Here is a 72089-nt window from a genome sequence, read left to right on the forward strand (position 1 = left end):
TGTAGACATAGAAATTTGCAAAATACTTACGGATCTGAATGTGACAGACCCCTTGACTAAAATTATCTCACAATCCAAACATGGTCACACCTTAGTACTCTTTGGGTGTTAATCACATAGCGATGTGAACTAGATTATTGACTCTAGTAAACCCTTTGAGTGTTGGTCAGATAGAGATGTGAACTATGGGTGTTAATCACATGGTGATGTGAATTATTGATGTTAAATCACATGGCGATGTGAACTAGATTATTGACTCTAGTGCAAGTGGGAGACTGAAGGAAATATGCCCTAGAGGCAATAATAAAGTATTATATATTTCCTTATATCATGATAAATGTTTATTATTCATGCTAGAATTGTATTAACCGGAAACATAATACATGTGTGAATACATAGACAAACAAGAGTGTCACTAGTATGCCTCTACCAGACTAGCTCGTTAATCAAAGATGGTTATGTTTCCTAGCCATAGACATGAGTTGTCATTTGATTAACGAGATCACCTCATTAGGAGAATGACGTGATTGACTTGACCCATTCCGTTAGCTTAGCACCCGATCGTTTAGTATGTTGCTATTGCTTTCTTCATGACTTATACATGTTCCTATGACTATGAGATTATGCAACTCCCGTTTACCGGAGGAACACTTTGTGTGCTACCAAACGTCACAACGTAACTGGGTGATTATAAAGGTGCTCTACAGGTGTCTCCAAAGGTACTTGTTGGGTTGGCGTATTTCGAGATTAGGATTTGTCACTCCGATTGTTGGAGAGGTATCTCTGGGCCCACTCGGTAATGCATCACTATAAGCCTTGCAAGCATTGTGACTAATGAGTTAGTTGCGGGATGATGTATTACGGAACGAGTAAAGAGACTTGCCAGTAACGAGATTGAACTAGGTATCGAGATACCGACGATCGAATCTCGGGCAAGTAACATACCGATGACAAAGGGAACAATGTATGTTGTTATGCGGTCTGACCGATAAAGATCTTCGTAGAATATGTGGGAGCCAATATGGGCATCCAGGTCCTGCTATTGGTTATTGACCGGAGAGGTGTCTCGGTCATGTGTACATAGTTCTCGAACCCAAAGGGTCCGCACGCTTAAAGTTACGATGACCGTTTTATTGAGTTTTGATGTACCGAAGGAGTTATGAGTCCCGGATGAGATCGGGGACATGACGAGGAGTCTCGAAATGGCCGAGACGTAAAGATCGATATATTGGACGACTATATTCGGACTTCGGAAAGGTTCCGAGTGATTCGGGTATTTTTCGGAGTACCGGAGAGTTACGGGAATACGTATTGGGCCTTATTGGGCCATACGGGAAAGAAGGAAAAGGGCCTCAAGGCTGGCCGCACCCCTCCCCTTGGTCTGGTCCGAATTGGACTAGGGAAGGGGGGCACCCCCTTCCTTCCTTCTCCTTTTCCCTTCCTCTTTTCCTATTCCATATGGGAGGTGGAATCCTACTAGGACTAGGGAGTCCTAGTAGGACTCCACACTTGGCGCGCCCCCTCCTAGGGCCGGCCTCCTCCTCCCTTGCTCCTTTATATACGGGGGCAGGGGGCACCCCATGGACACACACTTGATATACGATATTTTAGCCGTGTGTGGTGCCCCCTCCACCATATTACACCTCGATAATACCGTTGCGAGCTTAGGCGAAGCCCTGCGTCGGTGGAGCATCATCATCGTCACCACGCCGTCGTGCTGACGAAACTCTCCCTCAACACTTGGCTGGATCGGAGTTCGAGGGACGTCATCGAGCTGAACGTGTGTAGAACTTCGGAGGTGCCGTGCGTTCGGTACTTGATCGGTCGGATCGTGAAGACGTACGACTACATCAACCGCGTTGTGATAACGCTTCCGCTGTCAGTCTACGAGGGTACGTGGACAACACTCTCCCCTCTCGTTGCTATGCATCACCATGATCTTGCGTGTGCGTAGGAATTTTTTTGAAATTACTACGTTACCCAACACATATTTCCTTCACCGATATCATCACATAGCCTATACCATGTTAATGCCTTTCCCTGCAAAGATAAATGGAAGAACTTTTCTTGACAACATCCTTGGGCAAACCTGCAAGCTTAAATAATCCACAAAGTTCATCCACATAGATTAGGTGCATATCAGGATGTAATGTTCCATCTCCTGCATAAGGATTAGCTAACAGTTTCTCTATCATACCCAAAGGAATTTCATAATAAATATTTTCAGTAGGTGCGAAGGTTGAGGAGAAACTCTCTGCTCTTCCGGTCGGGGTGAAGATACCCGAACAAGCCCCTCAAAGGATTATTTTCCATAGTAACAAATGGCGGTAAATTTCAGCACACTATATAAATGTTTCCTTACCAAATTCCACTTACCAAAGGTGCTTCACTCCCCGGCAACGGCGCCAGAAAAGAGTCTTGATGACCCACAAGTATAGGGAATCTATCATAGTCCTTTCGATAAGTAAGAGTGTCGAACCCAACGAGGAGCAGAAGGAAATGACAAGCGGTTTTCGGCAAGGTAATCTCTGCAAGCACTGAAATTATCGGTAACAGATAGTTCTGTGATAAGATAATTTGTAACAGGTAACAGGTAACAAAATTAGCTAAGGTGCAGCAAGGTGGCCCAATCCTTTTTGTAGCAAAGGACAAGCCTGGACGAACTCTTATATAAAGCAAAGCGCTCCCGAGGACACATGGGAATTACTGTCAAGCTAGTTTTCATCATGCTCATATGATTCGCGTTTGTTACTTTCATAATTTGGTATGTGGGTGGACCGTGCTTGGGTGCTGCCCTTCCTTGGACAAGCCTCCCACTTATGATTAACCCCTTTCGCAAGCACCCGCAACTACGAAAGAATAATTAAGATAAATCTAACCATAGCATGAAACATATGGATCCAAATCAGCCCCTTACGAAGCAACGCATAAACTAGGGTTTAAGCTTCTGTCACTCTAGCAACCCATCATCTACTTATTACTTCCCAATGCCTTCTCCTAGGCCCAAATCATGGTGAAGTGTCATGTAGTCGACGTTCACATAACACTACTAAAGGAGAGACAACATACATCTCATCAAAATATCGAATGGATACCAAATTCACATGATTACTTATAAGAAGACTTCTTCCATGTCCTCAGGAACAAACGTAACTACTCACAAAGCATATCCATGTTCATAATCAGAGGAGTATTAATTATCATTAAGGATCTGAACATATGATCTTCCACCGAGTAAACCAACTAGCATCACCTACAGGGAGTAATCAACACTACTAGCAACCCACAGGTACCAATCTGAGGTTTTGAGACAAAGATCAGATACAAGAGATGAACTAGCGTTTGAGAGGAGATGGTGCTGGTGAAGATGTTGATGGAGATTGACCCCCTCTCGATGAGAGGATCGTTGGTGATGGCGATGGCTTCGATTTCCCCCTCCTGCAGGGAAGTTCCCCGACAGAACAACTCCGCCGGAGCCCTAGATTGGTTCTGCCCAATTTTCGCCTCGAGACGGCGGCGCTTCATCCTGAAAGCTTCCTTCTGATTTTTTCCAGGTAAAACACACCATATAGCAGAAGATGGGCATCGGGGGCCTGCCAGGTGGCCCACAAGGCAGGGGTGCGCCCCCATCCTTGTGGATCACAGGTGGCCCCCTCTGGTGCTTTCTTCTCCCAATATTTTTTATATATTCCAAAATAATTCTCTGTGAAGTTTCAGGACTTTTGGAGTTGTGCAGAATAGGTCTCTAATATTTGCTCCTTTTCCAGTCCAGAATCCCCGCTGCTGGCATTCTTTCTCTTCATGTGAACCTTGTAAAATAAGAGAGAAAAGGCATAAGTATTGTGATATAATGTGTAATAACAGCCCCATAATGCAATAAATATCAATATAAAAGCATGATGCAAAATGGACGTATCAGGGAAGAAGGCAGGAGAGGCCAGCTCTCCTCCTTTTCTCCTTTGGCGCGTGAAGAGGAAAGGTAGAAGGGGCTGGGCCCCCCTTTCCTTCCCTAGGGGACGGCTACTAGAGGTGGGGCACGCCAGCTCCTTGTGGGCTGGGGTGCTCCCCTCGTTGGCCCAATAAGCCCCCGTGGCCTCCTGGAACTCCTTTCGGTCGTCCGATGGTAATCCGGTGCATTCCGAAACCCGAATACCTTCATCCTATATATTAATCTTTACCTCCGAACCATTTCGGAGCTCCTCGTCATGTTCGTGATCTCATCCGGGACTCCGACTAACATTCGGTCACCAACATACATAACTCATATAGTACTATATCATCATGAACGTTAAGCGTGCGGACCCTACAGGTTCAAGAATGATGTAGACATGACCGAGACGCTTCTCCGGTCAATAACCAATATCGGGACCTGGATGCCCATATTGGTTCCTACATATTGTACGAAGATCTTTATCGGTTGAACCTTTATGACAACGTAACGTAGTTTCCTTTGTCTGTCGGTATGTTACTTGCCCGAGATTCGATCGTACGTATCTCCATAGCTGGTTCGATCTCATTACTGGCAAGTCTCTTTACTCGTTCCATAATACATCATCTTGTAACTAACTCCTTAGTCACTTTGCTTGCAAGCTTCTTGTGATGATGTATTACCGAGAGGGCCCAGAGATATCTCTCCGTCATACGGAGTGACAAATCCCAATCTTGATGCACGCCAACTCAACAGACACCTTCGGAGATACCTGTAGAGCACCTTTATGATCACCCAATTACGAAGTGACGTTTGATAGCACACAAGGTATTCCTCCGGTATCCGGGAGTTGCATGATCGAAGGAATATGTATTTGACATTAAGAAAGCAGTAGCAAAAACTGAACGATCATATGCCATGCTAACGGATGGGTCTTGTCCATCACATCATTCTCCTAATGATGTGATCTCGTTATCAAGTGACAACACATGTCTATGGTTAGGAAACCTTAACCATCTTTTGATCAACGAGCTAGTCTAGTAGAGGCTTACTAGGGACTTAGTATTTGTTTATGTATTCATTCATGTATTTAAGTTTTCGGTCAATATACTAGCATGAATAATAAACCTTTATCATGAACACGAAAATATGATAATAACCAATTTATTATTACCTCTAGGGCATATTTCCAACACGGACTGCTCCGCCTCCTTCATTTCCCTTTCCCGCTGCCTCTCGCAGCAGGCGGCGCGCCTATGATCCTGGCGTGCTTGTCCGGGCCGGCGGGCAAGGCACAAGCACCCACCGCTGCCCACGTGGGGGAGCAGCAGCCGGCGCGGGTAGGGAACGACATAGGAGAGGCGCGGATTGCGCAGGCCTGTCGGAGCTGCGCATGGGCCAGGAGGGGCCTGCGCCGACGGGGGAGCTGTGTCTGCGGCGACGCTGCAGATCGGGAGCTGCCCCCGGTCTCCACCTTTGACCGCTCCAAGTCTATGTGGAGGACCAACTCAAAGTCGGGATCCAGCTCGGAGTCGGAGCGGTTGCCGAAGCTCGACATTCCGCCGGATTTGATCGAAATTGATGCGGGGAGTGGAGATGACAGAGCGATAGAGGAGAGTGTGAGTGAGCTAGGGTTCGGAGCGATGAGCCGGATGAGTTTTTTTATGGGATAGCCGTGTGGTTGGTGATGGGTGGGCTTGTCAGGCAGACGCGTCCAGGCGTGTTCGGGTCGCCTCATATCAGCCCTATATTTGGGCTGGATATGAGGAGCGCCGGTCTGACCGGGCATTTGAGGACGGTTCAAGGCGTTTGGTTGAGTTGGTTTTTTGTGACCAGACTGTCTGCACGTTTGACAGGTCCGGCTGTAGATGTTGTCAGGCGGGCACCCGCCGCGTGCTGCCGGACGGCGCATCGCACCCCCAGGCCCCGCGCTTCGCACGAACGGCCATTGCAGCAAGCAAAGTTGACCGCCAGGTCTGCCAGCCATCCGCGCTTGCCCCCTACCCCGGCTGCCGTGGCCGCAACCGCGCGCGCTAAGAGCAACTCCAACAGGCCGACCCAAATGGATGGCGATTTTGTCCGCTTTTTGTCCGTTTGGGTCAGCCCGGCGGACACAAACGTCCGGCGTTGTGTTTGGGTCGGTGCGAGCGCCCAACGCTGGCCCGACCCATTTCGTCGGCGCGCCAAAAAAAGTATTGCAAGCATTTTAAAAATAAATACATGCATTTAATTAAACATAAAAGCCGGCCACGAAGGCCGACGAGACGCGCTGCCCTAGGCATCCTCGTCGACGGCGGCGTCTGCGTCGGGACCGGTGAGGTCGATCAACGTCGGCGCAGGGCCGGCCCAGGGGAACGCCGTGTTCCAGAGGGCGGCGATGTCAGGCTGTGCCGCCGCTGCCCGCGCCGCCGCTGCTTGGGCCTGGCGCGCCTCCTCTTCGGCCTCGCGCTCGAGCATCTGCAGGCGCTCGCCCTCCCGGCGCTCCTCGGCCAGCCGAACGCGGTGCCAGTGGTCGAGGTAGGCCGCCTCCTACTTCTTCGTCGCCCCGAGCCAGATCGGCGGAGCGCTGACCCACTTGCGCACTACTCTGGTCCAGGAGTAGCGCTCGAGGTAGGCCGGCTCCTCCGGCTCGGCTTTGGGCGGGGAAGGCGGGGTCACCGGCGGCATGATGCAGTCGCCTGCCGCGGAGAGGGCCATGGCCTCCGCCATGGCAGCCTCGAAAGCCGCCTCATCCGCCTCCCTCCACCGCTCCTCCTCCTCGCTCTCCTTAATGGCTGCCTGGTAGGCAGCCTCGGCCTCCTGGTCCTCGTCGCGGACGACGAGCGCGGGCGGCGGCAGGCTGTGGTCGACGCCACGGACGCCGCGTCGCCTCGCCTCCTCATGCTCGAAGGCGAACCATCGAGCCCAATTGGGCGAGTCGACGGTGAAGTGCGGTTTGGCACGCTGCTCCGACGTCCGCAACGCCCGCCCACGCCGCACCTCCTCCGCATGGGCCCTCGCCATCCGCGGTGCCGCCGGCACTGGGATCCTCTCCGGATCCAAATGCCAGTCATGCGGCAGCGTCACGTCGGGGTACGGCAGAGGCACGCGGTGGTGCCAGTGCCACTCGGCCTCGTGCAACGACACGTTGATGCGCTGCCTCTGCCGGGGAGCGCGCGCTGATGTCTACTACGCAACCTTCTCCTTGTAGACGTTGTTGGGCCTCCAAGTGCAGAGGTTCGTAGGACAGTAGCAAATTTCCCTCAAGTGGATAACCTAAGGTTTATCAATCTGTGGGAGGCGTAGGATGAAGATGGTCTCTCTCAAACAACCCTGCAACCAAATAACAAAGAGTCTCTTGTGTCCTTAACACACCCAATACAATGGTAAATTGTATAGGTGCACTAGTTCGGCGAAGAGATGGTGATACAAGTGCAATATGGATGGTAGATATAGGTTTTTGTAATCTAAAAATATAAAAACTGCAAGGTAGCAAGCGATAAAAGTGAGCACAAATGGTATTGCAATGCGTTGAAACAAGGCCTAAGGTTCATACTTTCACTAGTGCAAGTTCTCTCAACAATAATAACATAATTGACTCATATAACAATCCCTCAACATGCAACAAAGAGTCACTCCAAAGTCACTACTAGCGGAGAACAAACGAAGAGATTATCGTAGGGTACGAAACCACCTCAATTCTTTCTGATCAATCTATTCAAGAGTCCGTAGTAAAATAACACGAAGCTATTCTTTCCGTTCGATCTATCATAGAGTTCGTACTAGAATAACACCTTAAGACACAAATAAACCAAAACCCTAATGTCACCTAGATACTCCAATGTCACCTCAAGTATCCGTGGGTATGATTATACGATATGCATCACACAATCTCAGATTCATCTATTCAACCAACACAAAGAACTTCAAAGAGTGCCCCAAAGTTTCTACTGGAGAGTCAAGACGAAAATGTGTGCCAACCCCTATGCATAGGTTCATGGGCGGAACCCGCAAGTTGATCACCAAAACATACATCAAGTGGATCACGTGATATCCCATTGTCACCACAGATAAGCACGGCAAGACATACATCAAGTGTTCTCAAATCCTTAAAGACTCAATCCGATAAGATAACTTCAAAGGAAAAACTCAATCCATTACAAGAGAGTAGATGGGGAGAAACATCATAAGATCCAACTATAATAGCAAAGCTCGCGATACATCAAGATCGTATCACCTCAAGAACACGAGAGAGAGAGAGAGATCAAACACATAGCTACTGGTACATACCCTCAGCCCCGAGGGTGAACTACTCCCTCCTCGTCATGGAGAGCGCCGGGATGATGAAGATGGCCACCGGTGAGGGTTCCCCCCTCCGGCAGGGTGCCGGAACAGAGCCCCGATTGGTTTTTGGTGGCTACAAAGGCTTGCGGCGGTGGAACTCCCGATCTATTCTGTTCCCCGATATTTTTAGGGTATATGGATATATATAGGCGAAAGAAGTCGGTCAGGGGAGCCACGAGGGGCCCACGAGGGTGGGGGCGCGCCCAGGGGGCAGGCGCGCCTCCCTGCCTCGTGGCCACCTCGAAGCTTCCTTGACTTCAACTCCAAGTCTCCTGGATCACGTTCGTTCCAAAAATCACGCTCCCGAAGGTTTCATTCCGTTTGGACTCCGTTTGATATTCCTTTCTTTGAAACACTGAAATAGGCAAGAAAACAACAATTTGGGCTGGGCCTCCGGTTAATAGGTTAGTCCCAAAAATAATATAAAAGTGTTTAATAAAGCCCATAAACATCCAAAACAGATAATATAATAGCATGGAACAATCAAAAATTATAGATACGTTGGAGACGTATCAGCATCCCCAAGCTTAATTCCTGCTCGTCCTCGAGTAGGTAAATGATAAAAACAGAATTTTTGAGGTGGAATGCTACCTAACATATTTATCAATATAATCTTTATTGTGGCAAAAATATTCATATCCATAAGATTCAAAACAAAAGTTTAATATTGACATGAAAACAATAATACTTCAATCATACTAACAAAGCAATCATGTCTTCTCAAAATAACATGGCCAAAGCAAGTTATCCCTACAAAATCATATAGTCTGGCTATGCTCTATCTTCATCACACAAAATATTTAAATCATGCACAACCCCGATGACAAGCCAAGCAATTGTTTCATACTTTTTATGTTCTTAAACTTTTTCAATCTTCACGCAATACATGAGCGTGAGCCATGGACATAGAACTATAGGTGGAATAGAATGGTGGTTGTGGAGAAGACAAAAAAGGAGAAGATAGTCTCACATCAACTAGGCGTATCAACGGGCTATGGAGATGCCCATCAATAGATACCAATGTGAGTGAGTAGGGATTGCCATGCAACGGATGCACTAGAGCTATAAGTGTATGAAAGCTCAACAAAAGAAACTAAGTGGGTGTGCATCCAACTCGCTTGCTCACGAAGACCTAGGGCATTTTGAGGAAGCCCATCATTGGAATATACAAGCCAAGTTCTATAATGAAAATTCCCACTAGTATATGAAAGTGACAACATAGGAGACTCTCTATCATGAAGATTATGGTGCTACTTTGAAGCACAAGTGTGGTAAAAGGATAGTAGCATTGTCCCTTCTCTCTTTTTTCTCTCTTTTTTGTTTTTTTGGGCCTTCTCTTTTTTTTATGGCCTCTTTTTTTTGGGCTTCTTTGGCCTCTTTTTTTTCGTCCGGAGTCTCATCCCGACTTGTGGGGGAATCATAGTCTCCATCACCCTTTCCTCACTGGGACAATGCTCTAATAGTGATGATCATCACACTTTTATGTACTTACAACTCAAGAATTACAACTCGATTCTTAGAACAAAATATGACTCTATATGAATGCCTCCGGTGGTGTACCGGGATGTGCAATGACTCATGAGTGACATGTATGAAAGAATTATGAACGGTGGCTTTGCCACAAATACAATGTCAACTACATGATCATGCAAAGCAATATGACAATGATGGAGCGTGTCATAATAAACGGAACGGTGGAAAGTTGCATGGCAATATATCTCGGAATGGCTATGAAAATGCCATAATAGGTAGGTATGGTGGCTGTTTTGAGGAAGGTATATGGTGGGTGTATGGTACCGGCGAAAGTTGCGCGGCACAAGAGAGGCTAGCAATGGTGGAAGGGTGAGAGTGCGTATAATCCATGGACTCAACATTAGTCATAAAGAACTCATATACTTATTGCAAAAATCTATTAGTTATCGAAATGAAGTACTACACGCATGCTCCTAGGGGGATAGATTGGTAGGACCATCGCTCGTCCCCGACCGCCACTCATAAGGAAGACAATCAATAAATAAATCATGCTCCGACTTCATCACATAACGGTTCACCATACGTGCATGCTACGGGAATCACAAAATTTAACACAAGTATCTCTCAAATTCATAACTACTCAACTAGCATGACTCTAATATCACCATCTTCATATCTCAAAACAATCATAAGGAATCAAACTTCTCATAGTATTCAATGCACTTTATATGAAAGTTTTTATTATATCCCTCTTGGATGCCTATCATATTAGGACTAAATTCATAACCAAAGCAAATTACCATGCTGTTTAGGACTCTCAAAATAATATAAGTGAAGCATGAGAGTTCATCTATTTCTTCAAAATAAAACCACCGCCGGGCTCTAAAAGATATAAGTGAAGCACTAGAGCAAACGACAAACTACTCTGAAAGATATAAGTGAAGATCAATGAGTAGTTGAATAATTATGCAACTATGTGAAGACTCTCTAACATTTAAGAATTTCAGATCTTGGAATTTTATTCAAACAGCAAGCAAAACAAAGAAAAATAAAATGACGCTCCAAGCAAAACACATATCATGTGGTGAATAAAAATATAGCTCCAAGTAAAGTTACCGATGGATGAGGACGAAAGAGGGGATGCCTTCCGGGGCATCCCCGAGCTTTGGCTTTTTGTTGTCCTTGAATATTACCTTGGGGTGCCTTGGGCATCCCCAAGCTTAGGCTCTCGCCACTCCTTATTCCATAGTCCATCGAATCTTTACCCAAAACTTGAAAACTTCACAACACAAAACTTAACAGAAAATCTCGTGAGCTCCGTTAGCGAAAGAAAAAACAAAACACCACTTCATGGTACTGTAATGAACTCATTCTTTATTTATATTGGTGTTAAACTTACTGTATTCCAAATTCTCTATGGTTTATAAACTCTTTTACTAGCCATAGACTCATCAAAATAAGCAAACAACACACTAAAAACAGAATCTGTCAAAAACAGAACAGTCTGTAGTAAACTGTATCAAGCGTATACTTCTGAAATTCCAAAAATTCTACCAAAATAGGACGACCTATATAATTTGATTATTGATCTGCTGCAATTGGAATCAGTATTTTATCACGTTCTGGTGATTTTAAACAATTATTTTCATGAACAAAAAGTTTCTGGAATTTTCAGCAAGATCAAATAACTATCATCCAAGAAGATCCTATAGGTCTTACTTGGCACAAACACTAATTAAAACATAAAACTACATCTAACCAGAGGCTAGATCAAAAATTTATTACTAAACAGAACCAAAAAGCAAGAAACAAAAATAAATTTGGGTTGTCTCCCAACAAGCGCTAACGTTTAACGCCCCTAGCTAGGCATGATGATTTCAATGATGCTCACATAAAAGATAAGAATTAAAACATAAAGAGAGCATCATGAAGAATATGACTAGCAAATTTAAGTCTAACCCACTTCCTATGCATAGGAATTTTGTGAGCAAACAATTTATGGGAACATGAAACAACTAGCATAGGAAGGTAAAACAAGCAAATCTTCAAGATTTTCAACATATAGAGAGGAAACTTGATATTATTGCAATATGTAGAAGCATATGATCCTCTCTCATAATAATTTTCAGTAGCATCATGAATGAATTCAACCATATAACCAGCACATAAAGCATTTTTCTCATGATGCACAAGCATAGAAAATTTTATTACTCTCCACATAAGCAAAATTCTTCTCATGAATAGTAGTGGGAGAAAACTCAACAAAATAGCTATCATGTGAAGCATAATCCAATTGAAAATTAAAATCATGATGACAATTTTCATGGTTATCTTTATTCTTTATAGCATACGTGTCATCACAGTAATCATCATAAATAGGAGGCATGCTTTTATCATAATAAATTTGCTCATCAAAACTTGGGGGACTAAACATATCATCTTCATCAAACATAGTATACCCAAGCTTGTGGCTTTGCATATCATTAGCATCATGGGTATTCAAAGAATTCATACTAACAACATTGCAATCATGCTCATCATTCAAAGATTTAGTGCCAAACATTCTAATGCATTCTTCTTCTAGTACATGAGCACAATTTTCCTTCCCATCATTTTCACGAAAGACATTAAAAAGATGAAGCGTATGAGGCAAACTCAATTCCATTTTTTTGTAGTTTTCTTTTATAGACGAAACTAGTCATAAAAACAAGAAACAAAAAGATTCGATTGCAAGATCTAAAGATATACCTTCAAGTACTCACCTCCCCGGCAACGGCGCCAGAAAAGAGCTTGATGTCTACTACACAACCTTCTCCTTGTAGACGTTGTTGGGCCTCCAAGTGCAGAGGTTTGTAGGACAGTAGCAAATTTCCCTCAAGTGGATGACCTAAGGTTTATCAATCCGTGGGAGGCGTAGGATGAAGATGGTCTCTCTCAAACAACCCTGCAACCAAATAACAAAGAGTCTCTTGTGTCACCAACACACCCAATACAATGGTAAATTGTATAGGTGCACTAGTTCGGCGAAGAGATGGTGATACAAGTGCAATATGGATGGTAGATATAGGTTTTTGTAATCTAAAAATATAAAAACTGCAAGGTAGCAAGCGATAAAAGTGAGCACAAACGATATTGCAATGAGTTGAAACAAGGCCTAAGGTTCATACTTTCACTAGTGCAAGTTCTCTCAACAATAATAACATAATTGGATTATATAACAATCCCTCAACATGCAACAAAGAGTCACTCCAAAGTCACTAATAGCGGAGAACAAACCAAGAGATTATGGTAGGGTACGAAACCACCTCAAAGTTATTCTTTCTGATCGATCTATTCAAGAGTCCGTAGTAAAATAACACGAAACTATTCTTTCCGTTCGATCTATCATAGAGTTCGTACTAGAATAACACCTTAAGACACAAATCAACCAAAACCCTAATGTCACCTCAAGTGTCCGTGGGTATGATTATACGATATGCATCACACAATCTCAGATTCATCTATTCAACCAACACAAAGAACTTCAAAGAGTGCCCCAAAGTTTCTACTGGAGAGTCAAGACGAAAATGTGTGCCAACCCCTATGCATAGGTTCATGGGCGGAACCCGCAAGTTGATCACCAAAACATACATCAAGTGGATCACGTGATATCCCATTGTCACCACAGATAAGCACGGCAAGACATACATCAAGTGTTCTCAAATCCTTAAAGACTCAATCCGATAAGATAACTTCAAAGGAAAAACTCAATCCATTACAAGAGAGTAGATGGGGAGAAACATCATAAGATCCAACTATAATAGCAAAGCTCGCGATACATCAAGATCGTATCACCTCAAGAACACGAGAGAGAGAGAGATCAAACACATAGCTACTGGTACATACCCTCAGCCCCGAGGGTGAACTACTCCCTCCTCGTCATGGAGAGCGCCGGGATGATGAAGATGGCCACCGGTGAGGGTTCCCCCCTCCGGCAGGGTGCCGGAACAGAGCCCCGATTGGTTTTTGGTGGCTACAAAGGCTTGCGGCGGTGGAACTCCCGATCTATTCTGTTCCCCGATATTTTTAGGGTATATGGATATATATAGGCGAAAGAAGTCGGTCAGGGGAGCCACGAGGGGCCCACGAGGGTGGGGGCGCGCCCAGGGGGCAGGCGCGCCTCCCTGCCTCGTGGCCACCTCGAAGCTTCCTTGACTTCAACTCCAAGTCTCCTGGATCACGTTCGTTCCAAAAATCATGCTCCCGAAGGTTTCATTCCGTTTGGACTCCGTTTGATATTCCTTTCTTTGAAACACTGAAATAGGCAAGAAAACAACAATTTGGGCTGGGCCTCCGGTTAATAGGTTAGTCCCAAAAATAATATAAAAGTGTTTAATAAAGTCCATAAACATCCAAAACAGATAATATAGTAGCATGTAACAATTAAAAATTATAGATACGGTGGAGACGTATCACGTGCCGGCGCGGGGAGGTCGGGGAGGGAGGGGGAATGGCGGGCGGGGGCCTTGCCCTTGCGGCTGCTGCCGATGCCGGAGAAGAAGCCCATGCTGGCGGTGGCTAGGGTTGTCGCCGGCGTGGGGGCAGGGGTGGCCAGATGGGGACGGGGGCGAGTGGTAGTGGATGAGGACGGCCCCGCCGCACGCCCGGCTTAAAAAAGAACGACCGCCGTCGGTGATGCGTGGGCCCAAGGTGGGCGGTCGTCATAAATTATGTTGACCGTCGTAGTTGGACGGCCGTCAGGTGGGGACGCGGCGGACGGCGAGGAGACGCGCGGCGCGTCCGCTTCGCGTCCGCGCCGACGCATTCCAGGCGCAATTTTGGGCCGGAAATGGGTCGGCGCGGACGCCGAACAGACACGATTTGAGTTTGGGTCGACTCGTTGGGCCGCCATTTTTGTCCGCACAGACTCGAACGGACGCGGGCGGACTTCAATGGGTCGTCCCATTGAAGTTGCTCTAAGCTGTAGCCCCCGCAGGCTGCGGCCGCAACCCGCCGCTGGCATGCGCAAATGGCGCAGCCTTTTTCTCGCCAACCAAATCCGAACGCCGTCGGTTAGCTCCGCGAGCGGGAATGGGGGCGGAGGCCCTAAATTTATCCTCCGGCGCACGAGCTTTCCGGGGCCCAGCGAGGACGGCAGCCTCCACCGTCCCCGCGGGGGCGCACCCGTGCTATTCGCGGTTCAACGCCACGGCCATTTTCTCTTCTCCCCGTCCTCCTCCCACCTCTCCGTCTCGCGCCAGGTTAAGCGCCTCTGGAACAAGGGTGGGTGGGTTGCGGGGAGACCCTGAAGGCAGAGCAGTTGATGAAGTTGCCCTGCAATGGGGAAATTTAAGGCTCGGCTCCTTCTTCCCCCTGTCTCCGTCAGGTATGGACGGTTTCGTTTCTCTCCTTTCTCCAGTTCTCGAATTACACGACGATGGGGATTGGAGGAGGAGCAACGCTGCTGACTTTGCAGCTTGTGCATGCGTTGGGTTCCTCATGGATTAGAGCGCCAAGCTTCGTGGTGATACTATGGAGATGGAATTCGTGTAGCTTCAATTCTACTATATTTTACCACCTTATTTCTTCAATGTGGTTGAATATATGCTGACAATACAGAGCATCCTGCCTGCCCCTGCCATACCAAAACCAGACGTGTTGGCTCATTTGCTAAAAACTACACGTAATGTCTTTAGGCTGTCGAAATCAGTGGTAGATGCACTTATGCTATTTTGTAGAAATATATGGAGTTTGCATGTTACAATTCAGAATCTAGCTTTCTCTGCGTATTTGAACACAAACAACTCGCAGCCAAGTTTAGCTCTTCGGTCCATGAAATATGCTGTCATTGCTCCATTTTTAGCTGGCCGAACTGGCAAAAATCCGTTTTTAGACACAAAAGCACCTTGTCTTAATGGAATCCGTACCAACAAGGTTGCCGGAGTTTCCATCTTGCAATTTCGATTGCATAACTGCGGGGATTAGGCATCCTTTTTCTTCTTCTTTTGTTAAATTGGTTTGATTTATTATTTTCTAATCTTGTGCTAATTGTGGGTGAATCAGAAGGCCATAGAACTTTTGCCACCTTCTTTTTCTGGTGCTATTTTTTATGTTGTTAAGGTTACATACTGCATACTTAATTGATGACATGTTTTTCTTTCAGGTTATGTGATCAATGCCATTTATGTAAGCTATAGGCATCTTTGTTTTGTATTTATTTAAATAGAACTTGATATTTATTTTGCATTTAAGTTAGTTATACTGACTCATGGTGAGAGATTTGAGCCGTTTCTTGTATATATACCAATGCAATCAATTTGTAAACATTAAAGAAACTTTTGCCAGTTACCTATCACATATTTGTGCTGGGGATTATGAGCAATATCATGTTCAATCCATTGCTCTCTTTGCAGATGAAATTTGACTAAAAGGACGCCATGGAGAGGGTTGAGGTTGACGCGGACTTTGTTGTTGCTGGCAATTGGAAGGTAATCCGGCTGATCCCCTAATTCCACCAAAAGCTATTAATTGAGCAATGGTAATGAGATTGTAATCTTGCTGTTATCTGTGGACTGTCTTTAGATATAGGAAGGCATTGAACACGCTTCTGATCATTGACTCCACTTCCTATGTGCCTTGTGATGATTATGTAGTTATGTATATAAGCATTCTTGTGCTAGAAAATAAAATTGCATCCAGTAAATACCACCACCAGTTTGTATTGTACTCCCTCTGTTCACAAATATAAGATCTTTTGGATATTTCAATATGGATTACATACAGACTGAAATGGGAAAACAAGCACACTACAACGTGTCTATACATCCAATTCATAAAAATGTTAAAACATCTTATATTTGTGAACGGAGGGAATATATGATAAGACTCTTCTGTGAGAACACTCTGATGTCACCAAACAGTAAGTTAGAAAACTGTGATAAACGCTGCTGTTTTTTTCTAAAATTTCCTGTCTTTGACTCTGTCGTTGGAAGTACTTTGCTTATGCAATAATATGGCATATTAACATTGTAGATTCATTTGGATTGCTATTTGATTATTTGTGCAGCTACATGGTGAACTATGTAAGAAACTTTACACTGTAGTTCATGAAGTTTCAATTGCCATCCCTGCCCTTGAGAGTACAAAACCTGGAAGTAATTCTGGACTTCTGGCGTTGAGCTCCTTGCGCATAGCTGTTGATAAAGCCAAGAATCTACTTCAGTATTGCTCAGAGTGTAGCAAGCTTTACTTGGTAAATAATTTTCATTTGTATGAATATGCTTGCTCTCCATGTTTGGGAAGTAAAAGCTTATCAGACTATGTATACACGAACTGTTCTTTTACTGCACTGCTACATTATAAAATTGTTAATGCTAGTTGGACAATCTCGCTCATCAAACTTGCTGGATGTGCCTGATGTTAGAGAACAAATTTTCTCATATTTCTGTTTCCTTTTACAGCAATGCAATGTTCTGTATTTAACATGGTTATTGTATTGCAGGCCCTAACAGCAGAATGTGTTCTTACAAAATTTGAGAAAGGAAGATGCGCTCTTTTAGAAAGTCTTCACCAGTTGGAAGAAACACTTCCAGAAGCAATTAATTCTCAGGTTTTCACTGGTCATGTACAAACGTATTTCTAGAATTTCTACTACAGAATATAATGTTTCATCATGGACGGATTCACCATAAGCAGGGAGTTGTAGTTTTTTATATCATAGCATCGATTCTTCTTCACTACCTTGATGTAGTCGCTAATTGTTTTCTCAATTTTTTTTTTGCATGCCTATTCTTCAGATGATATATTTTTGGCGAAACCCTTCGATAATTATTTGTTGTTGGAAAATTTTCAGATCCCAGAGATTGCAAATGAGCTGGAGAATTCAGTTTTTGCTTTGGATCAGGCTGAAAAGCAAGTTGGTGATCAAGTGAAACAGATAATTCAGAATGAGAAGAAATCCAATGGATTCCTTGATGACAATGAACTTGAATTCTTTCGGCAAACTATTTTGAGAGCTGGCATTACATCATCTGCTGCAGCTCTTACTGAGAGAAGAGCAATTAGAAGGCTTCTTGAAAGAGCCCAGGCAGAAGAAGACACGAAGAAAGAATCAATAGCATCCTATCTGCTGCATCTTATGAGGAAATATTCAAGTCATTTCAGGAGCGAAACAATGGATTCCATCAACTCCCAGTCCTCAAGTCCTTCGTGCTCCTTCACTTCAATATCCAGCTCAAGTGATCTCCAAGGAAATCTCCTTTCTCTCGAGAAGCTCCTGCCTAGGTCTGGCTCCATCAATTTCAAGCAGATTAAAGGGCTATCAGGGAGCATGCCATTGCCACCTGAGGAACTAAGGTGTCCAATCTCTCTGCAGCTCATGTATGACCCTGTTGTTATCGCATCTGGTCAGACCTACGAGCGGGCTTGCATCGAGAAATGGTTTAACAGTGGGAATACAACCTGCCCCAAAACTCGGAAAGAGTTACCCCAGCTTTCCGTGACACCTAATTACTGCATCAAGGGTCTGATAACATCCTGGTGTGAACAAAATGGGGTTCCAGTTCCCTCCGCCCCTCCAGAATCTCCAAAGCTCAAATATTTGAGGATAACATCTCTAAAGAATAGCAAATGCGTGGTGACGAATGGTGTTAGCACGATTTTGTTCGAAGACGCAGGCGCAAAAGATGCAAAAGACGGCAAGTTGAACACCGACGTTGCTTTGGAGAAGTGCTCTAGCCATAATTCCAGGGAGGCGACATCTGAGACATGCGAAGAAGAAGAGGAGGTCTCTGTGGAGAAGTGCTCTTTTCAGAATAACCCTGTGGAGGCTGCACCCGAGAGATGTGAACGCTGGCTGCGTGTCCTAAGCAAGGGCAGTGAGTGCATCGATGAGCAGCGTGAGGTGGTCGAGCAGGTCAGGTTCCAGTTGAAGGGTGATGATGAGCTCAGGGACTATGTGGGTGCTAATGGTATTACTGAGCCACTCACCTGCTTCCTGAAGATGGCTCTCAGCAGAGAAGACGTGCAATCTCAGGAGGTCGGAACAATGGCTCTTTTCAATCTTGCTGTCAGCAATAACAGGTAAATATCACATATAGATAATTCATTTCTGTTTTTTTTCTCCCTCAAATCACAGTGTCAGAGAAAAGGCTCTTTGCAGCAAGCATAGGTAGATCAGATGATCTTAGCTCAGTTCTTTGGCCTGATCATTTCAGCTCTATGTCTGCCTTGTAGGAACAAGCGGCAGCTGCTCTCAGCTGGAGTTATCCCTCTGATGGAGCAGATGATGCAGAAACCGGAGACCTGCGAGGCTGCGGTTGCGATGTACCTCAACCTGTCTTGCCTGGAGGAGGCGCAGGCCATCATCGGCTCGAGCGAAGTCATCCCTGTCCTGATCAGGTGCCTGCAAGAAGGGTACCGGAGCGACACGTGCCGGCTGGACGCGCTCCTGACGCTGTACAACCTGTCCCTGCACGCGCCCAACATCCCGGCGCTCCTCTCGTCGGGCGTGGTCCACAGCATCCACACCGTCCTGGCGCCGTCGTCGCCGTGGACGGACCAGGCCCTGACCTTGCTGATCAACCTGGCGCTGAGCTGGCCCGGGAAGAAGGAGATCGCGGCGAACCAGGCCATCGTGGGCGACATCGTGTTCATCCTGGACAACGGCGAGGCGGCGGAGCAGGAGAAGGCGGTGTCGTGCCTGTGGATGATCTGCAACGGCGACGAGGGGTGCAGCCAGACGGTGCTGCAGGAGGGCGTGATCCCGGCGCTGGTGTCCCTAACGGCGAACGGCACGGGCAAGGCCAAGGACAAGGCGCAGAGGCTGCTCCGGCTGTTCCGGGAGCAGCGGCAGCGCGAGCTGGAGCAGCAGCAGCCACGGGTGGAGCTGCTCGAGGTGGCCAGCCAGGCCGCCGCGCAGCAGGAACAGGAGGAGGAGGAGCAGCAGCAGCAACAGCAGGAGGAGGCCGCGGGGAAGACGGCGTCCGAGCAGGGCAGCGAGGGCAAGAAGCCGCCGGCGCGGCTGAGCAGGTCCAAGTCCAAGCGGCTGGCCAGGGTCATCACCTGCCTCATCAAGAAGTGGACGACGCCAGGCGGCGGCGGCGACAAGTGTAAACTGTAACCCTGTAGAATGTGTGGTGGTACTGTATCGTCACATTCACCAAAAATGTGTGTGCTCTCCATGTGTAAAATACAACTAGCGAAATCGTACGGACGTTCAACTGCGACTGGGAGAAGAGAAGAGCTTCTTCTCCCGTCCGAGTAAAATAATTTAGAGCAACTCCAACCCACTGATCCAAATCATCTGCCTGCGATCGTTTGGGTTGACGTGGACAAAAGTAAAGGCCCAACGAGCCGACCCAAATCCAAAACGCGTCCGTGCCGACGCATTTGCAGCCTAAATTTTGGCAGCAAATGCGCTGGCGCGGACGCGCCGCGCGTTTCCTCGTTATCCGTCGCGGTCCCACTTGACGGCCACCCAACTACCGCTCGCCGTCTAATTTATGACGGCCATCGACACTGGGCCCACTAGTCAGCCAGTGCAAGCGTCGTTTTTTAACCCACGCGTGCGGGGAGGGGGGGGGGGCTCATCCACTTTCGTCCACATCTGGCCCCCCACCACCACCTTCCTGCTTCCTTGCCGGCGACAAGCCAAACCCTAGCCATGGGCCTCTTCGGCAGCGGCAAGGGCAAAGGCACCCCCGACGCCTCATCCTCCCGTGCTCCTCCTCCGCCGCCGTCGGCGCCTGCCCGCTCAGTAGGTCGGCAGCGTCTGCACACCCCGGTGCACCAAGCGCGGTGGCACTGGGAGTTCAGGCAGCCGCTGTCGTACCCGGACGTCACGCTGCCACACCACTGGCACCTTGATCCGCAGCGGATCCCGGCGCCACGGTCACAGCGGGCGCACGACGAGGAGGTGCGCAGGCGGCGAGCGCAGCTCACACCGGCGCAGCGCCGCATGCCCGAGTACGCCGCCAGACTCTCCCAATTGGGAGGTCTGGTTTGCCCTCGAACACGAGGAGCAAATGTGGTGGGGCGTGCGCCGCCACCACGTCAACCCCCCACCTCCCCTCGTTGTCCAGCCAGAGGAGGTGGAAGCCGAGGCGGCCTACCAGGCGGCGATGGCGGAGGCCTCCGCCACCTCCATCGAGGAGGAGCGGCGGAAGGCCGAAGCAGCAGGAGCGGAGGAGGCCGTGTACCAGGCGGAGATGGCGGTCGCCATGGCCCTCTCCGCAGCAGTGGACTGCGTGGTGCCGTCGATGCCGGCGCCACCGCGGCTAACCCTGACGATGCTTGCGCCCGAGCCGGCCGAGAGGTACCCGCCAGGTGCTGGAGTTCGTCAGCCCCCCTCCCCCCGCGCGCATTTGGCTTGGTGCCACGCCGGCGCAGGAGGCCATGTGCCTCGAGCATTGGCGACAGCGCAGGCTGGTGGAGGAGCGCGCGTACACGGAGTAGCGCATGTAGAGGGAGCGGGAGGAAGAGGAGGAGCGCGCCCGCGTCGCCGCATTGCCTCCGCCGCAGCAGACGCTGGAGGAGGCAGCCCTGGCGACGTATCAAGCCGCCTTCGGTTGGGCCGGTCCCGCCTCCCGTCTTCATCGACCTCATCAGCGACGATGACGACGGCAAGGGCAAGGCCGACGTCTAGGACTGCGTGCTGGCGGGAACTTTTGTTTTTGTTTTTATGAATGTTTAATTAAGTGTAAGTGGACTTTGGCCGGCGGTTGACCGGCCGGTTATTGTAAATTAAGTTTTTAATTTTTGTTATCTGTGCCACGTGTGATTCATTTTTTTTTCTTCATGCGCATATTTGGGTCCGTTTTTTATTGGGCGCTCAAGCCGATTCATTTGAAAAAGCGGACGTACATGTTCGTCGAACCGTCCGGACGAAAAACAGACAAATCGCACGGATCGTTTAGGTCGCGGCGTTGGAGTTGCTCTTGGTGCTCCCGGAACACCCGATGGCATAGCGATTGCGAAGGCGATGACGCCGACGCAGAGCAGGCGTCGTGGCATAACCAGGGCGCCGCCTCCGGTTTCGACCCACTGACTAGTCTACCCACCCCTGCTACCTACTACTCCGCGGCGCCGATCGGCGACAGCGACGGAGAAAGGCGACGAGCGGCTCCTCTCCCCATCCAAACCCCGAATCAAATGCTCACTTCCGCCACCGCTCCCTCCTCCTCGTCGTCCTGCGCTCCCACCCGCTTCGCCTCCTCGTGCCGCCCCCGTCGCTCCGCCTCCGCGCGCGGGCGCCGCCCCGTGCTCGCCATGGCCGCCTCCGACGACCCCCGCGCCAGGTCGGTCGCCGTCGTCGGCGCCGGCGTCAGGTGAGGCCACAAGATTTCGCGCCGAATTCTCGGGTGGTTTTGCGCTCGCGCACGTCAGGTGTTTGACGGAATGATGGGTCTGTGCAGTGGGCTCGTGGCGGCGTACAGGCTGAGGAAGAGCGGCGTGCGGGTCACCGTGTTCGAGGCGGAGGACCGCGCGGGAGGGAAGATACGGACCAACTCCGACGGCGGATTCCTCTGGGACGAAGGAGCCAACACCATGGTGAGCCCATTTCTGTTTGTTAACTAACTTGTGGCGTTGTGCATCGCTGCCTCTGTATGCCACAAATTGCGGCGAATGCTGGAGCGAATTGAGCGACCTGTGTACATTATGGTTTAGTGCTCGTTGTCGCAATTGCTTGCTACTAGAATATAAGCATGTGTTTGTGTGTGTGCTGTTGGTCTCTCTTGATGGGGCATGCACTCCTCTCCTTATTATAGAATTCAAAACTGAAATGGAACCTAGAAGATTAGCTGATGACATAACTTGATTCTGTTACCTGCAGACAGAAAGTGCATTGGAGGCTAGTAGGCTAATCGACGATCTTGGTCTTGAGGACAGACTGCAGTATGTATGTGCCAATGCTATCTTCGAATAATTCGTTATTCTTTGCATTCTGTATTGTTGTCTGTAAATTGTTCCCACCAATGAATTACCTTATAAGTTCAATGTCTGTTCCAGCCTAACTCCCAGCACAAGCGTTATACTGTTAAGGATGGAGCGCCAGCACTGGTAAATAGGTTTTCCATGTAATCATGCATCTCCTTTTCCATTTTCCTTATTGTAGCTCACCCTTGAGTCCCCTCCTTTTTGTTCCATAAGATCCCTTCAGATCCCATTGCGCTAATGAAAAGCACTCTTCTTTCTACGAAATCAAAGGTATATCCTGCTATCTAGTACTAACTACTTCAGCCTACAGTACATGTTACATGGCACACTAACCCCTTCTAAATGAGTTATTTATTGCCAGTGCCACTGATAGATTGGAATGCATAACAAATACAAACATTTTATCGATTGCTAGTGTTAGTGCCCACTACCATGACCTGAATTAGCTGGTTTCAGTAACTAATTGACAATTTGTAGATTCTCCAGATCTCTTTCTTTCAAATTTGATTCTGCTCTGAATTCTTTCTTACCCTTGCAGTTCAAGTTATTTCTGGAACCATTTCTCTATGAAAAATCTAGCACAAGGAACTCCAAAAAAGTGTCTGACGAGCATTTGCGCGAGAGGTGAACCTTCACACTTGGTGTTTTGCATTGGTCTATATGCCAAATGCTAACAAGATAATAAATGGTTACCTCCCGTATGAAGTTTTTAGGATTCTAGAGTCTGTCTAGTACGCTAGTGTTACTTAAGCCTCATCTGCTTCCGGTCTTATGTAGGGGAAAGGCATATATAGTGCACCATGCCTGTTTGTAGTATGTATTATTTGTTTAAAGGAGATAATTGAACGTCCCTGTTTTTTACAGCGTTGGGAGTTTTTTTGAACGCCATTTTGGGAGAGAGGTGAGTTCTTTCCTTACAGATCATCAATAATTGAATCATATACAGTTAAAAGCTCTGCAGCTCATATTGTAACCAGCCATGGCTAAGAATTTCCATGTTGATTACAGGTTGTCGACTATCTTATTGATCCATTTGTAGCTGGAACAAGTGCAGGAGATCCTGAGTCATTATCTGTAAGTTACTACCGTATTATGTGCACAAACAGCATATGAGCTTTTCCATGTGATCCTTGTTTAATGTTGATAATGTAATAATTATTATTCCAGACCATATCATCTTGTTAATTAACTGTGTTGGCTTTGAGTAACAACTGTTTTTTGCAGATTCGTCATGCATTTCCAGGGTTATGGAATTTAGAAAAGAAGTAAGTTTGTACATTTTTTTATTTGCTTGCAGTGATCTATTCTCACTTCTACATTTTCATTTGTTGTCTTGTCCATGTTTTTGCTTTTGCTATCTCCCATGCATTTTTTTATGTTACAGCATGTATTCACATTTATTACATAATGCTGTAGAGCATTATATCATTTTAAGCTACGTAAAAATTCTACAAGTGAAGATGTCTTTTTAATGACATTTTGAGATATCCTTGTTTCTTGCATTGCTTTCTTGCCTTCCTGGGTCCTGCTGTTAGCTTGTTACTGAACTGCCTTTCTTTTTCCCTGTTGGACTTCCTTGAATTGGGCATTGACGGAATGTTCACCCTTTAATACTGCTTATGTGTGCACTATCTATCTCCTTGTGTTTTCCTCTTTACTTGATATTCTGCCTTTCTCCAAATATTACTTTATTTTCTCCTTTTACCGATGGAGTTGGACTAATTGGCTATGCAACAGAACTGACTTGTTTGAGAGAAATATTTCCTAATTATCCTGATAATATGCATCTTCTAGAACAAAAAAAATCATATTGTAAGTTTCATTTAAGACAATATTTCCTAATTAGCCCAATAATATGCATCTTCCCGAAACCATATTGTAATTTTCATTTCGAGTGAAATATTTTCTAATTAGCCCGATGATATGCATCTTTTTGAACATCAATCCATGCCTATACAAATTGCCGACATAAATTATTATAAATATAAAGGGCTAGAACATCATTATTCAGAAAAATGTTTGCTATCATGATAATAAATTTTGTACTAGTTTTTTTAAATGGGACTCACTATTTTTGCGGTTTCAACTTGTCATTTACACCAAAGCATGTCGTTGTCGTAAATTTGGCTAGCAAGAATATTTTATTCCCAGTTATGGTGATTCATACTCCTTCAATGCTCTCAGGTATGGTTCTCTCATCGTTGGTGCCATCTTGTCAAAACTAACAGCTAAAGGTGATTCATCAAAGAAAGGAGGCGCTTCGTCAGGAAAAGGAAGGAGCAAGCGGGCCTCATTTTCATTTCATGGTGGTATGCAGGTATTCCTTCAACGGTGTCACATGTCATTTCCTTTGTTAGTGTCAACAACATAAAAATAAAACCCGCGTATGTGCCCTATTAACTCCATCTGTGTTCCCTAAAAAAGGAAAAACTCCATCTGCCCCATTTGGAAGAGCTGCATTTACTTGGTCACTGAAGGAATGGTTATTTTTTGTGCCATTCAAGGATGCATGTTCACTTGATGAACCATTATCACTATTTTAAGTTTCACAAGCCAGGAATATTGCCATGTTTATATCCATTGTACAGCTTAGCGATCCATTTACACCCTCTCATGATCGCTGCTGATTTCTGTATTGCCTTGGCACAAGTTTATTAGCTTGCGGATATTAGTTAAAGCTATGCCAAACAAAAGCCCAAATATATGACCAAGTGTATGAATATGTTTAGCTACGTAGTTGTTGAGAAACAATATTGCAAGATGAGAAATAAGTCAAAGGCAGCTACGATATAAAAGGACTAACATCACAAAATAGTTGCATGGTGGAATCACACAACATTCATGGCCAGTTTAGGCCTTATCGAGCCACACACTAGAGGGGGTGTTGACGTATATGTGGATTGCCCAACCTTCTCCATCAGTTTGGACTTTTTGTTCTTCTCGTTGGTACATGAAACTTAATATGGTATCAAAGCCAAGAGGCCTTGGATTCAAGTCTCAGATTTTGCTATTTAAATGGACATATTGCTTGCCCCCCTTCTGTCCACGTTTAGGCTTTATCGAGCTACGCGTGAGAGGGGGTGTTGTAGTATATGTGGTTTGTCCAACCTTTTCCGTCCATCAGTTCAGACTTTTGATTCTACTGGTTGGTGCATAAAACTTAATATTAACGTCTGTTTTTGAGAAGTCATATGTTGTGGAATGCTTTTCAGACACTAGTAGATGCACTTCACAAGGAAGTTGGAGATAGTAATGTGAAGCTTGGAACACAAGTTTTGTCATTGGCGTGTAACTGCGATGAACTCTCTGCATCAGATGGGTGGTCAATTTTTGTGGATTCAAAAGATGCTAGTAGTAAGGAGCTTGCAAAGAACCAGTCCTTTGATGCTGTTATAATGACAGTAAGAATCACTCATCTGCATTATTTTCAAAGTTCATTTGATACACAATCTGGTCAATTTGCTTTCTGCCAATCTATAAAATATACTTTATATTTCTGCACTAGCGCATGACTGGCTATTATAACTATTGAACGTAGGGCACAAAACGAAATTATGTACCTCTTGCATTTTCCCTCTGCAGGCTCCACTGTCCAATGTCCAGAGGATGAGGTTCACAAAAGGTGGAGCTCCCTTTGTGCTAGACTTTCTTCCTAAGGTCAGGTTAGGATCACCATTTTAGATTAACAAATGCAATAATTGAAATGGTTGCTCTTGTAAAGAAATTGGTGCTAGGGGAAATTTGTCTCAATCCCTTCACCAGTTTCATTTTTTTCAGGTCTATCACTACAAGAGCCATATTGCTGGTTTTTTTTTTTCCATGGACGAGTGCATGGAAGTTAGGTATCCACGTGCCAGAACCATGAATTGGTTTTGATATCTTATGGGTTTCAACTCTAGCCTACCCAACTTGTTTGGGACTGAAAGGCTTTGTTGTTGCTTCTACATTTGCATATAGATGATTCATTCCCGTACCTTGTCACGAATGGACCTATGAAAATATCAGTAGTTCAGTGATATGGTCTATTTCAGAGGCGGCCAGACTAACTGTATTTATTAATGCATGAAAAAGTAACTCTATGAAAACAGTAGTAGATCAGTGATATGGTCTATTTCAGTATTAAGTGCTTTTGCTAGCACTTTAAGTAGCTCCTTTTTCTGGACAAAATGAGTGACACATATTTTGGAGATATATTGGTAATTAAGAATATAGGCTAGACATACTCTGCTCTGTTTTACTGACATGAATACATAATTGAAGTGAAGGTAGTTATATTGCTTCTCCATCATCAAAGGATTCCTTGCTTCCTGAATTTATATGATTAATGGAATCACATTTCCACTGTTAAGATGCTCTATTGTACCAGTACCACTGTCGCTATTATTTTATATTTTTCTTGATACATATGCACTTGGAGATCAAATCACAACACCGTACTAAGTGTTGTTAGAGCCTATGAGTAATTGCACAGCATTACATTTATGACCTATGAGATGTGGACTGATTTCGTTCTTTTATTCTTTTTTGTAAAGATGTGTGACTGGTGTCGTGTCATAAAATACACGGGCTTCTTATAACTTTACATGTGTAGCAGAATCTCATCTTAATCCATAATTAATTTGTAGGTGGATTATCTGCCATTGTCCCTCATGGTAACAGCATTTAAGAAGGAAGACGTCAAAAGACCCCTGGAAGGATTTGGGGTCTTGATACCCTTTAAGGAACAACAAAAACATGGTTTGAAAACGCTTGGTAGGTTCCTCAGCTTTATACTTGAACCGTTTTCAATTTACAGAAGTACCATTGCACTCAGTTCGGTACACAAAACAATCTTGTTTTACCAGTTTTCGTGTACTCGTGATTTGTTTATTCTGATTTTATATTGCTTCATACATCTTTTTTTCCTAGAACATAGCCTCATTAATACGTGCGTGACTGTTTTTTGTATAGGAACTCTCTTCTCCTCTATGATGTTCCCAGATCGAGCTCCTAATGACCAGTACTTGTTTACAACATTCATTGGGGGAAGCCACAATAGAGATCTCGCTGGAGCTCCAACGTAAAAACCTTTTGATCTTGTATTATGCTTCTTTTCTTATGCACATTATTCCAATTTTGTACTTCTCCAGGGCTATCTTGAAACAATTCGTGACATCTGACCTTACAAAGCTATTGGGGGTAGTGGGGCAGCCAACTTTTGTGAAGTAAGTATTCAAGCATATCGGCCTATATGCTTTCCCTTCCTGTGCTTGTGTTGTGGTTTGCCGTCTTCTAGGGAATTTCAGAATGTGCACAATTTGTTTCACTGTCTCATGCTCATGTAATTTATTAGCATTTCTTATGTTACTCAGACATATACATTGGAGAAATGCTTTTCCTTTGTATGGCCATGATTATGATTCGGCACTGGAAGCTATAGGAAAGATGGAAAGTGATCTTCCAGGGTTCTTCTATGCAGGCAAGTCAATAAAGCCACCGTACTTTTGTTACTTATGAAAATTTATGGTGCTCCTTGGTCTGCTGGAAATGAAGTTCTAACAAAAGAATGCATGTATAACATCTAAAAACAGTGTTGTCAGAAATTTGTAGAGCAAGCAAACCAGAAATAGTAATCCCACCAAGTGACACTTAGATGTTAACTTATAACTTTAACTTTGATGTCTTGTAGGAAATAACAAGGATGGGTTGGCTGTTGGAAATGTCATAGCTTCAGGAAGTAACACAGCGGACCTTGTGATCTCATACCTTGAGTCAGGCATCAAGCAAGTTAGTTAATAGCATTGGCAGACTATATTTCCCACACTATGTTAGATTTGAAATGATAGCAGTGGTTGGCAATCTCTTTATAAGCCTAAGCATTAACCAGGCATCCAGTATTCAAGCCGTGTAAAGATGGGCAAGGACAAGGAGTGCAAAATAATTCTGATCGCCTGAAGTGTTCTTGGTTGTTTTGAACAGTAACCATTGACACATATACCTGCTTTGGCAATAAAACTGAATTTATTGAGATGTTATGCCATGTATAATTTGACCAGTTGGATTAGCCTCCCAAGCTGCATGGTGCTCGAGGGTTTTCTTTGTGCTCACACTTCTGTTGAGTTACAGTGTGTGGCTCTGAACAATAATGATCTGTGCGTTGCAGTGGCCCTCAAGCCGTGGAATTATTTGCGTGCCATTTTGCGTTTTGCTGTTAAGTAGTAGTAGAACGTACACCTCTGGGACATCAACAGCCAGTTCTGACTGACACACTTGGGTGTTGTCTTGTTCAACTATCTTGGGATAGGCAAGCGAAGTCTTCCTGGTGATTCATCTTTACCACTACTGCTACTTAGTACTACCTTTATGCTGTAAGAGGCACAGTTCAGCATACCAACTGACCGAAGGTCTGTAGGTCGAAGCGAACTGGAAGTCTTGTGAGAATCCAGGCAAAGGATATCCTTGTACGGGATGCGTGCTCCACTTTTTTTTTTTTTTGAAACAAGACGTGCTCCACTTGCAACGTGCATAATTATGTTCCTCCCTTTTATCTTTGGCCGGTTGGCCATCTTTTGACGTCTAGGGTAGTGCTCCATAATTACCATGATCCGCAGGATTACATATGATGCTTCAAGCTTAGGTTTGGATCATTCTCCTACATATGTGGTGCACATCATTGTTCTCGTTTGAAAAGGTACGTTCACCTCTGTAGACATGCAATGCAAGTCGAGGTTGTGTAGTGGTGCAGCTCCCTAGAATCAAGGAGGCATTACAGTAGATGATAGAGATGAGTTGGAATGGAAGGGTGCATTGGGGCCAAGATTTTGGTTCCCGGAACTGATATTTGATTGTGCTTGGTGCAAGAGAGAGAGAGAGAGAGGGGGGGGGGGGGGGGGGGGGGGGGGGGGGGGGGAAGGCAGTTGCTTCCTTTGGAACTTTAGGGCACAGGAAAGCATGAGTAGGGCACCCCTTGGAGCCTTTATGTCCTTCACTGCACTTTTCTTCTTGGGCACATCCTCCCGTATTGTATGAGCATGGCGGCCACTGACCATAAAGGAGATAGATAACAAAAGCAAAAGGTTTGGTTTTGCCCTTAAAATATTCCATGTCTGGAGGACTGGATATATAGCTTGACCACCTTATCCATGAAGCTTGCTTCCGAGTGTTTTATGTTCCTTGTCTGAAATAGAAGCGGTGCATTTCCCCCCTTTTTTAAGTGGCGCATTTTAGCTTGACATGCATGGATGCACATTTTGCACCGGCCGTGACACGGTTTTTCCTGCTCATGCTGACGCAAAGACGCCGACGGATTCAGGCAGCTATACATTTTTCTTACACCCAGATCTCACCTAATGCCGTCCATGGCCTGGATTTCGGCCGAGCGCCAAATGGTTTCCTTGGGCATATCACATGTTCTAAGACAAAACAGGGAGCGTCATACAAGGACTAAAAGCAATCTTGCCTACCAAGCCTAGGCTTTATTTAACGCCAACCTTTGATTTGTTCAACGCAATGGCATGGACCGGGACTTCCAAGAGCCGATTATGCCAAAGGCTAGGGCCATTAACCAAAAGGATCTTGACAGGAGCTGAGCTTGCTAGCGCACCGTTTCGAACATGGCAAGTGGGTGACGACAGACGCTGTATTAGCTATATATGTGTGCACTTGTAGTGGCAATGTACCATGATTGGTTTTGGGATGCGTGGATTGTGGAGATATATATCCTCCTTGGCCACATGGCCACTGGGCAAACCAGCCCCAAAATATACACAAAATCCTAGCTGAAAGCCTACCAAGCGCCGATGCTAGTATATCACATTATGGTAGCACTTAGCCGGCTAACTCGTGACAAGAGGATGATGCCTTTGAACTGTCCCTAATTAACACATATGTGCTCGAGGACTTAACAGTTCTTGTTTTGTTGGCACATGCATGGCTTGGTAGTTGTTGGACCCAAGCGTTGTCGTAGTTGAGGATTTTTACTATTTTCTCGTCTAGTTCTTGTCCTGTCCGCCGAACTGTGGATATGCTTCAGTTGGCTGCATGTGTTCTGCGCACCGCTCCAGGCCAAGTCCTGACACAATAATCTGAAAACACACCATCATCATCCATGCGGTGGACGTGAAGAGGAACAGGTCACCGGTAGAAACAGTCGTCTTCAGCTAGCGGCACAAGGTAAAGGTTTCGCCCGGTTCACGTAATCCTGGCGTCTTAGACATAGTAGGTCTATAAAAAAAACTGAAACAATGACTAATATGGTACAAAATTTTGCTAAAATTATGTGCCTGCGATATTTTGTATGTCTATAAGTTGATGTCCTCAAACTGTCCGATGTTTTGTGCTGAGATTTGCGCAGGGTCGAGGAGAAGACGCGCTCTTGAAAAGCCAACGTCGAATGCGGGGCACGGTGGTTCAGAAATCGTCCGCTGCAACACGGCCGAAGAGCGGAACAAAACTGTCAGAGTACCACGTATAGCTAAAGGAAGTATGACGTACGCCACAGTGCAACGTGGCCATGACCAAACGCACACCGTGGAAAGTAACTGCTTGAGCGTGGCAAGCGACAAAGTACGTACGTACGACCATTTCTTTGCATGTCTCTGCATCTTAGTAGCGCCATAAGAAACGTACGGGGGGATAAAACAAGCGAACATGTAGTAGGAGTAGTGCCGAATCTTGTCAGCATAAATGGTGGATCTCAGCCTCAACCAAACACAGCGGGAGGGTACACGGTTAAGCAAGGAGTACCATCCCTGTTCCACTGTTTCGATCTCCATTTAGCACCGAGCTATAATGCGTTTCTACTCTTAGTTTCCGTTCTTACCACTACTTGTAATGATCGACACCGCACCCGCCCCACCCGCCGACACGTACGCGGGCTGGGCGGGTGTGTCATGCACGCCATGCAACAATACGCATCAGCATCAAGGCAGATTAACCTAACTGCATGCAACCACATCCAATTAATACGTACCACATGCATGGACGCAGCTATACGTGCTGGCTCACATGTACGCACACATCGCGGTCCGGTTCCACCCGAGATGGAGCTAGCTAGCGGAACATTAATATTTCGGCCTGCGCGCGCGCGCGCCACATGAGCCTACGTATATACAACCAGCTAGCCACTCCTAGCCTAGGCCGGTTGAAAGGAGCATGCAGTTAACGCTAAACTAAGCCTGAGTTGACCTCACGTGGTGGTTACCTCGCCGGACACCAGGATCAAAGCGGATCTAGCAAAATGATCCGGGTCCTGCGTCTCCCGGCAGCACGAGTTGACCCGTGCCGGTTTTCTGACGACCCACCCGGCCGGCAGGCACCGCACACGGCACGCCACCGCGCGCGCTGCACCGCATGCAGAGATCGCGGTCCTTTTGTTGTTGCATCAGATTATCTCGTTTCTTTTCTACTGACGCCTCCCGCGTAGTGTGGCTATACTCGATTAATTTGGCGTGCGTACGTAGGTTGCCAGCCAACCGTAGTGGCGAGCGCTCAGCTTTATTTATATTCCCCTCTGGCCCTCCTCCGATCTCACATCGGTCAGTTACATCATTCACGCACACACCACGAAAGACGGACGGACGTATTGTCAGGTGTGCGCCGAGACAGTAGACAGCCTTTTCTTTTCTTTTATACATATACATACACTTTCTTCTTTTGTTTTTCCTCCTTTGGTGCGTACATCTGGGTTCCGATCTGCGCCTGTGGACGGGAATATCTGCAGAGAGTAGTAATACAATTAGCACGCACGTTCCAGAGATTGTGAGTATCTACCTACCTAGCTCAGGTACTCAGGTAGTAGTACTAGTATAAGCACTACTTAAGCAAGTGGCTCACACTTGATTAACGCTAGCTACATAGCATAATTAGTACTATATACTCGCGCATGATGCATGCATGCATAATGCAACATGAGGAGGGAGACTCGAGGGGGACCCCGTCATGATAGTATACCACAGGCTAATTTTGGCTTTGCAGGCATGTGGGCGACGTGTCCAAGGTTTCTTTGGCCGCCTCAGAATCTTGACGCTGCCCTGGTGTACGTACATGATGCGAAGAGGACGACGCACACCGTCAAGTGTATACACGGCACATAAGGAGTACGTGACAAGTTGACAAGTGCATGTCACGGGGCGCAACTTGATGGCGGTTTCCCGTCGAAAGGACGGGGCGAGCGTACGTGCTGCAGACCTCTGCATGCATGATACCGTCTAGCTTGGTTAGGCGTCTAGCGGGTCGTGGTATCTCCGTTCTTCTCTACTCCCTCCGTTCTTTAAAAAGTGTACTTCCAACTTTATTAAAAAGTCAGACATTTTTATATTTAACCGTATTTTTTAAATAATACATCAACATTTATACCATCAAATTAATAGCATTAGATTCATAATAAAATATATTTTCATTATATACCTATTTGGTTTCACAAACATTGATTTGTTTTGCACAAACTTGGTCAAACTTTGAGATAGTTTGACCCCCACCAAAATTGAAAGTACACTTTTTAAAGGACGGAGGGAGTACACATCAAGTAGGAGTAGGAGTGGGATGCATGCGTTGCAAGAGTACAACAGGTGCACTTTCACGTGACCGATCAAAGAGCCAAACACAAACAATCTACGCTCCAAATGCCACCGTGCTGCTATGGTAAAGAACGGTGGCAAGGACCCAGGTGAACCGAGCACCTCGATGGCTCGACCGTGAAAATGTCTTAGCAAGCAGCGGAAGAAGGCGAGCGTACGTAGTGGTTGTAGTGTACCGTGCGCTCGACATCACCGTATCTTTGCTTACCCATTCCAGTGCAGGCGATCCATTTCTGTTTTCGGGCATCGGTTGACCATTCGCCCCGTAGCCCGTGGACCACGAGGCCATGCCAGGAGCTAGCGTGCGGACTGCGGATCGCGATCAATGCGCATAACGCACCCGCTGCCGCTGCAAACGAGTAGTACGCCACAGCTCAGTGATGCTGGCAGGATCATACGGACGGGCGGGCGTCTACGCACCACAGATGCAGGATGATGCCAATCTATCTATCTATCTAGCAGTAAAAAAACTACTCCTACTAGCGACGTGCTCTGGAAAACACACTTTGGTGCGACGGGAGTGTGTGTGAGCAAAGTGCCAGCTTTTGCCTCCAGAAAATTGTTTAACAGAGCAGCAGCAGCAGCGGGCAGTGCGGAGAAAGAGTGAGTGAGGGAGAGACGCTTCCCCCTGCGCCGGCGGCAGCGCCGGCAGCGGCTTTATCGGGGGCTACGAAGCCAACCGGACAGCGTCCACGCGGCCACGCTAGGACGACCCGTCATCCCGTGCCCGTCTCGCATCCGGCAGGCGCGCGCGGCTCGGCTGAGCTACCGAGCCGAGCCGCATCGAGGCGAGCCGCGCCGCGGAGTAGAATATTGCAGGCCGGGACCCTGGCTGTGCGAACGCGACCGACCGGTCTCCGTGCTTGCTCGGCACGCGCGGCGCAGCCGGCCTACTGCCAGCTACTTGGCGCGACTACTCGTACCGATCGATCGTAGTAGGGCCAAAGAATCGACGACCCTGTTTGCTCCGCATGCACAATCCAACGGCCCAGATTTACCCAAAGTTCACTTGATCGTGCATGGCTCGCTAGCGATGTTTTACAAGTAGCTCAACCCATTTCTTTCGGATTTCAGAACCTGCGCATGCTTGTTCGAGGCTCTACCCACGTGTTTGGTTCTTGCGGTTGTGACCAAAGTGGCCAGCGTAATGTACACAGTTGAGATAGCAATCTCGAAGGCGCACCGTGGTCGTTTACCTATATGGAGAAACATGCGTGGCCAAAAACCACTTTTTGTTCAACCAGACGGACGGCCACACCAATATTTGTGCCTGCTCAGTCCCTTTGCTTCGAGAACGATAGACAGAAAGCTAGGTCCTGCATGGTGCATGGCACATATATACCCACGCGGCACGCATATAGATCGGGTAAGTCCGTACCGGGCGTTTACCATCACCCGGTTCACAGGCAATCGATCGACCTCCTACGTACGTTCGTCCTGACGACTGCAAAGCACATCAAATTACCACCTTTTTTTTTTTGCGAGGGACATCAAATTACCACCTGTGACCACTTCAATTCGTACGTACGTGCACGGTACACCTACACCCTACGGCCGCTAGCACGGCTACGTACGTAATCGACCTTTTTGCATCATTGCATGGAGCGATGCATTTCTTAGGTAAGAGTTTTACAATTACTTTACGTGTTAGTTCAATCTACGGACGTTTACTGCCACAATATGCTCCTGCTGGTTATTTCCCATCTCACAGTACGTAAACTTTTTGTAGAGCGCAGTACAAGAGAATAGGAACAAGCATGCATGCATGCATCTTACGTACCACCCGTCGTATTGCCGCTCGTCGCATTTACAATGAAGGACGGTACTTTGTACGAGGTACAACTGTATACGGGGAAAAGCTAGATTACTGGACAGTATAGGAGGCCTGCGCCTATGCTGTGGGCTGCGGCAAATGTTCCACTGGTTCAATCGGAAGGAACTCGACCTCACGCCCGTCACTGCTGTAGTTGAGCAGACCAGCACTACTAGCTAACAGTGGTAGAGACGAGACCTAGTCCGACCTGTCTCACGAAAGCAAGTGTGCCTCCGTAACAAGGACATGTCCAAGCAGCCTCTCCTGAACTTGGGCCTGTAGATTCCACAGTTTTCCACTATGTACTGTATATGCACCCGTGTACTCTGCACTATACTACCCTCTTTATAGACTCTAGGCTGGCACATGCTAATACACCACATGCTATTACATTTTAGAAGAAAAGGTAGGAAAGGGGACGTGGAGTTTCTAATGTCAAACTCAAATGCTCCTGGATAAACAGGAAATTAAAAAAAAACACTGATTTTTTATGGCAAACTTTAAGGAATTTTTGGAGTGTATGCAAAAATTCATCGCGAAATCACTTCGCTGCCATGCGTGGTAAAAAAAGGTAAGATCAATGCTTTGAAAATGTTACTTTCAAACGCATTTTGAAGCTTTGATTTTGGCTTTTTTGCCATGACTTCCACCAATGTGATTTTGTGATGAAAATTTGCGTGCACTTCAATGAGCATTGATTTTGGCGTGCATCTTCCACCAGGGAAAACCCACAAGTCACCTACATGGTTGGCAAATTCTGATTATTAAAGTTAAAGTTGTTTCAATGATCAAATCAACAAGATCCATGTTTTCCATAACCACGGACACGACTGTTCAAATAGATTTATCCCTGTAGGTGTGCGCCAATATACCCATATGCACAACCCTCTCATATAGGCCAGCGAAGCATGCCATATGGCCAAACTGTTGGGCAAATCGACTACAACACTACCCTAGGTACACTCAAGTCCAGGAAGTCACCCGACTGAGTCGACACCCAAATCAGAAGTCCAGTCGAAGCTCCCAATCGGTCCCAATCGGACACGTGAGGTTCTAAGTTGGTTGTTGCCCAAGTCCAAGGTCAACCCCTTGATCGGCTCCGTTATAAGGTGAGCTAGGGACACCCCCCCCCCCCCCCCCCCCCCCCCCTCCCCAATTGCTCGTATAAAAGAAGCAAATGAAAACTAGCTTTGTGACCTTGGAAATGTCTGCAGTTTTGGGTACCAAGTGGGCTCCATAAACCCCACATGCGGTTAGCACGCTCAATCTCAAACCAACTTTTGTGACAAATAATTATGATGGAAAATGGAAGTGGCACTTTTGTGACAAAAATACTTACAAAAACATATATTGTTATGAATGTGTTAGCCAGATACTTCTACGACAAATGATTATGACATAAAATGAAATTTTCGTCGTGGACGAGCCGACGATGCATCTGGATGATACTCTTTGGGCCTTCCATGACGTAAAAAATCATGGTAGAAGTGAGAATGATATTTTTTTTTCCGATAATTTCCTGGGTGAGTTCCGCCTCGCACGGTATACTGTGGGTGATCTGTCCCGAGCAAGATGCAGGATGGTTTGCGCTATTATCGGACATTCGCATTATTAAACCTCTGATTGATCGATTCGTGCGCTCTCGCTGTAATTGGAGGCCCCCGATCAATTGATGGTTATGCGCGTGCACAGAGGCCCTGGATCGGTCGATCGATGCACATGTGCGTGCGCGGTAGTGGAAACCCCTGTTGCATGTGCGAGACTTTGCATTACAGAGAACCTGATCGATCGATCGATCGGTGTGAGACTCTCGCTATAGCATATGCGTACTTGGCAGTGGTACGCGACAGTTGGAGAAGTCGTATGCACGAGTATAGACCCCCGTTGCAATCATGCACGGTAGTGTAGGAGTCCCCAATACGTGCACAATGTTGATTGATCGAGTTAGAGACTTTGCATTACGGAACCTAACCGGTCTATCCATGCGAGTCTCGCTAGTGATGTTGCGTACTTGGCAGTCGTGCGCGAAGTCATATGCGTGAGCAGAGACCCCGTTTTGCATCGCGTGCGATAGTTGGAGGCCTCGTTCATATGCACGAGTACGTGTAGTTGCTGGTTTGCGAGGATGCTCGTATGTTGAAGAGCCCCCTGCGCGTGGTAGGTAGAGTTGAGACCAGCTGTGTCGGGGTACACAAACAGGGGTGTTTACTTCCCCTGGCCCGTGCACGGACAGGAAGCCTTCACCCTGATGGTCAAGGCCTGCCGGGGGAATGGCTACCTCAACATAGTCGAACCCATCAGGTGAATCCAAGGCACAATATAAGGTCGTGCGAGAGAACCCGCTCTTGAGATCGAGGAGCATATCAAGAAGACCAAGCCAAACATACAAGTCAAGATTCCAAGAGGAGTGTCCCTTGCCGGCCAGGCGAGGCCGACAAGGTCGATACCACAAGCCAGAGCAAATCCAAACTGCGCCAGTCGCGCCTCCGGGGCGACCGGAGACCGCAAGGCGCACCTCTCCAAGAAGGCCCGGCAAGCCCTGCCCCCGGCAGGCACAAGCCAGCTACCACCGCTCCACCGCATCGCGGCGCCAGTCACTTGTCGATGCGGTGTCGAGCCCCCAGGCAGCTGAGTGGATCTCACTAAGCACGTGGGGACTTGCTGGAAGACAAATCACGTCCATTTGACACCCGTCCAAGTGCGTGTCAAGATGATAAGCAAAAGGTGGCTAAGCGGCGACATAAGTTTGCCGGGGATGCACCCCCGCTCACCACCTAAGGTAGCATTTATGGCATTTTGTCCTAAGTGCCAGAGTTAGGTATGATAGCACTGTGAGCTATCTAGTCGCAAATAATGTCTGTTTTGCCACTGTGGTTACCCCTTAAGCTATAAAAGGAGGTCCAAGGCAACCTAGAGAGGGATTTCGACCCTCTCACACTGGTATGCGCGTAGCTACTCCCGCGAGGCCACCTTGCCGGGCTTGAGCGCTGCGTGTTGTTGTGATTCCGCGATCCAATCCACCAAAAGCAGGAGTAGGGTTTTACGCTTCCCAGTGGCCCGAACCTGGGTAAAAATCACCAGTGTCATCGTCGTCCTCCTGCCTCATAGCCTCCGCTCTTTTTGCAACGTGATCTCCCCCATGCCTAACCACAAAGGGGCTCATGGACCCTGATAACCCACAAGTATAGGGGATCGCAACAGTTTTCGAGGGTAGAGTATTCAACCCAAATTTATAGATTCGACACAAGGGGAGCCAAAGAATATTTGCAAGTATTAGCAGCTGAGTTGTCAATTCAACCACACCTGGAGATTAAATATCTGCAGCAAAGTGATTAGTAGCAAAGTAGTATGATAGTTTTGATAATAGTGGTAGCAGCAATAGTAACGTAGCAAGAGCAATATGTATGAAATTCGTATGCATTGGATCAGTGGATTCGTTGGATGATATTCATCATATAACAGTCATAACCTAGGGCGATAAAAAACTAGCCCCAGTTCATAATTATAATTTAGGCATGTATTCAGTAAATAGTCATACGTGCTTATGGAAAGAACTTGCATGACATCTTTTGTCCTACCCTCCCGTGGTAGCGGGATCCTGTAACATTCCAAATTTTCAATTTGGAATGTTATACGTAGGTATGCATATCATATTTTATTTGCATTTTGTTTCGCGATCCTCGAAATTCTAAGCAACTCAAGGACCCTCGGAGAGAGTTGGGGATTTCACGGTTTTCATATTTGAATTTTATCAAATATCGAAACAAGGATCATTTGTTTTATTATTTTTCTCTCCGAAAATATTTCATATAAAAATATAAGAGAGGAGATAATATGACATCTCCAAAATAATTGAAATATAGGAGGAAAAATATTAAAGTAAAACATTTGATTTTATTCGGATTTTATTGCTATTTTATTTGCATAGCCAAAATATATGCATTTTTCAAAAATTGCATTTTAGGCCAAGAAAATGTTCACCTTGTTCTAAATATTTTATTTAGACGGTGAAAATTTGCTTTGGTATTTTTAGATTTTTATTTATTTTTCTAGGATTTTTTTCGGCGGAATATGTTTAAAAAAAAGAGAAAGCCCGCCGGACCGAACTGGGCCGCGGCCCAGTTGGCCCAGCCAGCCCCGCGCCGCCGCCGTCTCCGAGCCGGACTCCTCGAGGGAGTCCGAGCCGCCGCCGCCGCCATGGCTTCGCCCCTCCCGCAAGCCGCCTCCCCCCTTTAAAAGCCGGACCCGGGGCCCCCTTGGAGCCCCAAGTCGCCGCCGCCAGCTGCCATCCCCGCCGCCTCGCGCCGCTGCCGCACGCTGTCGCGCCGCCCTCCGCTGCCCCGCGCCACACCCCGCCGTTGCCCGCTCGCCGGAAGCCGCCGGAGCCGCGCCGGAGTTCGCAAATCTCGCCGTACGGTATTTTTCGGTTTAGGAAAAATCGTTGTTTTTTTAAAAAAAACCCTAGTTACGTTTTTTTAGACCGGTTCGTTGGTTTTCTCGGTTTAGTTTATTTAGCGGACGTTCGTCCGTACGTTCGTTTTAACGAACGGTTTTCGCTCGTTAGTCACAGACAACGAACGTTCGTTCGTTAGCCTGTTCGTTCGTTTTTCTTTTTCTCGGGTTTTTCGCGATTATACGTTTTAGTTTTTTTTTTCGCTCGTTTATCGGAATCAGGCGATTCAAGCACCTATCTTCGTCTCAAAGCCCTCTTTCTGTCTAACCAACTTGAACAAGATTTTGGTACTGTAAAATTTGACTTTAGTCCAGATTAGTAATCGGATCTTGTTTCTTTCGCAGTTTGTGTTTCGTTTCTCCGTTTGATTTGATTCTTTTTGCAAACCGGAGTTCTTAAGTTGAACTTTCTGGTTAATTCTTCGTATTTGAGTTTTACCCGTGCATCTGTGATTGATTGCTTATGTATGCTATTTTTTTTGCGATAGAATTCCCGGAGTGCGAAGCGTGCTACTATGAGTCCCTAAGTTTTGCGGATCGTCAGCAAGGCAAGTAACACATTGATCATACTCTTTTCATACCCAGTTTTTATGCATTAGTTCCAATCCGCAAACACTGCATGATTAGGATGTGATTAACTTGTGGGTTTGGGAAGTAGTTGATGAGGTAGAACCTATTGCCCTGTTTTGTTATCAAACCTTGGGAGTTATTTCTACGTTATGCTTATATTGCCATGCTATGCTCGTAGACGTGGATTGGGTTTGAGTGTATCCATGACAGATGTGAGATGCTAATTAATGGTTCAACTTAAGGTGGAAACTTTAATGCACATCTGGGTGGATTGCTTGTTTGGGCACCTGGAGAATCCAGTGTTGTCCTAGGATATCCCGGAGTACCCGTGTGATCATCCTACGGTCCGCCACCCAGGCTCAAAGGGATCTTAAGACTATTCATGCTAGAAACTTCCGTGTGCAGCCACAAGCCATTATGGGCTCTGGCATAGTTGAGTATGTAGCATGACCTCTTTCAGTGGTGGGCTAGCAGATGTAGGGGAAAGTAGGTGTAACTGTCCACCCAGAGTAAAGAGTTAGTGTTTCTGAAAGACTGTGTCTCGATCATCCATTTCTCAAACACCATGTAGTGCGAGAAATCCAACGGAGGAGATCGAGTCTTGTGGGGAAAAGTGCGCAAACCTCTGCAAAGTGTACAATCTAATCATGGTTAGCCGTGTCCCCGGTTATGGACATCTTGAGTATCTAGTACTTGGATTTTCCTATTGTATCTCATCACTCTTAATTAATTTGTTGGGTTGATAATTACTTTTAATTGGGATTGAGTTGGAGGAACCTTCTCAATGATGTTTCAACCACCATGATAGTTAAATAAAATTTATTCCTTTGTTGTAGGGAAAAATTGGCTTTTCGCAAAAACCCTATAACCATAGAGCCTCCACCAGCCATATATGCATATAGTGATAACCTATTTCTGTTCATTGCTCTACTGTGTTATTTTGCCAGCATATTCCATGTGCTGACCCATTTTCAGGCTGCAACATATCACGTTGCAAACTTTTCAGACGAGGAGTAAGGTTCGCTAGGTCGATGCCGTGCAGCTCAGCTATGCCGTTGGAGTTGATGGACTCACTTTATTTTCCAAGCCTTCCGCTGTTATCGTGTTAGATGGCCTTAAGCCATATTTATTGTAATAAGTTCTCTTTGGAGACATTCGATGTAATAAGTGTGTGATTGCTACTCTGTTATAAATCCTTCGAGTACTGTGTGTGTCAACATTACCGATCCAGGGATGACACTGAAGCATAGAGACTTGACCGTTTGAGGTCGGGTCGCTACAAGATGGTATCAGAGCACATGTTGAGTGTAGGACACGACCACTAAGAAAGCCATAGGTCACTCTTCTCTACTCATTTCTGACTCCTCTCCATTTTCTACTCTTTAGGATGGCGGACTCGAGGAACAAGTTTGCACAACTGGATGAAGACACACCCTTTGGACGACACTTGAAGGAAGTCACTAGATACCTGAACATTGGAATACCAAGCTTCACCGGGACCTACAACGCCACATTACCAGAAAAGGAGCGCTGGATGATTCGAGTTCAAGTTCCAGGAAGGACGTTCTTACCAGTCACAGAGCCCATAGAGTTTTCCTTTGATGCCCCAACCTGGAGTCTAGGAAAGAGCATGGCAGCTCACATCGCCATGGGACGCATCGACGAAGTCTACCACAAGGACCTCAAGGACACCATCTACCAGATATGTGGGCGCTGAGATGAGCAATGGGAGATAGTCAGCACCAGGAAGGACATGTCCATTGCAGCTTTCATCCAGGAGTTAAACCAGCACATTCGACATCAGGAAAATCAGATGTGTGCAGACATGATAGATTTGAAGAAGGCGAAGATAAGGATCACCGAGCTTGAAGAGGAACTCAAGTCTACACGCGATGGATATGAACAAGAAATCACAACACTATTGGAGAAGAACGACAACCTGATAAAGAAGATCGGAGTATTCATGGGAGACCCCGCGCCAGGAGGAGAAGACGACGATTCCACTTGCCCGGAGAACTACATCATCATCGACGACACCGACTCCGACCCTGACGACAGCGATGATGACTTTGAAGACGAAGCTGGAGCAGACATCATGGAGTCTTCCACCGATCAAAATTTCTAGATGACCACCAAATGATTAGTAGTATTCCCCCATGTATATAGTAGTAGTCCGAGCACTTTTAACGATAGTTCTAGACCGTTTGTATGCCCTTGCTTGATTGATTGAGTGATATGATTATGTTTGTCTCATGTGCATATGGGTAGTGTTTTCTCACTAGACCTCCCTTCTATTTCTAATCTCTTCCCTCTAAACCCATTAGATGCCTTCGAGACGTGACACCGGATTTGCCTTCCCACCAGAGCTCACTCAGTTGATCCAGCAGCAGAATGCCTTGATGCAGTTGTTAGTCCAGAACCAAGGCAACAACAACAACCCTCCTCCAGTTGACAACTTAGCCCGTTTTCTGAGGTTGTAGCCGCCGGTGTTTTTCAGTAGCACCGAGCCAATAGTTGCGGATGACTGGCTACGCAGGATTGGAAGGGAGTTGACCACCGCAGGTTGCATAAATGCAGAGAAGGTGCGTTTTGCCGCACATCAGTTGGATGGACCAGCAGCCTCATGGTGGGAGAATTACACAGCCACCTTTCCCATAGCCAATGTTACTTGGGATCAGTTTCAGCAAGCTTTCCTCACAGCCCACGTCTCAACTGGAGCTATGAGCATGAAGAAGCGTGGGTTTCGCAACTTACGCCAAGGGAACCGTACTGTGGGTCAGTACGTGGATGAATTTAGTAAGCTATCTCGTTATGCCCCTGATGATGTGGCCACAGATGCCGCAAAGCAGGAGAAGTTCATGGAAGGGCTGAATGATGAGATGAGCATGCAGTTGATGGTGGCAACATTTAACAAACTACCAGGCGTTGGTAGACAAGGCTCTTATGATTGAAGGGAAGCAGCAGCAAATTGGGAGCCGCAAAAGGAAGTATGAGCAAGGAAGGTACAACTCAGGAGCTCAGCAGAAGCCTCGTTTAACCCCGGACTCGGGAGGACTTGTCCATAACCATGGAGGTCACACTCACAATGGAGGGAGTTCTCACAACCACGGTGGCCCCAAGAATGGAAACGGGAATGGAGCAGGTAGTAATCAGAACCGCTCTAACCCAGCCACACCCGCCAAGAAGGACCTAAGTCACATTACTTGTTTCAAGTGCAGGAAGACTGGACACTACGCCACTGAGTGCCCTGAAGCGAAGAATGAGAATGGCAATGGAAGCGCTGGGAAGAAGCCCAAACCTTTCGACAGGGGACAAGTGAACCATGTGAACGTGGAGGAGGTTGAGGAGCAGCCTGATGCAGTTATTGGTAAGTTTTTGGTTAAGTCTTTTACTGCAATCATTCTTTTTTATACTGGTGCATCACATTCATACATATCAAGGGGATTCGTGGATAAGTTTAAACTGCCCACTAAGGTACTTAGGACACCCATGTTAGTAAGTTCGCCAGGAGTGGAGCATATGGCAAGCCAAGGATGTTTTCAGATGCCATTGACCATTGGAAGCCATGTTTTTCCCTCAGACCTGATAATTTTGGAGTCACAAGGATTGGATGTGATACTAGGAATGGATTGGCTATCGATGTATGGAGGAAACATCGATTGCGCAAGTAAGTCAATTTTGCTCACCACCCCGGAGGGAAAAAGGATCAAGTATGTATCTAGGCACGCGCCTAGGAGGAGCCAAGTAAATTCCCTCATGGGAGTTGTTCAGGAGGAAGTGCCTGTAGTAAAGGATTTCCCAGATGTATTTCCAGAGGAGTTACCAGGCATGCCACCAGATCGAGATATCGAGTTTTTGATAGAGCTATTGCCAGGCACTGGGCCAATATCAAAGAGACCCTACCGGATGCCTGCTAACGATCTGGAGGAAATTAAGAAGCAGATTAAGGAGCTATTGGAGAAAGGTTATATTCGAAGGAGTTCATCACCATGGGGAGCCCCAGTGCTCTTGGTTGAGAAGAAGGATGGATCGTTAAGAATGGTTGTTGATTATCGGGCGTTGAATGAAGTGACGATCAAGAACAAGTACCCACTGCCGATGATCAACGATTTATTTGACCAGTTGATAGGAGCTAAAGTGTTTTCGAAGATCGATCTGCGATCAGGATACTTTCACCACAAGGTACGGGTTATATGAGTATACGGCCATGTCATTTGGACTAACCAACGCCCCTGCATATTTCATGAGTATGATGAACAAGGTGTTCATGGAGTTCTTGTATAAGTTCGTTGTGGTGTTCATTGATGATATCCTGGTATACTCGAAGAATGAAGAGGAACACAAGGAGCATTTGCGTTTAGTTCTCGAGAAGCTCAGGGAACACCAATTATATGCAAAGTTCAGTAAATGTGAGTTTTGGTTGAAGGAAGTTGGATTCCTTGGACATGTTATATCAGGAGAAGGTATAGCCGTGGATCCCACCAAGGTTCAGTCAGTCACTGAGTGGTTGGCACCCACCTCAGTTGGAGAGATCCGCAGTTTTGTTGGACTAGCGGGATATTATCAGAGATTTATTGAGAATTTCTCTAAGATTGCAAAGCCTATGACGACATTGTTGAAAAAGGACACTAAGTTCCATTGGACTGATGAATGTGAAGCAAGTTTTCAGGAGTTGAAGAAACGTTTGACTACAGCCCCAGTGCTAATTCTGCCAGATATACGCAAAGACTTCCAAGTGTATTGCGTTACTTCACGCTTAGGACTTGGAGGAGTACTGATGCAAGACGGAAGAGTGGTTTCGTATGCCTCACGACAACTGAAACCACATGAGTTAAATTATGCCACGCATGATTTGGAGTTAGCAGCTGTGGTGCACGCACTCAAGACCTGGAGACATTTCCTCATTGGAAACCGTTGCGATGTATACACGGATAACAAGAGTTTGAAGTACATCTTCACACAGAAGGAGCTTAACCTCAGGCAGAGGAGGTGGTTGGAGCTGGATTATGATATGAAGCTGCATTATCATCCAGGAAAGGCCAATGTCGTAGCAGATGCTTTGAGCCGTAAGAGTTACGTCAACACCCTCGTAAGTGGAGGGATGCCAAAGGAGTTAGCCGAGGATCTTAGGGAACTTCGATTGGAAATAATTCCTAAAGGGTTTTTGGCAACATTGGAGGTTCAGTCAACACTATTGGAAAAGATTCAAGAAGCTCAGTAGGATGACAAAGATATCACTGAGATAAAGGAGAAGATGAGTGAAGGTAAAGCCAAAGGGTTTCGTGAGGATGATCACGACACCTTGTGGTTTGAGGACCGTATATATGTGCCCAATAATGCAGAGATCAGAAAGTTGATACTACAGGAAGCTCATGACTCGCCATACTCGATACACCCCGGAAACACTAAGATGTATTTGGATTGGAAGGAGTGTTTCTGGTGGACTGGTATGAAGAAGGATATTGCCGAGTATGTAGCCGTATGTGATGTATGTCAGAGAGTGAAGGCAGAACATCAAAAGCCAGCAGGATTGCTACAGCCTATGCCGATACCCGAATGGAAGTGGGATAAGCTTGGCATGGATTTTATCACCGGATCGCCCAGGACCAAATCAGGATATGATTCTATATGGGTAGTAGTTGATCGCTTGACCAAAGTGGCTCACTTTATCCCAGTGAAGACCACATATACAAGTGCGAAGTTGGCAAAGATATACATGACCATGATCGTGTGTCTGCATGGAGTTCCGAGGACCATCGTATCAGATAGAGGAACACAGTTTACCTCAAAGTTTTGGCACCAGCTGCACCAGACCTTGGGTACTCGGCTGGAGTTCAGTACAGCTTTTCACCTGCAGACAGATGGACAGACTGAGAGAGTCAATCAGATTCTGGAGGACATGTTGAGAGCTTGTGCGCTAGATTATGGATCTAGTTGGGATGACAACCTGGCCTACGCGGAGTCCTCATACAACAACAGTTACCAGGACAGTTTGAAGATGGCACCGTTCGAAGGGCTGTATGGAAGAAGGTGTAGGACGCCGTTGATGTGGGATGAAGTTGGAGACCGCCAGTTGTTTGGACCAGATTTGATTAAGGAGTCCGAAGAGAAGGTTAAGCTAATTCGAGATAGACTGAAGGTAGCTCAGTCCCGACAGAAGAGTTATGCAGATTCAAAACGCAAGGAGGTAGTCTATGAAATCGGAGACAGAGCGTATCTGCGAGTGTCACCTCTTCGAGGTGTTAAACGTTTTGGTGTTAAGGGGAAATTAGCCCCGAGATTTGTGGGACCGTACCGTGTTTTGGAACGCATGGGAGAAGTTGCCTACAAGTTGGAGTTACCCGAAGGATTGTCAGGAGTACATGATGTGTTTCATGTTTCCCAGTTGAAGAAGTGTCATGCGGAGATGGCCGATATTCCTCTGAGAGATACAGTGCCCCTGGAAGCAATTCAGTTGGACAGTTATTTGACGTATGAGGAGAAGCCTGTCAAGATTCTAGAGTTTGCTAGCCGGGTTACTTGCAGCAAGGTTATCAAATTTTGCAAAGTTCAGTGGAGCCACCATACCGAGGATGAAGCCACCTGGGAACGAGAGGACGATCTTCGCAAAGACCACCCACACCTATTTCCTAGCCAACCTGAATCTCGAGGGCGAGATTCATCTTAAGGGGGGTAGGTTTGTAACATCCCAAATTTTCAATTTGGAATGTTATACGTAGGTCATTCATGCATATCATATTTTATTTGCATTTCGTTTCGCGATCCTCAAAATTCTAAGCAACTCAAGGACCCTCGGAGAGAGTTGGGGATTTCACGGTTTTCATATTTGAATTTTATCAAATATCGAAACAAGGATACTTTGTTTTATTATTTTTCTCTCTAAAAATATTTCATATAAAAATATAAGAGAGGAGATAATATGACTTCTCCAAAATAAATGAAATATAGGAGGAAAAATATTAAAGTCAAATATTTGATTTTATTCGGATTTTATTGCTATTTTATTTGCATAGGCAAAATATATGCATTTTTACAAATTGTATTTTAGGCCAAGAAAATGTTCACCTTGTTCTAAATATTTTATTTAGACGGTGAAAATTTGTTTTGGTATTTTTAGATTTTTATTTATTTTTCTAGGATTTTTTTCGGCGGAATATGTTTAAAAAAAGAGAGAGAAAGCCCGCCGGACCGAACTGGGCCGCGGCCCAGCTGGCCCAGCCAGCCCCGCGCCGTCGTCGTCTCCGAGCCGGACTCCTCGAGGGAGTCCGAGCCGCCGCCGCCGCTATGGCTTCGCCCCTCCCGCAAGCCGCCTCCCCTCCCCCTTTAAAAGCCGGACCCGGGGCCCCCTTGGAGCCCCAAGTCGCCGCCGCCAGCCCCGCCGCCTCACGCCGCTGCCGCACGCCGCCGCTCGCCGCCTGCTGCTGCGCCGCTGCCGCGTCGTCCTCCGCCGCCCCGCGCCACACCCCGCCATCGCCCGCGCCGCCGCCCGCTCGCCGGAGCCGCGCCGGAGTTCGCAAATCTCGCCGTTCGGTTTTTTTTCGGTTTAAAAAAAACCCTAGTTACGTTTTTTAGACCGGTTCGTTGGTTTTCTCGGTTTAGTTTATTTAGCGGACGTTCATCCGTATGTTCGTTTTAACGAACGGTTTTCGCCCGTTAGTCACAGACAACGAACATTCGTTCATTAGCCTGTTCGTTCGTTTTTCTTTTTCTCGGGTTTTTCGCGATTATTTTCGATCGCGTTTTCTGATCCGATTTTTGTTTTAGTTTATCTTTTCGCTCGTTTATCGGAATCATGCGATTCAAGTGCCTAGATCTTCATCTCGAAGCCCTCTTTCTGTCTAACCAACTTGAACAAGATTTTGGTACTGTAAAATTTGACTTTAGTCTAGATTAGTAATCGGATCTTGTTTCTTTCGCAGTTTGTGTTTCGTTGCTCCGTTTGATTTGATTCTTTTTGCAAACCGGAGTTCTTAAGTTGAACTTTCTGGTTAATTCTTCTTATTTGAGTTTTACCCGTCCATCTGTGATTGATTGCTTATGTATGCTATTGTTTGTTTGCGATAGAATTCCCGGAGTGCGAAGCGTGCTACTACGAGTCCCTAGGTTTTGCGGGTCGTCAGCAAGGCAAGTAACACATTGATCATACTCTTTTTATATCCAGTTTTTATGCATTAGTTCCAATCCGCAAACACTGCATGATTAGGATGTGATTAACTTGTGGGTTTGGGAAGTAGTTGATGAGGTAGAACCTATTGCCCTGTTTTGTTATCAAACCTTGGGAGTTATTTCTACATTATGCTTATATTGCCATGCTATGCTCGTAGACATGGATTGGGTTTGAGTGTATCCATGACAGATGTGAGATGCTAATTAATGGTTCAACTTAAGGTGGAAACTTTAATGCACATCTGGGTGGATTGCTTGTTTGGGCACCTGGAGAATCCAGTGTTGTCCTAGGATATCCCGGAGTACCCGTGTGATCATCCTACGGTCCGCCACCCAGGCTCAAAGGGATCTTAAGATTATTCATGCTAGAAACTTCCGTGTGCAGCCACAAGCCATTATGGGCTCTGGCATAGTTGAGTATGTTGCATGACCTCTTTCAGTGGTGGGCTAGCAGATGTAGGGGAAAGTAGGTGTAACTGTCCACCCAGAGTAAAGAGTTAGTGTTTCTGAAAGACTGTGTCTCGGTCATCCGTTTCTCAAACACCATGTAGTGCGAGAAATCCAACGGAGGAGATCGAGTCTTGTGGGGGAAAGTGCACAAACCTCTGCAGAGTGTACAATCTAATCATGGTTAGCCGTGTCCCCGGTTATGGACATCTTGAGTATTTAGTACTTGGATTTTCCTATTGTATCTCATCACTCTTAATTAATTGTTGGGTTGATAATTACTTTTAATTGGGGTTTGAGTTGGAGGACCCTTCTCATGATGTTTCAATCACCATGATAGTTAAATAAAATTTATTCCTTTGTTGTAGGGAAAAATTGGCTTTTCGCAAAAACCTATAACCATAGAGCCTCCACCAGCCATATATGCATATAGTGATAGCCTATTTCTGTTCATTGCTCTACTGTGTTATTTTGCCAGCATATTCCATGTGCTGACCCGTTTTCGGGCTGCAACATATCACGTTGCAGACTTTTCAGACGAGGAGTAAGGTTCGCTAGGTCATTGCCGTGCAGCTCAGCTATGCTGTTGGAGTTGATGGACTCACTTTATTTTCCAAGCCTTCCGCTGTTATCGTGTTAGATGGCCTTAAGCCATATTTATTGTAATAAGTTCTCTTTGGAGACATTCGATGTAATAAGTGTGTGATTGCTACTCTGTTATAAATCCTTCGAGTACTGTGTGTGTCAGCATTACCGATCCAGGGATGACACTGAAGCATAGAGACTTGACCGTTTGAGGTCGGATCGCTACAGGTCCATAAGGAAACTAAGGGATATTAAGGCCTCATTTTAGTAGAGAACCGGAACAAAGCATTAACACATAGTGAATACATGAACTCCTCAAACTACGGTCATCACCATACAGTATCCCGACTATTGTCACTCCGGGATTTACGGATCATAACACGTAATAGGTGAATATGACTTGCAAGATCGGATCTAGAACATAGATATAATGGTGAAAACATAAATGGTTCAAATATGAAATCATGGCACCCGGGCCTAAAGTGACAAGCATTAAGCATGGCAATGTCATATCAACATCAATCTCAGAACATAGTGGATACTAGGGATCAAGCCCTAACAAAACTAACTCGATTACATGACGGATCTCATCCAACTCCTCACCGACCAGCGAGCCTACGAAGGAATTACTCACTCCCGGTGGGGAGCATCATGGAATTAGTGATGAAGGAGGGTTGGTGATGACGAAGATGGAAGATCCCCTCTCCGGAGCCCCAAACGGACTCCAGATCTGGCCTCCCGATGAAGAACAGGAGGCGGTAGCGGCTCCGTATCATGAAACGCGATAATTCTTCCTCCCTAATTTCTCTCTCCAAATATAGGTATTTAAGGAGTCGGAGATAGGGTCTGCGGGGCCACCAGTTGGGAACAACCCACCTAGGCGCGCCTGGAGGGGGGGGGGTTGGTGGCTTGTGCTCACCCAGGCCCCCCCTCCGGTGGTTCTTGGCTCCAATATTTTTCTTTTATTCTGAAATAAATCTCCAAAAAGTTTCTTTCCATTCCGAGAACTTTTATTTCTGCACAAAAACAACGCCATGGTAGTTCTACTGAAAACAACATCAGTCCGGGTTTGTTTCATTCAAATCATGCAAATTAGAGTCCAAAACAAGAGGAAAAGCGTTAGGAAAAGTAGATACAACGGAGACGTATCAACTCCCCCAAGCTTAAACCTTTGCTTGTCCTCTAGCAATTCAGTTGATAAACTCAAAGTGAAAAAGAAAAAAAATTACAAACTCTTTTGCTCTTGTTTACATAAATAAGCTTAAGTAGCACCCATGTTTTCAACAAAGATTATAACTTACCATGTCAACAATAACTCTTAAAAATTATATTAACTCGTATCAATGACATAATTACCTAGCGAGCAATAATAAAATATCTCAAATGACAACACTTTGTCAAAACAATCGCGATATAATATGACAACAGTGGTATCTCGCTAGCCCTTTCTGAGACCGCAAAACATAAATGCATAGCACCTCCAAAGTTCAAGCAGCGACTAAACATTGTAATTCATGGTAGAAAAGATCCAGTCATGATGCATTCAACATTAACTATACACAATGCATGAGGATGACAATAAAGCTCTTAGAATGTGGCGCTTATTTGAGAAGGTGATGACTCAACATAAAATTAAGTAGATAGTCCCTTCGCAGAGGCAAGCAGGGATTTGTAGCGGTGCCAGAGATCAGTTTTTTAAACAGAAGTAAATGAAATTTTGGGAAATGCACCCTTCCTGTTTATGTCACGACCGAAAGTTATCAATATCTTCCATGCTAAACACATTAGTGGCGGTTCCCAAGCGGTAAAAGTAAAGGTTTACTCCCCCTCCACCAACAATCACACTCTACCGCTAGCCGAATCCACGGGTACCGTCCATACCAACAACAATCCCGGGGGAGTTTTGTTTAATTATTTGCAATTTTTTATTTCGGGACTGGGAATCCCTATTACCGCCCCTCTCGTGCAAGGACGAGTGAATAAACACTCATTATGATAATAACCCGCTTAGCATGGAAGATATCGACTACCCGTTGTTGCTCTATGAACAATCCATGCACACAAAAACAGATATTTGTTTGAAGTTTTTAGAGGTGGCACATGCAAATTTACTTAGAACGGCAGTGTAATACCACATGTAGGTAGATATGGTGGACTCATCTGGAATAACTTGGGTTTTAGGATTTTGGTGCACAACCAGTATTCCTGCTTAGTACGTGCGAAGGCTAGCAAATAGGTTGGGAAGCGGCCACCAGAGAGCGAAAATGGTCATGAACATGCATTATGCATAATGAACATTGGATACTAGCATGAGTAGGATATGAACACCATGAACATAAATATCATAGAGGCTATGTTGGTTTTGATTCAACTACATACATGAACATATGCCAAGTCAAGCCACTTAAAACATTCAGAGGAGGATACCATATCATCATACTACATCACAATCATTTTAACGCAATGTTGACATCCAAGATAAATCATTATCCACTCCTAGCTACTTAAGCATGGTATGAGAAACTATAATCTCTAATTGTCATTGCAAACATGTTTGATCATAATATGCTGAATCATGGATACTAGGTTAAACATATTTACAAAAGCAGAACAAGTTGAGTTCATACCCGTTTCTCTCCGCCACAGCCAGTTCATCTAATATCGTCATTATTGTCTTTCACTTGCATGACCGAATGATATGAAAATAATAATAGTGCAAGAGTGTCGTGGACTAAGCTGGAATCCGCAAACATTTTATTCAAAAGGAGAAGACAAAGCAATTTGGGCTCTTTGTTAGATCAACAATAATGCATATGAGAGCCACTCAACATTTTCATCGTGGTCTTCTCCTCGGTATGACTCAATAAACAGAAAATAATTTCAGAGAAACACACCATTTTTTTAGTTTTTCTAGAAGAAAGCAAATTAAAGAGGGAGAAACAAAAATGAGAAAAACTATTTACACGGGAAAGCTCCCAACAAGCAAGAGAAGAATCAAGATTTTTTTGGATTTTCTTTTAATACTACAACTAAATAAACTAGAAAGAAAAACCAAAAAGAAGCAGGAAATATTTTTGGGTTTTCTCAAAGTTTTTTAAACACACAAGAAGAAAGCGAGAAAAAATCTAGCATGGATAATACAATGAAAAAGTGTGAACACAGACAACTGGAATGAAATGTGTGAACATGAATGTAATGTCGGTGAAAATATGTACTCCCCCAAGCTTAGGCTTTTGGCCTAGCTTGGTAATCACCACCCGCGGCCTGCATAATAGTCAGAGTGGTAGCTCACAGAGGCTCTTGGTGCAGCCTCCTCAGCTTGCCGAGCAGCCACAACCACCGTGTTGTGTGCGCGGGCCTCGCTCTCAAAAACATAATATCTTCCTTTGCTGTGATAATCAAAGAGAGCAGGCGCAGGCAAAAAGGTATGCACAATGGATTCTTTATTGAACCGCAAGTTATAAGTATAATCATTGATTTTGCCCTTAAGGAACTTATGGCGCTTCATGGCCTCAAAGTCTAAGTACTGAGTAGGTAGCATAGGGTCATTATGTTGGGGAACGTAGCAATAATTCAAAATTTTCCTACGTGTCAGCAAGATCAATCTATGGAGTCTTCTAGCAACGAGAGGGAAAAAGAGTGCATCTACATACCCTTGTAGATCGCGCACGGAAGCATTCAAGAGAACGGGGTTGATGGAGTCGTACTCGTCGTGATCCAAATCACCGATGATCCTAGCGCCGAACGGACGGCACCTCCGCGTTCAACACACGTACGGAGCGGGGACGTCTCCTCCTTCTTGATCCAGCAAGGGGGAGGAGAAGTTGATGGAGATCCAGCAGCACGACGGCGTGGTGGTGGAAGTAGCGGGATCCCGGCAGGGCTTCGCCAAGCGCAAGCGGGGAGGAAGAGGTGTCACGGGAGGGAGGGAGGCGCCAGGGCTTGGGGTGCTGCTCCCATGCGCCTCCCCACTATATATAGGGGTGGAGGGGGCTGGTTTCTTGCGCTCCAAGTCCATTGGGGCGTTGGCAAAGGTGGGGGAAAGAAATCCCATCATTTCCCTTCCCCACCGATTGTTATCCCCCCTTTTTAGGGATCTTGATCTTATCCCTTCGGGATATGATCTTATCCCTTCTAAGGTCGGATCTTGGTGCGCCTTGACCAGGGGTGTGGGGCCTTGCCCCCACTACCCACGTTCATGTGGGTCCCCCCATGCAGGTGGGCCCCACTTCAGAACCTTCTAGAACCTTCCCGGTACAATACTGAAAAATCCCGAACATTTTCCGGTGGCCAAAATAGGACTTCCCATATATAAATCTTTACCTCCGGACCATTCCGGAACTCCTCGTGACGTCCGGGATCTCATCCGGGACTCCGAACAACTTTCGGTTAACCACATACTAATATCTCTACAACTCTAGCGTCACCGAACCTTAAGTGTGTAGACCCTACGGGTTCGGGAGACATGCAGACATGACCGAGACGACTCTCCGGTCAATAACCAACAGCAGGATCTGGATACCCATGTTGGCTCCCACATGTTCCACGATGATCTCATCAGATGAACCACGATGTCGAGGATTCAATCAATCCCGTATACAATTCCCTTTGTCAATCGGTACGTTACTTGCCCGAGATTCGATCGTCGGTATCCCAATACCTTGTTCAATCTCGTTACCGGCAAGTCACTTTACTCGTACCGTAATGCATGATCCCGTGACCAAACACTTGGTCACATTGAGCTCATTATGATGATGCATTACCGAGTGGGCCCAAAGATACCTCTCTGTCATACGGAGTGACAAATCCCAGTCTCGATTCGTGCCAACCCAACAGACACTTTCGGAGATACCCGTAGTGCACCTTTATAGCCACCCAGTCACGTTGTGACGTTTGGCACACCCAAAGCACTCCTACGGTATCCGGGAGTTGCACTATCTCATGGTCTAAGGAAATGATACTTGACATTAGAAAAGCTTTAGCAGACGAACTACACGATCTTGTGCTATGCTTAGGATTGGGTCTTGTCCATCACATCATTCTCCTAATGATGTGATCCCGTTATCAATGACATCCAATGTCCATGGTCAGGAAACCATAACCATCTATTGATCAACCAGCTAGTCAACTAGAGGCTTACTAGGGACATGTTGTGGTCTATGTATTCACACATGTATTACGGTTTCCAGTTAATACAATTATAGCATGAACAATAGACAATTATCATGAACAAGGAAATACAATAATAACCATTTTATTATTGCCTCTAGGGCATATTTCCAACAGTCTCCCACTTGCACTAGAGTCAATAATCTAGTTCACATCACTATGTGATTGTAATGAATCCAACACCCATGGGGTTTGTTCATATCTCGCTTGTGAGAGAGGTTACTAGTCAACGGGTCTGAACCTTTCAGATCCGTGTGTGCTTTACAAATCTCTATGTCATCTTGTAGATGCAGCTACCATGCGCTACTTGGAGCTATTCCAAATAACTGCTCTACTATACGAATCCGGTTTACTACTCAGAGTCATCCGAATTAGTGTCAAAGTTTGCATCGACGTAACCCTTTACGACGAACTCTTTTACCACCTCCATAATCGAGAAAATTTCTCAGTCCACTAGTTACTAAGGATAAGTTTGACCGCTGTCATGTGATCCATTCCCGGATCAGTATTGTACCCCTTGACTAACTCATGGCAAGGCACACTTCAGGTGCGGTACACAGCATAGCATATTGTAGAGCCTACATCTAAAGCATAGGGGACGACCTTCGTCCTTTCTTTCTCTTCTGCCGTGGTCAGGTCTTGAGTCTTACTCAATACTCACACCTTGTAATACAGCCAAGAACTCCTTCTTTGCTGATCTATTTGAACTCCTTCAAAATCTTGTCACGGCGTGTATTCATTTGAAAGTACTATTAAGCATTTTTGATCTATCCTTATAGATCTTGATGCTCAATGTTCAAGTAGCTTAATCCAGGTTTTCCATTGAAAAGCACTTTTCAAATAACCCTATATGCTTTCCAGAAATTCTACATCATTTCTGATCAACAATATGTCAACAACATATACTCATCAGAAATTCTATAGTGCTCCCACTCACTTCTTTGGAAATACAAGTTTCTCATAAACTTTGTGTAAACCCAAAATCTTTGATCATCTCATCAAAGCATACATTCCAACTCCGAGATGCTTACTCCAGTCCTTAGAAGGATTGCTGGAGCTTTGCATACTTGTTAGCATCTTTCAGGATTGACAAAACCTTCTGGTTGTATCACAACCTTTCCTCAAGAAAATCGTCGAGGAAACAATGTTTTGACATCCTATCTGCAAGATTTCATAAATAATGCAGTAACTGCTAATATAATTCCAACAGACTCTTAGCATCGCTACGAGTGAGAAAGTCTCATCGTAGTCAACTCCTTGAACTTGCCGGAAAACATCTTAACGACAAGTCGAGCTTTCTTAATGGTGACACTTACCATCATTGTCTGTCTTCCTTTTAAAATCCATCTGCACCCAACAGCCTTACGACCATCAAGTAGTTCTTCCAAAGTCTACACTTTGTTTTTTATACATGGATCCTCTCTCGGATTTTATGGCCTCGAGCCATTCGTCGGGTAAAAGAGGGGTTACACCGCTGCATAGAGGGGGAGAGAGTTGGTGATGACGACGGTGAAGTTGTTGGTGTAGATCGTTGTCGCGATGATGGCCCCGTCGGCGTTCCGGCGGCACCGGGAGAGTGGGGGAGAGAGCCCCCTCCTCCTCCTCCTCCTCCTCCTTCTTCTTCTGCTTCTTCTTCTTTTTCTTCTTCCTTGACCTCCCCCCTATATGGGAGAAGGGTTTCCCCTCTGGTCCTTGGCTTCCATGGCGGCGGAGGGGCGGGAGCCCCTCCGAGATTGGATCTCTCTCTGTGTTTCCTTCTATTTCCGCGCTTCGAGATTCTGGCCTTTCACCGTTTCTTAAATTAATGGAGATCCGTAACGCCGATTGGGCTGAAATTTTAACACGATTTTTATCCGGATATTAGATTTCTTGCGCCAGAAGAAGGGCACCAACCACCTTACGGAGTGGCCACAAGGACCAGGGACGCACCCTACCCCCTGGGGCGCGCCCTTCGTCCTTGTGGGCCCCTCGGGCATTGTCTCGCGTTGATTCTTTTTCCCAAAAATCACATATATTCCAAAAATAATCTCCGTAAGTTTTTACCCTGTTTGGACTCCGTCTGATATGGATTTTCTGCGAAACAAAAAACATGCAACAAACAGGAACTAGCACTGGGCACTGGATCAATATGTTAGTCCCAAAAAATAGTATAAAAAGTTGCCAAATTTATATGAAAGTTGTAGAATATTGGCATGGAACAATAAAAAATTATAGATACAACGGAGACGTATCAGTAGCCCCAAGCTTAATTCATGCTCGTCCTCGAGTAGGTAAATGATAAAAAGGATAATTTTTGATGTGGAATGCTACCTAGCATAATCTTGACCATGTAATCTAATCATGGCATGAATATCAAGACACGAGTGATTCAAAGAAATATTCTATCATTTGACATAAAAACAACAATACTTCGAGCATACTAATAAAGTAATCATGTCTTCTCAAAATAACATGGCCAAAGAAAGTTATCCCTACAAAATCATATAGTCTGGCTATGCTTCATCTTCACCACACAAAATATTCAAATCATGCACAACCCCGATGACAAGCCAAGAAATTGTTTCACACTTTTGATGTTCTCAAACCTTTTCAACTTTCATGCAATACATGAGCGTGATCCATGGATATAGCACTATAGGAGGAATAGAAGGTGGTTGTGGAGAAGACAAAAAGAAGGAGATAGTCTCACATCAACTAGGCGTATCAACGGGCTATGGAGATGCCCATCAATTGATATCAGTATGAGTTGGTAGGGATTGCCATGCAACAGATGCACTAGAGCTATAGGTTTATGAAAGCTCAAAAAGAAACTAAGTGGGTGTGCATCCAACTTGCTTGCTCACGAAGACCTAGGGCAATTTGAGGAAGCCCATCATCGGAATATACAAGCCAAGTTCTATAATGAAAAATTCCCACTAGTATATGAAAGTGACAACATAGGAGTCTCTCCCTATGAAGAACATGGTGCTACTTTGAAGCACAAGTGTGGTAAAAGGATAGTAGCATTGCCCCTTCTCTCTTTTTTTGTTTTTTGGTCCTCTCTCTTTTTTGCCTCCTTTTATTTTTATTTTATTTTTCGTCCGGAGTCTCATCCCGACTTGTGGGGGAATCATAATCTCCATCATCCTTTCCTCACTAGGGCAATGCTCTAATAATGATGATCATCACACTTTTATTTACTTACAACTCAATATTACAATTCGATATCTAGAATAAAGTATGACTCTATATGAATGCCTCTGGCAGTGTACCAGGATGTGCAATGATCTAGCATAGCAAAGATATCAAAAAAGGACAAGCCATGGAAATATCATGCTAGCTATCTTACGATCATGCAAAGAAATATGACAGTGAACGCTCAAGTCATGTATATGATGATGATGGAAGTTGCATTGCAATATATCTCGGAATGGCTATGGAAATGCCATGATAGGTAGGTATGGTGGCTGTTTTGAGGAAGATAGAAGGAGGCTTATGTGTGATAGAGCGTATCGTATCACGGTGTTTGGATGCACCGACGAAGTTTGCACCAACTCTCGAGGTGAGAAAGGGCAATGCACGGTACCGAAGAGGCTAGCAATGATGGAAGGGTGAGAGTGCGTATAATCCATGGACTCAACATTAGTCATAAAGAACTCACATACTTATTGCAAAAGTCTAGAAGCTATCGAAACAAAGCGTTAGACGCATGCTCCTAGGGGTATAGATTGTTAGGAAAAGACCACCACTCGTCCCTGACCGCCACTCATAAGGAAGACAATCAATAAATAAATCATGCTCCGACTTCGTTACATAACGGTTCACCATACGTGCATGCTACGGGAATCATAAAATTCAACACAAGTATTTCTACAATCCACAATTACCCACTAGCATGACTCTAATATCACCATCTTTATATCGCAAAACTATTGCAAGGAATCAAACATATCATATTCGGTGATCTACAAGTTTTATGTAGGATTTTATGACTAACCATGTGAATGACCAATTCCTGTCAACTCTCTAAATAGATATAAGTGAAGCAACAGAGTTTAATTCTTTCTACAAAAGATATGCCCACGCTCTGACAAATATAAGTGAAGCAAGAGAGCATTCTACAAATGGGGATTTTCTATGTGTAGGGAAACATGCAATCCAAACTTCAAATGATATAAGTGAAACACATGAAGCATTCTATAAAGCCATATTCAAAAGATATAAGTGAAGTGCAAAGAGCATTCTATAAATCAAACAAGGACTATCTCATACCAGCATGGTGTATTATTAAAATAAAAATAAAAAGCACACGACGCTCCAAGATTTACGCATATCATGTGACGAATAAAAATATAGCTCTAAGTAAAATTACTGATGATCGTTAGACGACAGAGGGGATGCCTTATGGGGCATCCCCAAGCTTAGTTGCTTGGGAGTCCTTGAATATTACCTTGGGGTGCCTCGGGCATCCCGAAGCTTAGGCTCTTGCCACTCCTTATTCCTTCATCCATCGTGATCTCACCCAAAACTTTAAAACTTCAATCACACAAAGCTTAACAAAATCCTTGTGAGATCCGTTAGTGTAATAAAACAAATCACCACTTTAAGTACTGTTGCAAATTCATTCATATTTTATTTTTGCATTGTAGCTACTATATTATAACTTTTCCATGGCTTATACCACCGATACAATCGATAGTTTCATCAAAACGAGCAAAACAATGCATCAAAAACAGAATATGTCTTAAACAGGACAGTTTGTAGTAATCTGAACAACAACCATACTTATGTAACTCCAAAAATTCTGAAAAACTAGGACAAAATAAGCAATTTGTAATGAAGTACTGTGCAAAAAATTTCATAAGCATTTGACTTTCCAGTAAAAAAATGTAAAATCACGCACTACAGCCAAGTTCCTGTTTTTGCACCGCACAAACCAAACAAGCTATCCAATCATCCTAAAGGCAAATCTTGGCACATTATTTTTATAATACAATGGAATTGTACAAGGGGATAATTATTTTTGTGAGAATCTTCATGAAAAATTCTACATTGTTTCCATGAGCATGAACACAAGTGTTCAAGGTCGACCCTCACTTCACCAATGCATCACCTTTCAATCCTTCTCTTTTTGTGAAGGTTTTAGTTCCCCTCTATAAATTTTTTGTTTTTAAACTTTATAAAATCACTCAACAGAAATAAATGACTTTCTAAAACTTCCGGGATGTCTCCCTGGCAGCGCTTTCTTTAAAGCCATTAAGCCAGGCATAAAGTGCTCAAGTAATGGATCCACCCGGATCCCAAGGTATATCAAAGCCAATTTTAATTAACAATGATTTGGCATTTAGTAGTGAGCACAAAGTAACGTATACCATGCAATGACGAAGTCTAACTCTCTTCCTATGCATCAGCATGTCATACAAGAACAATTCATGCACATCAAGTAAAGGCCAATGCATAGTATAAGCAATTTCTTGCAATTCTTTCGTGTTGGAAACATAGAGAGGTGGAGATGTAGTTACTCTCTCATAATAATTGCAAGTAGGAGCAGCAAGCACATGCACGTTATATTCATCAAAATCATCATGTGTAGTGGTATAATGCAACCCATCAATGTAATCCTTAATAAGTGCAAACTTCTCCGATATAGTGTAGTTTGGAGAATTCAAAAAGGTGATAGGACTATAATGCGTGGGTGCAATAGCAACAATTTCATTATTAACATAAGGAACAATAGCAAGTTCATCTCCATAAGCATAATTCATCATCATGGCCACAAGCATAGCAAGCATCAAGTTCATCAAAAAGGGATATTTCAAAATAATCAACGGGATCATAGCAATTATTAGAGCATTCATCCTTCGGTAAGAACTAAGGGACATTAAACAATGTATGAGTTGGAGGGTTACTCTCATTAGAAGGTGGGCACAGGTACTAATCCGCTCTTCCTCCTTTTGTTCTTCGCTCTCCTCATCATCTCTTTCATCCAATTAGCTCACAGTTTCATCAATTTCTTCTTCCATAGACTCTTGCAAAATGTTAGTCTCTTCTTGGACAGCGAAGGAGTTCTCAATATATGGTTTAACATAGGCATTATAAGCATAATTGTCATAACAATATTTAAGTATGGCAAAATTTTCAGATTTGTAAAGAGTAGCATCATAATTTTCAATCAAAGAAGCAATTTCATAAGCACCCTTAAAAGCAACAAATTCTTCAATTTGTTGAACATCATAGTAATTATAAACACCCTTAGCATACGAAGATATGATTCCATTATAACTAAAATCACATTGGTAGGGAAGGTGTTTCTTAGGGTCCTCAGAACAACAAGTAACATCATATATTTCACATAAATTCCAAGCATAGCATTGCAAACGATTTTGATCCAGTAAAAGTTTCCCTTTTTGAGATAAGCGGAGTCGGTGTCAAAACCGGCGGATCTCGGGTAGGGGGTCCCGAACTATGCGTCTAAGGCGGATGGTAACAGGAGGCGGGGGACACGATGTTTACCCAGGTTCGGGCCCTCTCGATGGAGGTAATACCCTACTTCCTGCTTGATTGATCTTGATGATATGAGTATTACAAGAGTTGATCTACCACGAGATCATAGAGGCTAAACCCTAGAAGCTAGCCTATGGTATGATTGTTGTTGTCCTACGGACTAAACCCTCCGGTTTATATAGACACCGGAGGGGGCTAGGGTTACCCAGAGTCGGTTACAAGGGAGGAGATCTACATATCCGTATCGCCAAGCTTGCCTTCCGCGCCAAGGAGAGTCCCATCAGGACACGGGACGGAGTCTTCAATCTTGTATCTTCATAGTCCAACAGTCCGGCTAAAGGATATAGTCCGGCTGTCCGAGGACCCCCTAATCCAGGACTCTCTCAGTAGCCCCTGAACCAGGCTTCAATGACGATGAGTCCGGCGCGCAGATTGTCTTCGGCATTGCAAGGCGGGTTCCTCCTCCGAATATCCCATAAAAGATTTTGAACACAAGGATAGTGTCCGGCTCTGCAAAACAAATTCCACATACCACCGTAGAGAGAACAATATTTCCACAAATCTAATCTGCTGACAACTTTTCATAACGTGGCATCACACCGCGGCCTGGTCAGTATTCGAACCGTTTCTCCCAGTCTGCCACTGCATGTTCCGCGAGGCGGTTTTATTGGCACGTCTTGTCGAAGCAGAGATCGTGTCCCCCTTATCACGGGATTCTCATCAATACGGGTATGGGTAAGACACTCGTGCCTGTTGGTATGACTCCTCGATTTTAGACAAGTTCCAAACGGCCACGCGGAGGACGTTTGATATTCACCCTCTTTATAAAGGGGCCAAGGCCTGTCCTTTTCTTCTCGCGCTCAATTGAATCCTCCCCCCACCTCGAGTTCCAACACCCAAGGCTCAGGCTAGGCGCTTCGGACCTTCAATCATGTCCGGATCCAACCTTCAAGGTCGGTGGATGCCCTCCTCCGTCACAGTGGAGGACATCAAGAAGCTAAGAGAAGCCAGGTATCTAACCGCCGAAATCTCGCATAGGCTGCCTGCTAGAGGGCAGGTCATCCCCACTCCCGAGCCCAACGAGAGTGTCGTATTCGTCTCCCACTCCCTCCGAGGGCTAGGCTTTAGTCTAGATCCCTTTGTTAGAGGGCTCATGTTCTATTACGGGCTCGATTTCCATGATCTGGCCCCGGATTCCATCCTTCACATCTCGTCGTTCATCGTCATGTGTGAGGCCTTCCTCCATGTCACCCCACACTTCGGCTTATGGCTCAAGACCTTTAATGTGAAGCCGAAGATGATTAATGGGCGACACGCAGAATGCGGAGGTGCCATAATAAGCAAAGGCGCCGATGCTCCATGGCCAAAGGGTTCCTTCCCGGAGGTGTCCAGCTTATGGCAACGAGAGTGGTTTTACATCACAGCTCCCCGAGGTACTAAGTGGGTAGCCGCCCCTGCCTTCCGCTCGGGCCCCCGCCCCAACTGGCGTCATGGGTCAACAAGGGGCTGGACTGGGGGCCAGTAAATGATGTGCCGACATTGCAAAGCCGCATCCGAGATCTCCTCGAGAGAGATGTCAGCCTTGTCAAGGTAATGCAAGTCATGCTAGTTCGTCGAGTCCTGCCTTGCAAATGTCGACCTCTCCGTATGTGGGAGTTCAACCCGGAAGGACCGCGAACTATTCAGCAATTCTTCGGCATGACGCTCGAAGAGATGTATGGATTGTTCTTCGGATCACAAATAAAGTATCCGGACACCACCGAGGATGCAGGTCTGAGCTGCAATCGTCCAGATACCCAAGTAAGTAACTCTTCGGCCGAACATGCTGTTTCTTTATTTATCACAACATCATTCTGAAAAGTTGGTCTTCGACCAGGACTGGATAAAAAAGGCGAAGATGATCAGGTGTCCGGCCCCCTTCCCGAAGGCTCAACGGATCCAGTACTGGCCAGAATGCTTGAGCTCGCGCCTTATCAAGCGCCATCAGGGGAAGATAAAGGGAGGAATAAAGAAGCCGAAAGCAGGCCTCACTCATTATTCATCCAAACCGGGGGAATTAGTGCCTCCGTGAAGGAGGATAACCGGGGAGAAGGATCTAAAATCCCCTCTCCCCAAGGAAGGAAGAGGACCGCCTCTGAAGACTTGGAAACAATGGTTTCCAAACGAGGGAAGAAATCCTTGTCAGGGGGCCCTACCCCGGAGGGTATTCTTACCGCACAGTGCCCGCAAGGGGATCAGCCCTCCACCGAGCTGTAAGTAAACAAAAGTACTCTATAGTAAATATATCCTGCTTTATTTCTGAGGACAATAACCGAGACGTATGTCTTGTAGTTCGGATTGTAGCCCTTCTCGACAGAGTTCGTCTTCGGGGGATCTTCTTCCGGAGATGATGGAGAGCGAAACACCTCCCCATGCCTCCCCGACTCATGAGGCGGACGACCCTGAGGTGTCGTCACGAAGGATTTCCCTGATCCGCCAAGGCCGGAAGGTAACCCTTCGGCCACCCGGAGTCCGGAGTATTTGGCTCCTAAGGGGAGCAACAGAAAGAGTCCGGAACTGTCTGGTGCGCGACCAGACTCATTGAGGAATCTTCTGGAGCACGCAGCTATCTCCGAAGCGCATCGTACGTTAATGGGTACGGTAGTTGAGAAGATTTCATCCGCCGAAAGCGGGTTGCATGAAGCTTTTATGAGCCTGCTGAGAGGCTTTGAGGTACACAAAGTAATATGTATGTTTTTGACGGTACCGCACACGCTAGGTGTGCCCTGTACAGATAGTAGCCCCTGAGACTCTGGTTGCTATCGAAAAAGGCGGCAAACAGAGGATCATAGTCCCAGGTAATAATCATGCCGCCTTCATGTGCAGGTGGCTGAGGGTCCGGTGGCTAGCCGGACTGGTGAATTTGCCGAACTGAAGCGGCAACTTGATGCGGCGGATGCCGACATCGTGCTTGTAAACAGGCGGCTTGACGAGGCACAGGGTATGTATTCTCCGATGGTCAACATATATTAAGAGGGGCATGATGCTAGTATCTAGAATATGTTGTGACTGCAGATGGAGCTGCCGCCGTGGAGACCCTTCGGGCGGAACTTGCCCAAGCCAAGGAAAAAGCCAGGAGGAGTGATGCGGCTGCCCTAAAGGCGGTCGAAGAATTAAGAGCTGAACAGGCTGCGCATTGCGAGAGCAAAGAGAAAATAGCCAAGATGGCTGTTAAGTTGAAAGAGGCTGCCGGCCATTATGAGCTTCTCGAAAGGGAAAGTCAAACGAAGACGGCGGACTTGGAGAAAGCCATGGTAGCAGCTAAGGAAACCCGCTCTAAAATCAGAGCGGCAAAGGAGGAGCTATGTCAAGCCGGAAATTTCACGACTGGGAAGCCCATTTTGTTGCGGACGAAGTTCGGAGATCCTAAGTATGCCCTCCTAGATCAATTATGGAGTTCTGCGGACGCGTACCTGGATTTGGCAGCGAGTGCTGCTGATGCGACCAAGTTTTTCGAAGATCAAAAAGATCACGAAGTGGAAAAGTTGTTCTGGTCGCAGTTCAATGCTCCAGCGCGTCCGCTGCTGTTAAATAAGCAAATGGCCGAATGGGCCAAGCTCCATAGGTTGTCCGGGCTTGCCATGAGGTCTGTCGTGGATCGTCTCTGGCCGGAAGGACCAAGGCCGAATAGTTATTTTGGTCTTGTGCAACAATTCCTTGGTGCTGTGCCGCATATCGACGATGTAAAGAGGTCGGCGTGCATAGAAGGTGCGCGGATGGCTCTTGCCCATGTCAAGACATTTTGGGCAGAGATGGAGGCCATCGCTATTGCAACCCAGAATTCGGCCGTAGGCCAGGTTTCATCCGAGCACTATTTTGAAGAAGTCCTAGAAGGTGCTCGTTTAATAGAGGCTCAGTGCTCGAAGAGTGTCATGTTCGAGTGACATGTATCCCGATTGTAAAAATAATGCTATTTAAATTATAAAGGATGTGTTTATACTTTTGCCTGAAAGTATTATGATGCCTCCTGTGCGGCCGTTTATGTATATATGTATATAACCTGAAAGTTTGCAGTCGTCGGCTTCAGCCCCCACGCATATAATGCTGGGGTGTTTGCAAAAGCGCGTGTTCACACTTGATCCAACGTCTTGGTCCATTAAGGAGGTGGTAGCGCGGCGAACGAGGCAATCAAACTATATTGCTTTAACACTTTCACTTAACCATAGGAGTTTGATAGTGGGGCTAATATATAGCCCCTGGTACTTCCGCGCTCATCCGAGTACGGGGCGCATACGTACATGACCGGTAAAACCGGCAATTCGTTAATGCGGAGGAACCCCGAAGATTCCGCTAAGTCATCGAGTGGTTGACCAGTCTCGCGCTTTATCATGACAGTCAGTTTTCGGCTTTCTCTACTGAGGTTCTCATCCGGATGAACCAGGGCACAATCGCAGTAGTTCTCCCGGTGCCACCTTAGCCGATAGAGCGGAACGTAAGGTAGCAAAACGTGGGAGCCGGGCAAACCCAACATTTGACCAAAGACATGATTCGGAGCTGATGCATATAAGGCCAAACCCGCGACGCCGAACACTCCCTTAGGTATTCGGTCTTTCCAACATATACCGGGCTGAGTAACGCCCTTGATAATGAACCCTGAGTGTCCAGGTACGTGCATCATTCTGACGTGGCGAAATGCCAATAACGTCAGCATCCCTCTCGGTTATGCTGAGTGTCCGAAGGATGTGAAGCAACAAGACACAGTAAAAAAGGTTTACACAGGGTCTTAATCTAAAAAGAAACCTTTGAGCGGGGCCCTGCTGCACGTCTGCGCCTGTGTCTCTGTTGTGCTGTATCCTGGAAGGGTGTAGCACGATTATCATCTGTAAAAGAGAAGAACTTAGGTGAAAGTTGTCATGCAAAAAATTGGTTATTCTCAATAAACCATTAACATTCAAGATAAGTAAGGTCGAGCCGAACTGTAGTCCTTTTTACATGCAGGAAGCCCCTGGTACCGCCTATGGGGGTATATCCATCAAACCAATCTCAGGTTTATCTAAGCTGTTACAGCTAGTGGTGCGCCGGACTCGTCTAGTCGTGTTCGCAGTCTTGACGACCGATCGTTTACTCTTGGTTGGAGAGGCCGTTTAGTGTTCGGCTGCTAAAGCCACCACATGTTCTTCCGCGCGTAAGGAACGCTCAACATTTCCGCTAACTTTGATGATGCCATGTGGACCAGGCATCTTAAGCTTAAGAGAAGCATAATGCGGTACTGCATTAAAACGAGCGAAAGCTGTTCTTCCGAGTAGTGCTTGATAGCCGCTTCGGAATGGAGCGATGTCGAAGGTTAACTTTTCACTTCGGAAGTTGTCGGGAGAACCGAATACAACCTCTAGTACTAGAGAGCCCGTATAGCGGGCCTCTGGGCCTAGTATTACCCCTTTAAAGGTAGTATTGCTTTGGCTGATTCTTGTCGGGTCTATCCCCATTTTGCGGACTGTGTCCTGATATATCAGATTAAGACTACTGCCGCCGTCCATGAGGACTTGGGTGAGGTGGTATCCGTCGATAATTGGGTCCAGCACCAAGGCAGCCAATCCTCCATGCCGGATACTTGTCAGGTGATCCCTGCGATCAAAAGTGATCGGGCAGGCCGACCAAGTGTTGAACTTAGGGGTGACGGGCTCTACGACGTATATGTCTCGGAGTGCATGTTTGCTCCTTCTTTTTGTTACATGAATCATGTTCACTGTTTTGACCTCTGGTGGGAATTTTTTCTGTCCCCCAGTGTTTTGCTGGCGAGGCTCATCCTCGTCTTCACTTGGTGTCTCCCTCCCCTTGTGTTCGACGTTTAGCTTGCCGGCCTGCTTGAAGACCCAGCATTCTCTGTGGGTGTGATTTGCAGGTTTATCGGAGGTGCCATGAATCTGACATAATTTGTCTAGAGTCTTGTTTAGGCTGGACGGTCCATCTCTGTTGCCTTTGAAAGTCTTTTTCCGCTGACCGGGTCGAGAGCCCCTAAATCCGGGGTTTACCGCCGTGTTGTCTGGGCTGTCTTCGTTATTTCGACGCTTGCTTTTACTGCGTCGTGGTTTTCCATTGCCATCCCTGACTTCAGATGTGCTTGGGTCGCTGGTGCTACTACGGGCCAACCAGCTATCTTCGCCCGCGCAAAAGCGGGTCATGAGGCTTGTTAGGGCTGCCATTGTCCTCAGTTTTTCTTGGCCGAGGTGTTTGGCGAGCCATTCGTCTCGGGCGTTGTGTTTGAACGCTGCTAAGGCTTTGGCGTCCGGGCAATCGACGATTTGATTCTTCTTAGTAAGAAATCTGTTCCAAAGCTTTCGGGCTGACTCTCCGGGCTGTTGAATTATATGACTTAAATCGTCTGCGTCCGGAGGTCGGACATAGGTCCCTTGAAAGTTAGCCCTAAAAGCATCCTCAAGCTCCTCCCAACTTCCAATTGAATTTTCGGGGAGGCTCTTCAGCCAGTGCCGATCTGGTCCTTTCAACTTGAGGGGCAAGTATTTGATGGCGTGGAGATCATCTCTGCGAGCCATATGGATATGGAGGATGAAGTCCTCAATCCAGACCCCAGGGTCTGTCGTTCCGTCGTACGCCTCTATGTTCACGGGCTTGAATCCCTCTGGAAATTCATGATCCAGTACCTCATCAGTGAAGCATAGGGGGTGTGCGGCACCCCTGTATTTGGATGTATCGTGGCGTTCGGACGGTTGTAGTGTTCGTTTTTGATTCTGTGCTGGAGCGCGCTTCCTAGATCCGTAGATGGATCTGGTCATGTCGGCTTTTTGATGTAAGTCCTCACGTGAATCGTGTGTTGACTTATGTGCGGCCTCATTAGCCGCCCTATCGCGGCCACGAGGTGGTCGATCCGACCGGTCGGCCGTTTTATTTTTCGGCTGTGTAGGCTCTAATGCCTCGTCATCGAATTCAGGCAGCAGCTTGCGCTTTGGGTAACTCTTTGTGTGGCGACTGCCACCGTACTTTTTAGCAGTGTCTAGCACTTTGTTCCATCTACTGATGAGTGTGTTTTGCGCGGCCTTAAGCCTTTGTTTCTTCTTCTTAAGACTCCTCACGGTGGCAATAAGCCTTCTGTGGAGGTTCTCTTGTTCCAAGTTCCTTTCCGGGGATGATGTGTATATCGTCATCTGGACTATTCTCCTCTCTGGAGATAGGTTGATGATTTCTACCCTCGGCGTCGCCGTGATCGGACAGTGACCCCGTCGCCGTCCGCTGGCTCATCCTGCTCTGTTGCTTTGGAGTCGACCGGGGTCTCAATCTTTCTTGCGTTGTTATCGCTGTTTTTGCCGAGGCGGGATTTGGAGCGGTGTCTACGTCGTCGCTTTGGTTGCTTCTCGAGGGGGTTATCATTCGCTGCCTCCTCCCGTTCCTCATCATTGTCTTATTTAGGTGTATCCACCATGTATATATCATGTGATGAAGTGGCTGTCCAGCGCCCTGTGGGCGATGGCTCCTGTTCGTCTCCTGCATCGTCGTCCATACCGTCGATGTCTTCGGAGCCGAAATCGAGCATGTCGGTTAAATCGTTGACAGTGGCTACTAAGTGGGTGGTGGGTGGGGAGCGAATTTCTTCGTAGTCTGCATCCCATTCTAGCCGGACATAGTTCGGCCAAGGGTCTCCTGACAAGGAGAGAGACCTCAACGAGTTTAGCACGTCGCCCAAGGGCGAGTGCTGGAAGATATCCGCGGAGGTAAACTCCATGATCGGTGCCCAATCGGATTCGATAGGCATGGACGCAGGCGGCTCGGAGCCCGTGGCCGGGACGAATCCAAGTGTCCGGCAACACGGGTGTCATAGGAAGTGAAGTCAGCATTCGGCTCTATCGCCGCTGAGTGCGCGGCCTTCGTGGCGGGGTCCATCCACCCGTCCTCGGACGGCGCAATCTGTTCCGGATTGAGGGCCGGAGTAGTTGCAGGTGTGATCTCCCGAACACTGTCTGACGGCAGAGTTAAGTCATGCCCGTCGTGACTGTGTGGCGCACCTGACATGGGCTCGAATCCGTCGAAGATCAAGTCTCCGCGGATGTCGGTAGTATAGTTCAAGTTTCCAAACCTGACCTGATGGCCAGGGGCGTAGCTCTCGATCTGCTCCAGATGGCCAAGCGAGTTGGCCCGTAGTAAGAAGCCGCCGAATACGAAGATCTATCCGGGGAGGGAAACCTCACCCTGGATTGCATCGTTGTTGATGATCAACGGAGCCATCAAGCCTGTAACGCGACGACACAGTGGACTCTCAATGAAAGCACAAATGTTGGTGTCAAAACCGACGGATCTCAGGTAGGGGGTCCCGAACTGTGCGTCTAAGGCGAATGGTAACAGGAGGCGGGGGACATGATGTTTACCCAGGTTCGGGCCCTCTCGATGGAGGTAATACCCTACTTCCTGCTTGATTGATCTTGATGATATGAGTATTACAAGAGTTGATCTACCACGAGATCGTAGAGGCTAAACCCTAGAAGCTAGCCTATGGTATGATTGTTGTTGTCCTACGGACTAAACCCTCCGGTTTATATAGGCACCAGAGGGGGCTAGGGTTACCCAGAGTCGGTTACAAGGGAGGAGATCTACATATCCGTATCACCAAGCTTGCCTTCCGCGCCAAGGAGAGTCCCATCCGGACACGGGACGGAGTCTTCAATCTTGTATCTTCATAGTCCAACAGTCCGGCTGTCCGAGGACCCCCTAATCCAGGACTCCCTCAAGCGGTGTCGCACATAATAAGCATGCTCATCTAAAGATTTGCCCTCAACTAAGCTAGTTGGGGTTTCAACACGAGCACATAGGGATCGAAGATGATCCAAGTAGAAAGCTTCAGTAGTATGATAGATTTTGGGTGGTTCTTCAACCATTGGTTTAGTAGGTACAACTAATTTTTTTTGGTATTTTGCGTTTCCTACCCATAACTAAAGATAGAAAACAACTTAGAACAGAAAATAAAAACTACTTAGTGACAGAGCAAACAAGCACACACGAGAATATTCACCCCACGCTATTGCTCCCCGGAAACGGCGCGAGAAAAAGGTCTTGATATCCCACAAGTATAGGGGATCAGTTGTAGCCTCTTTCGATAAGTAAGAGTGTAGAACCCAACGAGGAGCTAAAGGTAGAACAAATATTCCCTCAAGTTCTATCGACCACCGATACAACTCTACGCACGCTTAACGTTCGCTTTACCTAGAAGAAGTATGAAACTAGAAGTACTTTGTAGGTGTTGTTGGATAGGTTTGCAAGATAATAAAGAGCACATAAATAAAATATAGGGGCTGTTTAGGTAAAGACACAACTAAGTTAGTTTTAGTAGAGAGCTTTTTGTCACGAGAAAGTTATTTGTCCCTAGGCAATCGATAACTAGACCAGTAATCACTATTGCAATTTTATATGAGGGAGAGGCATAAGCTAACATACTCTCTCTTCTTGGATCATATGCACTTATGATTGGAACTCTAGCAAGCATCCGCAACTACTAAAGATCATTAAGGTAAAACCCAACCACAAAATTAAAGTGTCAAGTCCTCTTTATTCCCATACGCCATAACCCACTTATCCGTGTTTGTGTTTCTATCACTCACACAACGCAGACAATAAGTAAACCATGATCATATTGCAAACCCTACAGCAGGGATCCCTCACGCTTGCGTGACATGGAGAGCACCATAGGACAACACCAATAATAAAACATGCAACTCAAACAAATCACGATCATCAATCAACCCACAGGACAAAATGGATCTACTCAAACATCATAGGATAGCCATACATCATTGGGAAATAATATATAGCGTTGAGCACCATGTTTAAGTAGAGACTACAACGGGTAAAAGAGGGGTTACACCGCTGCATAGAGGGGGAGAGAGTTGGTGATGACGGTGGTGAATTTTTTGGTGTAGATCGTTGTCGCGATGATGGCCCCGGCGGCGTTCCGGCGGCACCAGGAGAGAGGGGGAGAGAGCCCCCTTCTTCTTCTTCTTCTTCTTCTTCTTCTTCTTCTTCCTTGACCTTCCCACTATATGGGAGAAGGGTTTCCCCTCTGGTCCTTCGCTTCCATGGCGATGGAGGGGCGGGAGCCCCTCCGAGATTGGATCTCTCTCTCTCTCTCTCTCTCTCTCTCTCTCTCTCTCTGTTTCCTTCTGTTTCTTCGCTCCTAGATTCTGGCCTTTCACCGTTTCTTAAATTCCCGGAGATTCGTAACTCCAATTGGGCTGAATTTTTAACACGATTTTTATCCGGATATTTGCTCTCTTGCGCCAGAAGAAGGGCACCATGAAGGAAATATGCCCTACAGGCAATAATAAAGTTGTTATTTATATTTCCTTATATCATGATAAATGTTTATTATTCATGCTAGAACTGTATTAACCAAAACTTAGTACACGTGTGAATACATAGACAAAACAGAGTGTCCCTAGTATGCCTCTACTTGACTAGCTCGTTAATCAAAGATGGTTAAGTTTCCTAAACCATATACATGTGTTGTCATTTGATGAACGGGGTCACATCATTAGAGAATGATGTGATGGACAAGACCCATCCGTTAGCTTAGCATTATGATCATTTAGTTTTATTGCTATTTCTTTCTCCATGACTTATACATATTCCTAACTATGAGATTATGCAACTCCCGAATACCAGAGGAACACCTTGTTCTATCAAACGTCACAACATAACTGGGTGATTTTAAAGATGCTCTACAGGTGTCTCCGAAGGTGTTTGTTGGGTTGGCATAGATCAAGATTAGGATTTGTCACTCCGTGTATCGAAGAGGTATCTCTGGCCCCGCTTGGTAATGCACATCACTATAAGCCTTGCAAGCAATGTGATTAATGAGTTAGTTGCGGGATGATGCATTACGGAATGAGTAAAGAGACTCGCCGATAACAAGATTGAACTAGATATGATGATACCGACGATCGAATCTCGTGCCAGTAACATACCGATGACAAAGGGAATGACGTATGTTGTTATGCGGTTTGGCCGATAAAGATCTTCATAGAATATGTAGCAAACAATATGAGAATCCAGGATCCGCTATTGGTTATTGACCATAGATGTGTCTCGGTCATGTCTACATAGTTCTTGAACCCGTAGGGTCCGCACGCTTAACGTTCGACGACGATTTGTATTATGAGTTATGTGTTTTGGTGACCGAAGTTTGTTCGGAGTCCCGGATGAGATCACGGACATGACGAGGAGTCTC

General features: G+C 45.9%; 2 protein-coding genes across 2 annotated transcripts; both read left to right on the top strand.

Moving 5' to 3' along the window:
- Window positions 1-14676: 14676 nt before the first annotated feature.
- Window positions 14677-20011, top strand: LOC123053727 (U-box domain-containing protein 7). Its single transcript, XM_044477261.1, has 6 exons — window positions 14677-15089; window positions 16117-16191; window positions 16770-16955; window positions 17205-17312; window positions 17556-18784; window positions 18938-20011. The coding sequence occupies exons 2-6, from the start codon at window positions 16141-16143 to the stop codon at window positions 19821-19823; spliced, it is 2460 nt and encodes an 819-aa protein (XP_044333196.1). The 5' UTR covers window positions 14677-15089; window positions 16117-16140; the 3' UTR covers window positions 19824-20011.
- Window positions 20012-21595: 1584 nt separating this feature from the next.
- LOC123053728 (protoporphyrinogen oxidase, mitochondrial) lies at window positions 21596-28648 on the top strand. Its single transcript, XM_044477262.1, has 17 exons — window positions 21596-22029; window positions 22117-22252; window positions 22536-22601; window positions 22712-22762; window positions 22853-22909; window positions 23178-23263; window positions 23504-23540; window positions 23648-23713; window positions 23864-23904; window positions 24824-24956; window positions 25852-26040; window positions 26222-26296; window positions 27265-27391; window positions 27590-27698; window positions 27769-27843; window positions 27991-28097; window positions 28308-28648. The coding sequence occupies exons 1-17, from the start codon at window positions 21854-21856 to the stop codon at window positions 28412-28414; spliced, it is 1638 nt and encodes a 545-aa protein (XP_044333197.1). The 5' UTR covers window positions 21596-21853; the 3' UTR covers window positions 28415-28648.
- Window positions 28649-72089: the final 43441 nt, after the last annotated feature.

The sequence above is a fragment of the Triticum aestivum genome, chromosome 2D (genome assembly GCF_018294505.1).
Source record: "Triticum aestivum cultivar Chinese Spring chromosome 2D, IWGSC CS RefSeq v2.1, whole genome shotgun sequence".
NCBI classification, from domain to species: domain Eukaryota; kingdom Viridiplantae; phylum Streptophyta; class Magnoliopsida; order Poales; family Poaceae; genus Triticum; species Triticum aestivum.

What these genes read in the sequence shown, in the direction of transcription:
- LOC123053727 (XM_044477261.1), top strand. Translation starts at nt 16,141, where the DNA reads ATGGAGAGGGTTGAGGTTGACGCGGACTTTGTTGTTGCTGGCAATTGG. An exon ending in AGTGTAGCAAGCTTTACTTG is followed by an intron (nt 16,956 to 17,204) that starts GTAAATAATTTT and finishes ATTGTATTGCAG; the next exon opens with GCCCTAACAGCAGAATGTGT. An exon ending in CAGAAGCAATTAATTCTCAG is followed by an intron (nt 17,313 to 17,555) that starts GTTTTCACTGGT and finishes GAAAATTTTCAG; the next exon opens with ATCCCAGAGATTGCAAATGA.
- LOC123053728 (XM_044477262.1), top strand. Translation starts at nt 21,854, where the DNA reads ATGCTCACTTCCGCCACCGCTCCCTCCTCCTCGTCGTCCTGCGCTCCC. An exon ending in AACGCCATTTTGGGAGAGAG is followed by an intron (nt 23,541 to 23,647) that starts GTGAGTTCTTTC and finishes TGTTGATTACAG; the next exon opens with GTTGTCGACTATCTTATTGA. An exon ending in GAGATCCTGAGTCATTATCT is followed by an intron (nt 23,714 to 23,863) that starts GTAAGTTACTAC and finishes TGTTTTTTGCAG; the next exon opens with ATTCGTCATGCATTTCCAGG.